Source organism: Hydractinia symbiolongicarpus, chromosome 6 (assembly GCF_029227915.1).
Source record: "Hydractinia symbiolongicarpus strain clone_291-10 chromosome 6, HSymV2.1, whole genome shotgun sequence".
In the NCBI taxonomy this organism is placed as follows: domain Eukaryota; kingdom Metazoa; phylum Cnidaria; class Hydrozoa; order Anthoathecata; family Hydractiniidae; genus Hydractinia; species Hydractinia symbiolongicarpus.
In genome coordinates this window covers 21,727,447-21,799,535 of record NC_079880.1, presented here as the reverse complement: position 1 = coordinate 21,799,535, position 72,089 = coordinate 21,727,447, and the positions used below count along the sequence as shown (strand labels likewise).

The 72,089-nt window shown below is 33.0% G+C and overlaps 5 protein-coding genes and 1 pseudogene across 6 annotated transcripts; 5 read left to right on the top strand and 1 right to left on the bottom strand.

Annotated features, from left to right (window-relative positions):
• Positions 1–5,721: 5,721 nt before the first annotated feature.
• On the bottom strand, positions 5,722–7,258 carry LOC130648180 (uncharacterized; annotated as a pseudogene).
• Positions 7,259–15,854: 8,596 nt separating this feature from the next.
• On the top strand, positions 15,855–25,080 carry LOC130647254 (uncharacterized). Of its 2 annotated transcripts, XR_008982829.1 has the most exons (3): positions 15,855–16,043; positions 19,653–19,785; positions 24,820–25,080. XR_008982829.1 is itself a non-coding variant. In XM_057453043.1 (2 exons), the coding sequence occupies exons 1-2, from the start codon at positions 19,607–19,609 to the stop codon at positions 25,022–25,024; spliced, it is 384 nt and encodes a 127-aa protein (XP_057309026.1). In that variant the 5' UTR covers positions 18,733–19,606; the 3' UTR covers positions 25,025–25,080. The 2 variants fall into 2 exon arrangements, 1 of the variants encoding a protein (XP_057309026.1); XM_057453043.1 differs by lacking the exon at positions 15,855–16,043 and having other exon boundaries at positions 18,733–19,785.
• Positions 25,081–30,831: 5,751 nt separating this feature from the next.
• LOC130648179 (MAM and LDL-receptor class A domain-containing protein 1-like) lies at positions 30,832–40,086 on the top strand. The gene is made up of 6 exons (XM_057454218.1): positions 30,832–30,866; positions 32,928–33,154; positions 37,038–37,187; positions 37,555–37,683; positions 38,103–38,383; positions 39,741–40,086. Exons 1-6 carry the CDS (start codon positions 30,832–30,834, stop codon positions 39,852–39,854), a joined length of 936 nt encoding a protein of 311 aa, XP_057310201.1. The 3' UTR covers positions 39,855–40,086.
• Positions 40,087–46,441: 6,355 nt separating this feature from the next.
• On the top strand, positions 46,442–52,893 carry LOC130647740 (high choriolytic enzyme 1-like). Its single transcript, XM_057453697.1, has 5 exons — positions 46,442–46,494; positions 47,464–47,640; positions 50,883–51,012; positions 51,262–51,455; positions 51,841–52,893. Exons 1-5 carry the CDS (start codon positions 46,488–46,490, stop codon positions 52,053–52,055), a joined length of 723 nt encoding a protein of 240 aa, XP_057309680.1. The 5' UTR covers positions 46,442–46,487; the 3' UTR covers positions 52,056–52,893.
• Positions 52,894–52,934: 41 nt separating this feature from the next.
• Positions 52,935–57,977, top strand: LOC130648178 (uncharacterized). The gene is made up of 7 exons (XM_057454217.1): positions 52,935–52,954; positions 53,012–53,298; positions 54,375–54,524; positions 54,685–54,858; positions 55,990–56,252; positions 57,567–57,651; positions 57,750–57,977. Exons 1-7 carry the CDS (start codon positions 52,935–52,937, stop codon positions 57,776–57,778), a joined length of 1,008 nt encoding a protein of 335 aa, XP_057310200.1. The 3' UTR covers positions 57,779–57,977.
• A 3,863-nt stretch (positions 57,978–61,840) lies between these two features.
• On the top strand, positions 61,841–63,857 carry LOC130647897 (uncharacterized). Its single transcript, XM_057453899.1, has 3 exons — positions 61,841–62,209; positions 62,318–62,408; positions 63,195–63,857. The coding sequence occupies exons 1-3, from the start codon at positions 61,901–61,903 to the stop codon at positions 63,620–63,622; spliced, it is 828 nt and encodes a 275-aa protein (XP_057309882.1). The 5' UTR covers positions 61,841–61,900; the 3' UTR covers positions 63,623–63,857.
• The last annotated feature ends 8,232 nt before the right edge of the window (positions 63,858–72,089 follow it).

Here is a 72,089-nt window from a genome sequence, read left to right as displayed (position 1 = left end):
CTTAACAGTTCGTCAAGTTTTCATCATCCACTTGAATTGTATCTTCTTTCACAGATGCTGAACCATGTAACACTTCTAGTTAATGTAGCATGTAGTAATTGGTGAACAAATTCTTTGTAAAATTACACGTGTGCATGTAGCGTGATGAACGAATTTACTTCTTGTAAATATTACACGTGTGTATGCATCGTTCGATGTAGAAGATTCAAGATGCAGTCTGTGTTGTTTTGACTTTATTGCCTGTTGAAAAGCAAGGGTTAATACATAAGATGCATAAAGGTACTTCTGTGATGTTGCCACTAAGATCATCAAACGTCAACCGTCTTAGAGCTCGTCGTTGACGTCGAGTTCTTGTGTTGTCATCAGCTTGATCCTCTTCAATCCCAGGAGTGTCCACACTTTGATTTTGAACTTCAAGTCCTCTAATTTTAGCATTTTTGTCGTCTATAACTGAAGCTTTCAACTGTACGTCATCTTCATCTCCACCCTCCTCTTCCGGAACAGGTACATCGTCTGCCATATCGTCATTGGCATCACTTTTCTCTCCTGTGAAACACTTGTATTCTTCTCAAAAGTTCATCTTCACTAACTATTTCGAAGACAGGTATGCCTGGTGATTTTGAAGAAAAAATCTGCACATGTTCTGTCCAATAAGAACGAAGTCTCCCAGTTCCTCCACGCTGACTTAAGTTTCTCACAAACACTCTATCTCTTTTGTCGATACTTCGACCATGCGTTCTCTGATCGCAGTGAAATTTGCCAGATTTGGCTGTCTTGGACGCTACCTTGATGGCGAATTGTAGGATTCTTTTAATTTCCATACAAGCTCCAAATACAGTTCTTCATCATCAATACTGAACATCAAATCAATCGGTAGACGTGAGTGCCGTTCAAAATAATAAGTAGAAAGGTGACAATCTAGTTGATTTGCAGAAGGTACTGTTATATAAAAATACCAATTTTAATCAAATTTCCGATTTGTTTTCGATTTTGATGGAAAAGTTTTCAAGAGGCTGATGAAGGTGCGGTTCATTCGTTTAACCTGTCCATCACCCATGGGGTGATACTGTGTTCCATGAGATGATTTACGCCAGATAATTCGGCTAAACTTCAGCAAAAATTCATTAATAATCATAATCTGCGTCTAGATTTGTTCTTTGTTCCAAATGTCTTAGTGAATTGAGTGAAATGATGACATATCATTAACACATACTTATAACCCTCTTTTACATTTTTCTAATTTTAGGTAATCAACGGATATGAGTTCTAAATAATGAATTGATTTAATTGGAACAATAGGAGCACAATCAGCGATATTTGCCGGCTTAGCCTTTATATATTTGCATATATTTTGAATATAGAACTTCCCACCAAATGTTGGCTAGGGTTTAACACATGGATAAACATTATATAATAATAGAGAAACCATGTCCCTTCATCAATAATAACTAACATCAACTCAACAATATAATACAATGCTGGCCTGTTTATATTGAGCCAAATCCATAAAGGGGGAGCGACAACCTAAAGCAAAGAAAAAAAGGCGCAGCTAGGGTCCACACTATGGTCACACTACAAAAGAGGGTAATCAATAGTGGTACCCTAGCTGCACAAATATCTAAATATACTATTGTTGCAACATCACACTGTTCTTCATTGGTGTGTCCTCAAATAGGAAATAGAAAAATAGAAAATCAGATTGTTAAAAAGGTTAAGCTGTTAAGGACACTCCGAAATGACAATATATTTGTTGTAAAACATTACCTGATCTGGTATCTTATACAATACAATTTAATAATAAAATTAAGCATATACCAAATATAGAATAAGTATGCATCGTTATATCAGGTTTATTGTTTGTTATTTTTTTTACTTATTTGGACAAAAGAAGTATTAATACAGGAAAAACACACGACATTTAAGAAGAAAAACCTAGATTACGTGAAAGTTGTGAGATATTGAAATACTTTTTTTCGCTTAATATTGAAGAGTCCAGTTGACTCCTTTCATTTTTTGCGTTGTCTGAAAAATCATATCTCAGCCGTGAAGGGAAGCATGTTTAATATCTTTGCTCAGCATAACGTCCCTGAGGTTCTTGAATATCTCCTACCTGGTCTGTCACTGGATTTCCCATTTCTTGAAAGACCTTTATTATCGGCATCAAGACATCCACCACTTGTGATACATGTAATAATATCAGATCCTCACAAGTTATAGCTTCATCCAATTCTCTCTGCACCCTACGTTACAATCTTCTTTAGATAATTTCTTTGAAAGCAAGAAGTTCTTAGACACAAATGCCTACTTTTGCCATGTTTATGAGGCTTATCAAACCGCTCTACTTAAAAAGGAGATGGTGTCGTGCCATTCTCAACTCATTTACAACTAAAACGTTCGCCAGTAGCAACGGACTTGTGTCGAAAATTTCTTCCCGTATTATTGCTTACCCTGGTACCATTTTCATACCTTTTACTGTAGATGAAAAAGTAAAATGTCGTATTTTCAATAAAGAGCTATTAATAACCATTGCGGCAAGTGAAATAATGGCCGCTACACAACCATAGCCTTCGACTAAAATGTTTACAGGTAAGATAATTTTCTGCGATAACCGGATTATTAACAGCCACGAGTCATACGTTTTTAAAAGAGATGGAGTAAACACGACTCCACTTTATACCCGAGTCAAAAGAAACAAAGACTAGTAAAGTTGGACAGAAAACTGTTAAAGTTTACTTTAGAAGATTGGGATGTCTAGTTTCTGCTGATGACCGTCCGCGGACCTCTTTGAGCTGACCCAGCTAGACATCCAGGGTACTTAGGTTCAGAAATATGCGCTTGATTAAAGTTCTGCTCATCTTTATACTTGTGTTGTGTTGGGTTTTTCTGTTTTTTTTTTTTTTTTATTCTTTTAATTATTTCCTTGAAAAACTGATGAATAATTTTAGGCAGCATTGTGTCGATGAAATTTAGCAAAAACTCAATATTTGGTTCAGTTTGGACCGGAGTCCTTTCTTGTGGACTGTTGGCACCATTTCAAAATGATTAATAGGTACTTTGACATCATCCTTTACGCTTTTAAGAAGATCTTTGACTTTATTTTATTGACACTTCGTTTTTTCTCAAGTTAGCTTGTTACTTGGTGTGTAATCCTAACTGTAAAGATGCTCAAAGAAATACACGTTATTCCGGATTTGTAGATTAATTTTTGGCTTTTTCGAACATTCCAATAAAGACTTGATCAACCAGCGGGTATGGAGGTGAAGTCGACAATAACACATCTCAATATCTTTGCTTGTAGTGTGACTGACACAGAATAGTCTCTAGGTGTGAAAAATACCCATTGGGATTTTCTATCAGGTATTGATGATAAAGTTCCCGGAATGGTTGACAACAAAACTCCACAACCCTTTATAAAATTTCACTTTTCTTTTCGTAACTACAATTACTGTTAAAGTGGATTCAAGATCGGTTTAAATTTTGCCATTGTCAGAAACACGAAGCCTGACAACTATGGTTGCTCATATGTAGCAATATTCAACGGCTATTATTTTTGCATGCTAGCTTTTTTTATATACATGCTAACCTTTACTATACGCTTCCTAGTTTGTATTATACATATGCTAGCTTACATTATGTACATCCTAGTTACATCCTACACAACATAGTTGCAATCTCTTGCCAGCAATACACAAGTTTTTCAAATGTATCTGCTTGTTTTGGTAATACTAGTTGCAACAGACAAGTTGAAGCGAACACACCATCAGCTTCATCAACTTTAATGGTGATTGTTTTTCTCGGTAACACACGACTTGCTGCTATGAAGTGCATGAAGTTAACAAGCTCGTGTCATTACTTCATGTATATACTTGTATCATTCTTAACTAATACAGATAGCTTTCTTCTATATCGTGATTTTCATACTAATGTTGGTGTCATTATTTTTTAATTAAGAAGGATTTACCTAACATTGAAAAAAATAAGGTAGGGCTTTTATCAAATCCCATAAATATTTTTGGAATTACAAATTCTGTATAAAGGAAAGCTAAAGTAATTATTAATTGACTACATGCTGACAAAACTTTGCCCTTTATAGTTTCCTTCTTGGGTGTATCCACAGTGGCATGCATTAAAAGCTAGTTCATCTGTGTAAGTTGGTTGTTCTTGTTGCTTCAATTGACGCTTTAATACCACCATGGGAGACTATAAATGAACTTCATTTTAGATGAAACTTCTTCATGCTTCAATTTAAATGAAATGCTCTTAGAAATGTTTTGTTGCAAGTTCCCAGAACATGGTTGTTAATGTCGCTTTCTGGGTAATATATTTTGACACAAACCACACAATTGTTTTTTCCCAGCAATCTGCTTTGCTAAGCGATGTTCTTTATGTCTAGACTTGCTCTGTCTCTGAGAGAATGTCTCGCCACAGTGTTTACAGTTGTAGTCTTGTTACATCAGCCATGTCATCTGCATAAAACTTTTTTCTATACAAGCTTTCTAATTTTTGCTTTTACTGAGAAAAGGTAAAAAAGAGCTCAATGTGCTACATCCTAGTTCATTCATTCTAAGAAAGAAAAGTTCATTCATCCTGCCAAGAAAACTACATTTATTCTCAGGAAAAAAATACATTCATTCTGTGAAGAAAAGCATCAATTCTTTGCAAGAAGGTCTGAAGATGTGCTATTTTAAAGAATGTCAACCATATTTTTATACTTTAAATATGGTGGCAGACGCAAAATATGCCCATTTTGTTATACCTTGTGGACTAACGAGCCATTTCCAACCATCAAAAAAACTCCATGATTTTAAAGAAAACGAAACAATTGTAAGGCTTGGGGGAGTCAATTGCATGCCTTGTCTACCCTTATTATGAAGTACAATAAAATAAATTTAAGTAAGCCGCAGAAATAGGTACTAAAATGACTTTATATCCCAACCGACAGTGTAAACTACAGTTTGGTACTAAGCAATTAACTAAAATGTCGTTGACACTAAAAATGTCACAATTTAGTGTCAAATTTACAATTTTATTTGTTACAATAGAGAGGTAATTTGTGTCACTGCAATTCATAGAAATCATTAAAATAGGAGATTCTGTAAATTAATTTAGTTAGTTTGAAATATTGTTATGATTATTGTTATTTTTAAGATGAAAATTTAAATTATGTAGTTTTTTTTTTTTTTTTTCTTAATTTTTCTCAATAGAAAAATTTTGTTTATTGGCAAAATATATGCACTTTTATTGATTTTTTGTTATTGTATCATTATATTAGTAAATCGAAAATGGTCTGCACTGTTTTTATTTTGCAACATAGCCAGCCTTTTAAAATTGCAACTGTTTGCATATTAAAATACAAGTGTTTGGTAACAGTTGGTTAGTATTAAAAGCAGTGTAAAACAGCTTATTGAAAAAAAGATTGATTGGATTTAAATCATTAATATGTTGCAGTGTTTTTTAAAGTTTAATTCACCAAATTAAACAAGCACAGTGCAGTTTGATTAGAATTATTTTCCCCTATAGGTTCCCCACCTTTGCACACTCGGTTCCGGCACCCTGGCAAGAATCCATATGAGACTTCAAAGCTAGGTTAAATACCAGTAAAGGGTATATTAAAACAACAATATACAAGACTCACTAAATGGTGATATCATAACACAAAATATATGTACACCACAAAAAATTAAACCACCACTCTATATCATACACATAAATAAAGTTTAATCAAATGTTGGATTCCATCAAAATATGCTGTCCAAAATTGGTCGTAACAGGCTTATTGTAAAACCTTGCAAAAGTGCTTCCATTGGACCAACCAGCCGCTTTTCCAATATCTAAAAGAGACAAACCAGTTTGTTTTGATTTTGATGTAGAAGCAGCACGAGTTGAGTGTGCCTTAAAAACATTTGTGTCCAGCCCTGCAGCTTGCAACATTTTACAGGTCCACCTAGCAATAGTTGCAGATGTTACAGCTTTGTGGGGTGAAACATAACTTATGAAAAGCCTTTTCTCATTGTTGCGTAGACCATTAGTTCTAGCAAGGTATTCTGTAAGGTTTTGCACAACACAGACTTTCCTGTTAGTGGGATATGCAAAAAATTCCAATGGTTTCTGGTGATTTGTCGGTCTACTTTGTTTAAGTAAACTGTGAATAAAGAAAACACATTTTTCATTTTCCTGATGCAAACTATCTAAAGATAAAACACTGAGTGTCTGTGATCGTTGACCACTAAGAACACACATCAAGACAGCTAAACGTTGCGTTAATAATTGTAAAGATAACTCTTCTGGTGGTGGCAAAGAGTCAAGGTACCTCAACACGAAATCCACATCAAAAGTGATTGTATATCGAGGAAGAGTTGGTCGTTCCTTGAAAATGTCACGCAATAAACGTTTGATTATAGGTTGGTTGCCAAACGTTATCCCATGGTCAGGTTGGAGTATAGATGATAGAGCAGATCTGGCTGTATTCAAAGCAGAGTATTCTAACTTGGTGGAGTAAAATAACTCAGCTAAAAAATCTGCACCTGCAACCGTAGGAGCTGAGGTTGGATCAAGGTTTTGGTGCTGCAATATTCAAGCCATTTCTTGATATAAGGTGCATATTGCTTCCTTGTTCCAGAAGTCCATGATTTAATAAGCAAAGACTTTACCTTGTCAGAAACATCAAATTGCACAATCAGGTTCGAATCAACACTGCAAGAAGCTTCAGGTTCTTGTGTAGCGGATGAAGTAACGACGGTTGATTTGGAAGAAATATCTGCTCCCTAGAAGGTAAAATTACATAAGGATTTGTAACAGAAACCTGGAGAAGTAATGGATACCATAATTGGTTTGGCCAATTTGGCACAACAATCAAGCCTTCAATTTTGTCCTGAATTGCTTTTTGAACAACTGCACCTACACAGGCGAAAGGCGGAAAGCAATAGACTTTTTGACCATGCCAATTAATAGTGAAAGCATTTACATGTGTAGTACAAGGGTCTGGTCTATATGAAACAAATGTAGCCAGTTGAGTATTGATTCTACTGGCAAATAAATCAATATCAGGGAAGAATTGAAAGTGTGAAACAATGTCCAGAAAGATCTTTTCACTCAATTTCCATTCTGTTTTAATTTCATGCTTCCTAGATTCTGCATCAGCTTCTACATTAGGAAACCCTGGAATGTGTGAGATAGTAAGCCAATTGTCATGTCTAATGGCCCAATCCCAAATATGCTTGACAGCAATGTCACAAGGAATAGAACGACAACTACCCATGTTGTGTATGCAATGTACAGCTGTTGTATTATCACACAATACTTTGATGTGGGTGTTGAAAACTGAGTCCAAAAAGAATAGCTTTCAGCTCTAATACATTTATATGCTGCTCAGACTCAACTTCTGAGAATAAGCCACCAGTTTGTGAGTTAGAACATACTGCACCCCACCCAAGCTTAGAAGAATCAGTGAAAATAGTCATGGTGGGGTTACCAAATGAGATAGGACTGTATGATGAGGTAATATTGTCACACCACCACTGTATATCTGCTATTGCATTTGCAGACAAAGTAGTGTATGAATCAAAATTACCATAGTTGTTTCTTAATGAGTCTATCTCCAGACGTTCTAAATCTCTATAATGAAGTTTTCCAAATAACACAGCATGAAAACTAGAGCTGAAGATACCAAGAAGCTGGACAATTTCCCTTAGACTAACTTTGTGAGTAGCAGACAGAAGTTTTTGACAATATTCCTTGGTTCTTTTCTTTTTTGAGTCAGTTAAATACACTCTCATATTAACTGAATCGATGATTGAACCAAGGTATTCTAAGGTTTAAGTGGGGAGAAAATGTGATTTATCAGGATGTACAGAAAATCCTAATTCTTCTAATAAAGATACAATACTCTTTATGTTTACAAAGCAGCCATTGTCAGATTTGTGCATGGTAATAAGGTCATCAATATAACCTGAAACCAAGCACTGGGATGATCTTAAGACAGCAAGAGGTGGTTTAAGAAGCTTCGTAAATTTTCGTGGTCCAGAACACAAACCGTTAGGGAGACAAGTGAACTGGTATAACACACCATCATAATAAAACTTTAAGAATTTTTGATATTCGTCATCTATATGAACAGAGTAGTAAGCATCTTTGATATCAATTTTTTCCATAAAGCAGTTTTTTGCAACTAATTTCAAAACTGAAGAAATTGTGTCCATTTTAAAATGTATATATGGCATATAACTATTAAGCTTTTTTAAATTCAAAATAAGTCTGAATTAACCACCAGGCTTTGGAGTGAAAAAAATAGGAGATATAAACTCTCCAGCTACATGATAACTTTGTTTGATTACTCCTTTTTTAAGTAACCTGGTCATCTCTGATTTGATAAATACGTTTTCATCAGCAGAGAAAGAACAGTTCATGCTTTCAGCATTACCGGGTTGTGGTCGTTCCTCAAATTCTATTGTTAGACCAGAAACGGTTGACAACACCTCATGGTCTGATGTCAATTCTTTCCATGCAGGCAAATATCTAGAAATAGCACCTGCCTGAGAATTTTTAACATTTTCAGCTAACTTAGTTTTAAGGTTTGATATATAGGTACTTACATTGAGGGCAGCAGTTATTTCCTGCTTCTGTTGAAGGGCTTCCGATGACTTTGTTGTGGTTTCTTGCCCTTCTCTAAAAAATTCTGGATATCTTTCCTGAATGTTGTCGTTGAGCTAGGGATTTTACTAAACCTTCCAACATGAGGATATGATTGATATTTCCTGCTATTGTTGTAGCTATATGTACTGGATGAGGACAAGGCAAGCTTTGAGGCTTCCTGGGCTTCTCTCATACCCTTTTGTAAATCATCCCCAAGCAGAAATTCATTGCATGGTCTACTCGGGTTACATAGATCCCTGTATTGAGGGTTCAAAGAGGTGCGAACATTTTGTTTTCTTTTATTATTTAGGTCTGTATTGACTGACCCAAGTAATGTTATTGCATCAAGACAATTCATGACAACATCCTTCGAATTCAAGGGCTTTTTTCCTTCATCAGACTGTAAAACTTTTTCAACCACCTCTATAATGGCTGATGTTGCACTCAACAGTGTTTGCTGTGTGTTGTACAAATTTCTCTCATTACGTTTTATAAATTCTGAAAAACTTTTGAGATTGAAAATGCATTTGTTCATCTTTGGCACAGCCATTTTAGTACCGTTTTCAGGCAGCAAGTGCCTTTTCCCTATCTTCTTTTTTACCTCTGGAATAAGACATTTTTCCAGGAAATGAGACGTAACTCTAGTGGCAACATTTTCTTTGATTTTTTCACCAAGGTCTAATGATTGTGGCATTTCATTATCCACTTGTAAGAGGATGTCTTCTGCAACATTCAAATCACGGTAGCTTTTGCCACCATGTTTATTTGGAGTAAATAAATCTGACATATTATCTCCAGGGATAGTGTTCTCAAGGGAATGCCTTGGTAAGTTATTTTCATCATTGTTGTCATTATCATGCTCAGAAGAAGTATCTCCTGGTATATTATCCTCGTCATCAACAAGACGGTATTTGTCAGCATGGACAGACAGGGAATCGTCAGATGGAGGCAGTGGTCTCCTCCTTTGTCCATGCAGTAAAGGAGAGAACTCTTTTCTTATTGCACTGAGTACATCTGCAATAATTGCTTGTCTCATATCGTTGTCTGTGCCTTCGACATTTGTTGTATTAGGAGAAGTAACTGTAGTATCATTTGCATTTGAATTTTCAGCCATGCTTTCAGCTGTATACAGGGACTAAAACTGTCAAAACTTTCAAAATACAATGAGTTGCAAATAAATGATGATATCAGAAATCTACAAAAAATAAACCACAGTGAACTGTGGGGCAGAAATCCAAGATAAAAGTCAATATAAAACTTATCTTATCTGTTTTTCTTTTTTCGCGTGCTGCTTGTTTATCGTAGGATTTTGGAAGAACAGGTCAGAGGATATTCGGGGGGCCGGGCCGATCTCATATGGATTCTTGCCAGGGTGCCGGAACCGAGTGGGGAAAATAATTACAATTTATATGTTGACAGGTTTTTTGGTTATTATTGTTTTTATAATGACGTATGCACTGAAATTCCATTTTGAACAAGTGCTTTTCAAAACCCACCTGCGTGCAATTTTAAATAAGTGTTAAGCCACAGCAGTCTTGCAATAATCATCTCATTCTCTACAGGAATCAACTCATCTGGTCTGGTACTGTGAATTAACATAATACTTTATTAGGGAAAAAAGAGAAAGTTTCAATAAGGTCAAACACTGAATTTTTTAGAATTAATTGTCACAAATTTAAACATTTTACACAAAGGAGTTTCTGTAAATTCATAATATCAATATGTAACCAAATAAAAGAGGGAAAAGTATTTATGATTCTTTTAATTTTATTTGTCATTGAAAAAAAATCATTTATAAAAAAAAATTAGCCAAATATCTTGTTGTTAATATCAAGGACACCATTATTTGTGCGTGTCAGTAACTCTACTTGCAGCTTCAGCAATGTTTTCGTCTCCACATACTGCATCAATATGTGGTTGGTCGTTTTGCTCATTTAGAATGCAATTATCTGCTGTTTCTAATGGTGATAGTGCTCTTGCAGTTTGAAAATATGTGCTGATTCTACTAGCTCTCATATAATTGTAAGTTTAAATAACTGAAGCATGTGCCAAATATGAGAACTTTTAAGACATAATTATAAAACAACTTTTAAAATTATAACACATTTTTTAGTTTTAACAAAATTAAAAAAATGAGTTTTATTTTTAAAGTAATAAGAAAAAGAATTAAATTTGTAAATAGTAACCCCGCTTTTTTTAAATTAGGTAACCACGGTTTGTGGAGACACTGCATGAACTATAAGAAAATGACCGGTGATTTTTGTGCTGTGGACTCACATAGTCACTCACACAAGCGTATTATAATATAGGACTAGTCGATAAGGCCCGTGGGAAAATGTACGTAGGCAGAAGAACGATGGAACAATTATTATTTTAGAAATCTGTTTACTTGTTACCTCTATTGTGTAGAGCTTAAAACGCTGATCAAGAAAATGTAGGATGACGAACGCCTGATGAGATATAAGGGCTTAAACATTTTACAGATATTGGAGTTTAATTGTTTTTTAATGACCTTATCAATCTGTCTGTTCTGAAACAAGCCTGAAATAAGCAACATAAAGATGAAATCTTTCAAGACCCGGAAATGTAAAAAAGGAGAAACAGCGCGGATTCAGTTTCCAGGACCCTTCTTTTAAAAAGTCATGTAAATTCATATAACTACAACTGCAATTAAAAGTTTAATTTCAATTGTCTTTCCGAGTTTCCAGCAGACGTAGCTGTACAATATATAGAAACGTAAGTATCACCGAGCCTCAAGCAGTTTACCGGTACTTGGTTTTTCCTAATTAATAAAATGTGCTACGCATGTATTTGCATCAACTCTTTATGGTTCACACCACAAAATGATGAAGCAAATATGCAGAAAAAAATAAAGCAGCACATTATAGTAAATCTACATTAAAAGAGCTGCCAAACGAGCTGTTTATTTTTGACTTTAATGACTTACACAAAAGTCAAGCGTATAGCGGGAGAAACGTTCATGAGCAACGAGGACAGAAACAACGTCTTAAATCATCAAGTATATTATATGTGACAGACAAATATGACTAAAAACGACAGAAAAGTACTCTATCAGCCTGTGAAAAAATCCACCTTGGTAGAGGAAAAATGAAAGAGATCAGTCTTTTAAATTTTAATGCGCAAGTAATTTTTTTGGAATTTGTATTTGTATACCTGTTTTCTTAATCTAGAAGACGATGATCGCTGATCAAGAAAATGTGTAAGATTTTAACAAGCAGTTAAAGAAACATTGGAGTTAAAATGTTTTTAATGACGACATTAACCCGTCTATTTTGAGAGGGATTTGGAGATGCAGGTTTGGAAAAGTTACCCAACTTGGTCCCAGGTTAAGTTAAGCTATTGACGTTACGCTAATGTTATTGACATCGTGAAGTTTAATTTTTTTTCGATCAAAATTTAATCATTTAACATTTTTTAGCGACTCCAAAGAAAAATGAAGCGTCCACCTTGCCTGTTCCAGACAAAAACACGGAAGAAGCCTACTAATATAAAAGCTTAGCTTGCTGCAAAAGTTTAGTTTTCTAGCAAAACAAACTTTGAAAATTTCTGACCTAGCTAGCTAGCTTTTTTTGCATATTAGTAAATAAACCCGTTTAATCCATTGAAGGAGACGAACAATGAAAGAAATCCAACATTTAAAATGTTATGACGTCAGCAAAATTTTTTTTACTAATATGTTTCACAGTTACTTCCATTGTACTAAGTATAAATATCTGATCAAAATAATGTATAGGATCCTGTGGTGTTAATCAGCGGTTAAGGAGATAAAAACAGTTTAAGTTGAGCAAAAATTCTGAAACATGTCGTATGGAAAAAACCAAAAATGCAGTTTTGAAAACCGCCTCTTAGTTTAAATTTAACTATGTATCAAACGTTTTCACAGAAAAAGAATTAAAGATTTTGAAACGAAACAAATCCACTGGCGTGAACGATCTTCCAACAAGATTACTCAAAGACTGTGCATCGCAAATTTCAAAACCACTTCGTCATATAGTCAGCCTTTCTATTGAAACACCTAAAGTGCGAGGAGAATAAAAACATGCACTCATAACACAAATACTTAAAAAAGGATCGACAGATGATTACAATAACTACAGACCAATTCCAATATTACCCGTCATCTCAAATATTTCAGAAAAAGCAGTATATAATCAAATAATCGATTATTTAGTCCATTAAAACTGCATTAACAAGTCACGACCAAGCAACTAGAAACAATTAATGTATGGTGAGACTGCCCAAAGTAAGATTGCAGGTGGCAAAAGGTGGCTTTTATTATATGGATGCTGGTATTTATAATAAACTGCCATTGTATTTGAGAAAAGAGCCTAGTTATTCAATATTTAAGGGTCAAATTAGAAATTATTAGATGTAACTATCATAGTACATTATATGTACACCCCCAGATGGCAACAAAGCTATTATACTAATTTTGCGCTATCATTTTCAACCTTTTTCTTTTTTTTCTTTTTTGTTTTGGTTTTTGATCTCCTTTTGTGCGCTACCTATGTGTATTTTCATTTATTTTATCTTTACCTTTTAGTCCACTTTTAACAATTCTTTCAGCTACTATTAATAATTTTTAACACCATATATATTTTAACGTTTTTAACAGGACACATTTGTAAAGTAGAATTATTCTGAAATGAATATCCTGCATAAATAAACAAAATGATAATAAATAAATAAATAAATAAATAAATAAAATAAAATGTATCAAAACTTTTTTAGAAATTTGTTTACCTGTTCCCTTTATTGTGTATAGTTTGAAATTCGGATCAAAAAAAAAAATGTATGGTATGATGTGTTTCTGAGGAACGATTAAAGAGATTTGGAGAATTTTGAATGACGTCATTAACCTGAATCGGGTTTGTTGACCTAGCTTTAGGAATTTGCTCCAGGTCCCTAGTCACTGCTTGGGCAGAAGATGACTTCAGTCATTTCTGCCCTTTGCCAAGTGTTTTAACTTAAAAGTGAGGTGAAATGGTTTTACTAAGATTAATATACTTTCCTTTAATGTCGATATTGTTTCTACGTAAAAATTGGTAAATCACGGAACAATTTTATAGGTGATGTTTTAAAGTTTTTGCCGAAAAAAATATGAAAAATAGTATCCACTTTGTAAAAGTCACAGATAGACATACGGATGTTTCCTACTATTATATAGACAGAGCCAGTTGCGGCAACAAAACGATGACTGTAAAATCTTTTTAGAGATATTACCTACCTTCTTGAGACTATTAAGTATAGCATTTTTAACAAATACAGTCCTGCGCATTGTCTTGCTTTCTATAAAAACAAAATCCCGATTTTATTGTTATGTAACATAATTTGCAAATCGTAGCTTAAAAAAAAACACTGAAAAAATATGCATAATATGTATATATTTGCTTATCATTACGAAGGAATTTTTAAACAGTTTTATTCATTACCAAGCTGTCAATATTATTGCTATAGGTATAATTTCTTGTTTTTAACCTTTTGGTCTTAATGATTTCATGTGAATCCATCCGCTGCAGAATTGTAAATCATGTTTAATGACGCTTCTTTGGCATTACCAAGATCTTCAGCATTATTTTCGGTATGAAACTGATATTTTGTACAGTTCCAAGTAAAAAAGACAAGTTGGCGTTATTACTAATCTCTTGAATTTTCGTACCTTTAATTTTTATTTTGTATTTTTCATAAAACATTAATTCATTTCAGCAATATATTGTCGTAACATGAAACTGCTAAACGTTTGTGATTTGAAACAAAAGAAATTCATCTGAAATATTTTTAATTCAAACTCAGTTTGATTTAAAAATATTGCAGAATATTACGAAAGGCATTTTAGACGATAAGTTATTCTCGTTTATTTACTAAATATGGTAACAGAGAAATATTTTAATTTACGTTTAAATACACTATGAGTTATTCAATTATTTTTCCTGGCAATCGAGTTTGTACGTCAAAGCTTCATTCATTCTCACTTATTCATTCGAAAGTGAAATTTAACAGCATGATATTATTCTGTACAAGTTTGTAAATTTGGAGCAACGTGTACTATCGGATCGGTATTCTTTGCTCTCTGCAAAACCTTTGCTGAATAAAATCAAAACGTTTTGATTTCATTCTTAGCTAAACTAAACTGAAAAACTAAACAAAAACTGCATGCAGCCTTTGGCTTCGATTGTTTATATGGATGGTGGAGAATTTGCACCAAAGCGATGCTAAAATAATATGTCGCGTGTAACGTATTTACCTGCAGGTCGGAAAGAACCAAAAATAAAATCAGCTTGGATTAAGTTGCTTAATCGAACAAGCTTACCTTTCAAAGTATACGTTTGCTCTCTTTATTTTGAAGAAAATTGTTTTGACCCTTTCTGGAAAATTCAAAACAAATTGCTCTAGACAGGAAGGAGAAAAAAAGCATTAGGTGGGAGGTATCTTTTTTTATTTTTCCGTATAAAGAAAACCAAAAGTCAGAGAAATATTTAAACACAGGAGAAAAAAAGAAAACGATGTTTAGGAGGTAAGGGCCTGGTATCTAACTGTTCGCTCGAAATCGCGTATCATAGAGTAGCGTGTAAACATGTACACTTTTTCTGAATAAAACTCAAATCAGCTGATTGAATCGAAAGTAAATTATTATACGCTTACCTTACTCCAAGCTTTGCCAAAGAGCTATCATGCAAGAAACCAACATGATAGGTTACATTTTTATGGCTTTGAAGTTATTGGTGAGTTTCTCACAACAGGCAGGTTAGTCCGTTATATGTAAATTATATTTGGCTCCACATCAAATAATTAGAGGGAATTAATCAAATTATGCCTTACCGTTTATAAAATAATCTTAAATCTTAAATTGCTAGCTGTCTAGAAAGATGTTTCATACTCGTGTACTTGCATGACATTATCTTTACTAAACACTAATTAAAATCGGCAGAGCAACAATATTTTAGTTATTTTTTGGTTTCTTTCGATTAAATGTTATTTCATTTAAAATATCAACCTTGATAGGTAGAAAATTAAAGATAACCGTTTCGCCATCTTTTTAGTGGTTTCTTATATGGCTAAATTATCAAATTATCGTTGTGAGGCAAATTTGAAGAATATTATCGCAACTTTTTTGTCATTAATTCAAAAGCATTTATTTTCGTCTTGTGTTGCTTCATTATAATACCTAGCCATTTTAAACTAAAGCTCTTTAGTAAATCGAGAGAAGGCTTTCCCCCTTTTCATTGTTACTGATTTTTTGTTATTTTTGTTGTAATTCTTGTTATTATCATTAGCGCACGACGTCAATAATGGTACAAAAAGAAATAATGTTGGTGACTTCAACGCATATCTGACAACGAATGCTTGGAGAACACGTGAAGTTCCGTTCGAATTAAATTCCATTAGCCTGCGTAAGAATATATATTAAATAATTCTTCGTGCAAATAAGTCGTTCAATTTGATTCATTTCTATATGGAAGCACAGGTTTAAACTTACTGACGGACGGACGAGCGGACGTTTCAGTTGTTGTTTTCCTATAATAAAGGCGGCGAAAATAACAAATACGATCCTCAAAACCGTTTATCGATTTCTTTGATGTCGTAACTTTTAATTCCTCGTGATTCTTTATTTCTTCATGATCCGTTTGATTTTGCTTCGATGGTCAATGTAATTCGATGTGTGTCTAATTACCAGAGTTCTATTTGCAACAATACTCTCCACTGCTACGAATGACTACGATCTAGAGCTAAAGGATAGTTTATTAATCCATAAGGGATAAACCAGCTTTGAATAGAAACATCGATCTGTTCCATTATTCCCATTTGTTGATATTGTACAATAATTGCATCGTACGATCGTAATGTATATAAAATGATCTTTTACGAAATAGCGTTTGTGAGTTGATAATGGGGAAAATCGTCAAATATACTTAATTGATGAAACTGGTGATGTTCTTCTTTACATTTATTTGTATCCACACACCAACATCTGCAACATTAATTGACTGTCATCATGTTGATAATTTTAATTTGTTTGTCATCGTTGTATATATAACCAAATACCTCGCTAATGTCGGTCCAACATATCTCATTGTTGATACCGTAGTTGATTTCTCGTGTAGTTTAATTTTACTAATACAACGGCGGTGGTAAGTCTAAACAAGGTAATACACGTATCCCGAGTTACATGTTTTTAATAATATTATAATTTTGATGTTTCTGACTTTAGAGGTTACCTCCCGTGAAAAATCAAGTTGAGCTCATATGAAAGAGCTTGAAAGGTTGTCTAGGAATTTGAACATTTTTTAAAAAATTGGTTCTTTAAAATTTGGACTAAGAAGATTCACTAATTATGCATGATGTTATGAGTATGCTCTGCAAGGGAGTCAATTTAACATTTTTGAAAAGCCATATAGAGTTAAAAATGTTTTCTGGCCATTCACTTTGACGGGTTTTGAACATTTTACATAATTTTTTTTATTTAGTTTAATTATGCTCAATGCATACTCATGATGTCACAATTTCGCATAATTAGCGCTACTTTTAAGACAAATATTTCGAGAACGGTTAAAAATTTTTCAAAAAAATAAAAAGATTTCTAGACAACTTTCAAAGATCTTTAACATAAACTCAACTTGATTTTTAGCGGGAAGGAAACTTTAAGATCGTATTCAGTATCATTGAATTGGTGTGTTTATATATTATAACTTAATCCGACATGTTAAAATGCTCTTTTACTGGTATTAATGTTACGGTCAAAATCTTCTCAATTTTCGACATGTAGTAATAAGCCTCGGTTTCAAACATAAGTCAATTATTACAAAATTTTAAAAAATCACATTTATTTTGTTTAAAAAAGTCGAGAAATAACAGTGGTACAACAAAGAAAACTAATTCGAGAAAGGTGTATTGACAGATATTTGAGAGAGAGGCTATATTCTGTTAATGAAGCTGCAATGAATGTGTCTATTTTCCTCAACCTGGCTTAAATATAATACTTATACCCATACTTGCAAGCGTCAAAAGTGATGCATACTACAATTCAGAATAATTCTAAAACAAACTCGATTTGGAAAATCGTTGCACTCCAATAAGTTTGTGGTAGTTAAGTAAATTTGATAAAATGTCTATCTTTTTCTTATTTCATGGATAAAGCATCCTCCCAATCCAATTTGCGTTGACATTTTATTTGAATGATTGGCCTTTCTTTCGAAATAAATGGTGCTGCGAAGCCTAAGAGATCATATATAGAGCATAAACAAATAACGTTTTTATGATGTCAAAGTTTCACAGTTAAATAAAATTCTAAGTTGCCCTATTCACCTGCTTAGCACACCGGGACACTCTCAACAGCAACTCTAAGGTTGATTTACCGTTTGTTTTGGCATATTTACCAAATGCATCAGAGTTGTCCATGCATATTTTTTACGCGTATTGCAGACTGCTGGCGAAGCCGTATTAAATACGACCACACTTATTTTGTGATGGGTATCTTCCTTGTTTAAGTCGCTGTCACGCCACAACAAGTACCTAGGTACCTAGGTACTTGACGAATTAGCCACACAAACTTGGCCAAACCCCTTATCTTTATATACGCTATAGCTAAAGGCTATGAATTTATCCCGAAATCAATTCTGGCCTACTAATTATGTTTTCGTTTAGGGGTTTTCATTTTGATGTGCATTTTCAGAGAACTTTTACTTTTTTAGTATCCTAACTTTTAACACTGCGTGACACATACCAGGTCGTTTTTTCACTCCAGATTTGCTTCGGATTTCGTTACATAACTTCTTCATTAAATTAATAATATAAATATTTTCCTAGTAGAAATTATTCTCGTCTCTTTTAAATTGTCTCTTCAATTACGTCAACCTCCTTTCTGCCATCTTACACTTGTTCTAAAGAACAATATTTGGCTTAATCGAAATCCTTTCTGCAATCTTACACTTGTTTTGAAGAACAATATTTGGCTTAATCGAAAGGGTGATTTGCAGCGATCTTTTTCTTTAAGACTTTTGTGACCATTATTGATAAGAGCTTTCTGTCGTTGATTCCTCTTATGTATCTGAAATTAGACTCTGTGAAAGGTCGTTCAAAATTCATCGAGAGAACTAGACTTAATTCTTACATTAGCCTAAGGTAGTTAAAATGACACTCCAAATATTTAAATTTTTCGTAGTAGCTTTTGAGACACAAAAGGAGCATTGTAGGTACCCCTATACTACGACGCAAAAACTGTTAACACTCCATATTTGTTTTCACAGGTCGTTAAATCCATGGAATAAAACAATATAGCAAATAATATATATAACAATATACATATACAGTAATGAATTAACCAGTGATACTAAGAGGAATGGGTTAGAGAGAAAGTATATTTCTATAGAATGGCGTGTAATAAACGGACCACTTAAAACGTCAATGTAGACGAAATTATACACACCTTAGAACCACACAGACGTCTAGACCACCCTTTTATGAATAATTAATGTTTTATGATGAATTTTCTCCTTTTTTTTATTTTTATTTTCAAAAAAAAAAGAAAAATTTTCCTTCGGTATTCTCTTTGTTGAAAAATGTTATTTTACCAGCTTTAAGAAGGTAATTAATACCTCTAAAAAAATTCAAAGCTAGCTTTGACCGGCTTTTTGTGCACTAAGTTTGTATTTGTTTTATTAAAAAACTTGAGTTAAAAGCAAGGTAAGTTTTTATATCGAATAAATATGGATATCCAATATATGTAGAAAAATTTTCTGTCATTTTCAGTTATATTTAGATACTTAGTATTATATTTAAGATGATTTAAGATTTGTTTTTGTCATTAGTGATCATAAACGTATTCACTGCCACTAGCTCGACTTCTGTCTAAGCCATTGAAGTCGAAAACCAACCTCTGAAGTAGCCCCTTTAAATACTTAGCTGTCAATTACTTATTTTTGAAACCCTGATATTTTACTTGGCGCAGTGATTTAAAATGGAACAGGACTTTTTACTAAATCATAATATGTTTCATTTTGTAGGTAAGCATGGTCACCACCTAAATCTAATACAAAAATTAATAGAGGCTTTGGAAGAAAACACTTGTTTGACGTTTAGACACAGAGTGGGAAGTGATGAAACATATTTGGAAATATGGGGTTATACCTATAACGGGTAATTTTATTTTCTTAATACATATATTTCATTTAATGGCTTATGACGTAGTCGTAACTACCATTTTTTAACTTTTCACCTTTTGAATAGCGTGCCAAACAGTTCTTCTTTCCTGTGATTTCAATGATATTTTGACGTCAAAAATTTATAATTTATAAAACACTTTAAAGGTAATATTATATATAGACTTTCGTAAATAAAATTGTAAAATGTATAATCTCTTTTGCAAAAAGTTATCGATGGACAGACAGATACAGCTATCGTATTAAAAATAGACTGTCCGTCGAAACCCGGGTTTAGCCACAAGTAACTGTAAAAGCCCACGTTGAACGCTCGGTGGAGCGCTTAATAAGAGCGTAAACTGTGCCGCACATCGAAGTGAAGCGGTCTATTACAGGTATGCATGTGTTGTACATCTAATGAAGTGCACACAATATTAAGGTGTTTTAGGTGAACGTATTTTTCAAAAAATGACTTTCCGACTATTTTAGCTTAAGTTTACAATCTGTGCACAGTTTACAACCTGCTGTTACCCTGTCTTAGCAAAAAAAAACAATCATACAAAATGATAAAAATTAACCGTGACACCGGGCTAAACGCTTAGTACAGGTAAATCATGTTGGGCATGTGTAAAGGCATCGGTTTAAAATCCGTAAAAGTCGAGTTCTGCGAAAATTTTTCGAAAAAAGCTATGCGCAACCGTTTGAACAAAGTATGGCTAATGTTGTTGATGCCCGTGTAAAAATTATTGAGGCGGGAGAAAAATATGAAATTATATAAAAATATAGGAAGTCTTAGGAATTCTATTGACATTAGCAGTGCATATACTAAAATCTTTTCTTAAGAAATGCATTAGCTTGTTGGAACATTCATAAAGAGCTTGGAACTCTGATCAAAGTAATTCTATAATCACGTGCTTTGAAGAACCTTTTAGAGAGACAAAAGTGTTTACCGATTTTGCGGAGATCAGCAAGTGTACAAGATATTTTTTTTTTTACCAGTTGCTTTCATTCTGTAGAGTTAAAAATACTATAAGGAAAACTTATGTTATCATTTCGTTGACAAACGGTTATAGAGATATCGATGTTTGAAAATTTCATCAACCACCCGTCGCTACCGAAACAAAACTTTGGAAAACTGACCTAATAGACCTTTCCCGAATTTCTTAATTAAGCCAAACTCAATTAAAGAGGTCGATGCTAAAAAGTTCCTTAGAAAAAGGTATAACAAATTACCTAATTTTGTAAATATTTCTGTTCGTTAAGTGCCTCAATTCCGAGCTGAAAGTTACGGTCAAACCCTTCATATAGGCAGGCTTCCTAAAAATAGCCTCGTTTTCAAAATAATTATTTTTTTAAATCTAAATAAAATCCAACCAGAATATTATATTGCCCTAACAACTTTATTTTTGTCATTATAATTTATTATTCTATCTGAATATCCTTATTTAAAGAGCACCAGAACCATTATAAAATTTTGAATGACGTCATAATTATTAAAATTTATGAAATTCGGGAAAGGTGTATTGTTAGTGTCGGATGGTCTCGGAATATACCGTTATTTGCATCCGTTTCTACATTCAGCGTACAGTGCGATGACTCTTTGTTAGAATAATAAAAGTAAACATTATTTTTAAGAAAAAAATTGAATGTCTGAATTTCCACGAACAAATAGTTACAGTCAGCGTATTATTATAAGAGACTAGCAGGATAACACAGCGTTAAACCCAAAGTTAAGCGCCTAATTTAGCTAAACTGAGCCGTAAATCCAGATGAAACGCTTAGTCAAAATACCTGATGAACTATTAGTCCAAAAATAACTTTCCTGCAACAGCGGTTACATTCGAGACAAAGAATGCAGCCTATTGTCAGTCCGTATAAACAACAGGACACCCAACATGTATAGGTAGCTAAAAACATCACCAAAGTACCAAAATTAATAACATCTTCGGTTTCGTTGAAGAGGCTACGAAACGTTTCAATAAGTATCCCCCATTCTCGTCCCCATAGCTCTTTAAAGAGCTCCTGGGTCGAGAATACCCCCCCCCCCCCTTCCTCCCCAATTTCCGAAGAATGACGTGTAATAAAAGGACCACTTAAAATGTTAAGGTGCAAAAAAATTATACACACTTTAAAAGCACATTGACTTCTTTATGAATAATTATTTTTTTATGGTGAATCTGCTATTTTTTAAATTTTTATTTTTCAAAAAAAGAAAAAAGATTTTTCAGTATTCTTTTTTGGCTATAGAATAAGCTTTGGTCCGTAAAATATGTTACATATCAGTAAATCGAAAGTTTGTTTTGCTGAGGAAACAGAGACAACACGAGAAGATGTATTTGTTAAAATATGCTATGTTACTAGCTTTAGGAAGTTTCATTTTGTGTCAAAACTTGTTTTGAAAGAGTATCAACTTTATTAAGGTAATTAATACCTCCAAAATGATTTTAAATCATTGTTGTTGCTTAGAATGGCTTTATGTGCAATAAACTTGAAGGTTTGAAGTTTATTTTACTAGAAAACTTGAGTTGTCAATATAGATAGGGTTGTGGAGCGTGGGACAGGGTCCCCTAGGTCAATTCAACAGTACCCAAAATATGATGTTTTAATGTGCCTGAGAATGTTTGTTGGGACTTGCAAAAAACAGGGCTCGTGTGGTACATCCCTTCTTTAAAATCTAAAAGGCGACAAAGATGGGCCTAACATGGTCTTTTGCCCAATCTTGTGACACCCTGCCCAGTCTTAAAACTGGCCGGCCAGTCTTAAGACTGGGCAATTTTATGTCCAAAGATTGGGCAGTGTCCTAAAATTGGGCAGAACAAATATATATATATATACCAAAACTTTACAGGCAAATATTAAATACACTTAGGAATTTACAGCATAAATAGCCTAGTTAATTAAATCTTTTTTTTAAGAAATGCTGGATAAAGCCACAAGTGACTGTGTTATCCGGGATTAAACACCTGTGGAAATAATTATTAAGAACTGTAAACTGTGCCACACATTTAGGATGAGCGTTTAAGTACAGGTATATGCAGTCTCTCGTAAATCGAGCATACGGCATAAGGTGTTTCAGATGTGATATATTTTTCAAAAATACCTTTCCTACAAATTTAGCTGAAATAAAAACGCTATTTACATATTTTGCCCCTGTCATAACAAAAAAGTCAACCAACCTTTTTTTATTTTTCGCACAAAAACTTAAAACTTAAAAATTGAAACTTAATTAGGGGTAAGCGCTTAGTACAGGTGAACAATGTTGCACATTCATACAGGCTTTAAAAACTTTAGCACAACTTCTATTAAATAGAAACACGGGTAACAACTTGTCGTTAGCACTTGGCTGAGTGCTTTTACCAGGTATACCGTGTTGCTCATAATTATAGGCATAATACCTATTTTTAAAAAACTATTCTAACTTCAGTTCAAATAAACAGGCAGTAAACAAGCTGACACAGCAATTTTATTTTGTGGGAAAGTTTTTGTAACAATTAAAAGAAAAACAATTGCAGGCAGCAAGTGATGAGATAGAAAACAAACCCTATCTAGTCTATTCGACTCATTTGTTGTTGTTGGGTGAGCTACTTTTGAAGGAAGGTTTTGTATTGCTTAAAAGTACAACAAACAAAAAAATCAGTTAAGCGTAAATGTGGGTTTCCTACTTGAGTAATGTTATCTTTTAAGTCGTAGGGAGATCGTTCTACGATTATGTACTTTTCCAAAACTATATTTGAAGGATCTGAGGCGAGCTCATTTCCTTACGTTGTTACAAAGAAGGAGCAGTAGGAACCCACAACAATGCAAAGCTACCGTATTTGATGATAGTTGGATAAAAAATGACTGGGATAAAAACAATTTATTATCAAAAACAATAAATTGAAAACAAATAACAATTTAAAGAAATGAAAAAGATACAAATGATGTAAAGAAGAAAGTAAAATATATAATAGCTGTCAAAGCAGGAGCTCTTCAAGCTTTAGTCTTCTTTCTCATTTCTTTAACTTAGTGCACCAAGACTGAAGTGTTCTAGATACCTCTGACTTTAACGACAGCTAAGCACAGGATGACGACAGCTAGTTGTTGGCATTAAGCCGTGGCGCAAACATTGGAGTTAGGGTTAACAGTGACGTGTTTATTTCCGTGCAATGTTTTCAAAAAATTAACTGTAACTTCAGTGAAAAGACATATTTACACTTAGCGTGGTGATATTGTAAAGATAGTTTAAGTATCACCTAACCACACTTTTAACATCAAGACTGTTTTTACATTATACAACGATCATCAGGCCATTGTGATGGAGTCAAAACATTTGGAACTTCATGAAGCTGGATTGTCTACTCATTTATAATCATGTATATAAAAGAAAATGTTTCGATTTTTTTATTTCACCCAATCAGGATCAAGAAATGTCCACCGTACTAAAATAACTTTTTTTACCTTTCAATGCAACACTTTTAAACATTATCAATTTGCAAGACACTTTATTGATCACTATTTTTTATACAATACACCAAGCACAAGCATTTCTTTATATAAGTTATCACAACTGTCTTTGATATATATACAGACAATAACAAAATTTTTTCACTTGATTTTTAAGATTTTTTTCTAAACTATTTCTCTTCCTAATTTTTTGCTGGCTTGGGATCTGCACATCGTTTTGCAATCAAATTTTATAAGTAAGCATATAGGGCCTATGCAAGCTTACCCATAAGATTTTATTGCAAACTAAGTTGCAAATCCTGTGTTGGTCAAACTATGTTTCAATTGTTGTTTGTAGCTTTTAGATAAAATCATTAATTCACATTACTGGGGTTCATGTTTAAATTGGTGTACTAAGGTTTTCGATCTACAGGAATAGAAGCTATCATTTTGAATAAACAGACAAAATACGGTATTTAGTATGCGTAATCTTAAAGGTTACTTTTTTAAATTCTACCTCAGTCATGTTTACATTTTCACCAACATACAGTCGTTCATCTAAAGTTTTTAATTATTTAGGTGTGTTGAAAGCTATATTTTTTCTTTTCAGATGTTCCATCAGAAAAAAAAACGATCAAGTAAAAGTAAAAGACTGGCCGCTACCAAAATCCACGGAACAGTTATTGCAAATTGCAGTAATAATGATGGCTAAGTGTCTTGGTATTGTGCTACCAACGTCAAGGGTTGACAGGGACAAATATGTGGATATCGATATGGCAAATGTTATTCTTGAATACAAAGCAGGTACAGACTAGTTTGTGCAAAACATACTGTTTCATACGTTAAAAACAACAGCAGATATTTTTAAACAAATACTTCAATAATTGCAGTTCCATTTCGTTAGCTTTTTTTAAATAATCATGGTAAAAGTTTCGCAAGAGTTTCCTCAATTAAATTATAGCTAGCTACATGCCTGGAAAACTTGTCTGGAAAGCAATTTTATAGGAAAGTGTTTGTTTTTAGCTTATTCTCTAAATGAGCAAACAGCATTACCTGACCAGTGCTAGGGAGCCTAAAGTCCTCAAAATAGCTGTGCGGTATTATAAAATTGCATTGTATATATGGAATTAGGGGTTGCAGCTAAGTAAGTCAACAAAATGGTTATCTGGAAGTGAGTGTTACAAGCTGTCTCGCAAATGAATTTGTTTTCATTTGGATCACAAGATAGCGAGTGGCATGAAGCCACTTGCCAAGCTAATTTTTGCTTTAACCATGAATAACCTGCAAACAAGTTAGAACAAATATAAAATGATATTATTTTCGTAATTAGTAAATTACTTGAGTGGTGGGTAAACTTTTCAGCGCTTGTAAAATTATACTGAAGAATATTTAATTATTAAAGGGAATCGTTAATAACAAAATATGTTAAATAAAGTCTTTAAACAATTACCAGAAAAAATTAAATAGAAAATGCTGTCCACAAAAAGTACAGATTGACACATTCTTAGACTCAGATTGGTACCCTTGAACTTGGAGAAACACATTCTAAAGTCAATCCTAACGAAGTGGTAGATTCACTTCACAACCTATAGCATACAGCAACCTTCAAAGCAGGTTCTAGGTAAATGTATTGCTTTTGCTTGATAATTTCACAGGCAAGGGCATCGATTTCGTTTTGACACAAAGGAAACTTCATTCCAATCCTATTTATCGTAACTAAAGCTAGCACTAACTTTGTTTGTTGACTAGAAACAAGTTCTTGCCTTAACCTTGTGAAACAAACAACAGGCATAAATAACTATACAGCCTATACCACATCTGATCTGACTTCCAGCAATAGATGCATTTCACAACATACCAATTCCTCTCTTGTTGGAAAGCAAGAAAGAACTTTACATGTAGGAAACAAATGAAAATCATCACTCTGGAAACAGAACCTACTGACTGGAGTATGTCACTTGTAATCTTCAAAAAACAGCACAGTACATTGGGTTATGTTAAACTCAAAAAAGACAGTTCTTAGCTACTTAAGTTTAATACTCACCTATGACGATGCGGTTTTCTCATAATGCCTTGCAAATCAAATATGCCAATTCAGAATTGCTTAAATCTCATTCGGCATTGGAGGCACTGCTAACTCACAAGATAACATAATCATTCAACCAACAACCAAAATCTCAGATGCAATTCATAAAAGTGGTCTAAAACTGCGCAAAGATAATGCCAATTTATGAGAGAAAAAATATTTAGGGTGGGTCACAGAACCTGATTCTAACGAAATTGCTGCTATACCTAACCTAATGGATAATGGACCCTCAATGTATTCACATACTTGGAAAGTTTCATCCTAAACTTACCTCACGAAATCGCTACACTCTGGTTATTTCTTGAAAAAAATTCACCTTGATTTTTGATTGACCTTAATTTCAGGCCATAGAATGTTTGATCAGGACTAGTCCTCTACTGAAACCCAAACATACCATTGCGTATGTAACTGACTTATCACTAAAGGGACTTGCTTTAGCATCAGGGGTACTCAATTTGGCGGCATTGCTAATGTCCTCTAGAAAAGCAGAAAAAATGCAGAATATCTATATGGGCAACCTTTTAACCATTCACAACGATTTCCAGTCAATTGTCAGCAAACCAATATGGAAAGACGCTACACTACAAACCAGAAAAATTAATGCTGATAGCTAACACTTTCAACAGAAGAAAATAAATCTGAAAATACTTGACAAAGAACTCCGTTTTTAATAACATCTCACTTGGTAATCAGATTATGTTAGCCAAACAATAGCTATAACTTTAATCCATGCATTCTACAGCTTCTGAGATCAATTGTCATACAACAACCATCCCATTGTTTAAAAAACCTACGTCATTTTACCATCTTTAGTGCGGAAAATGTGTTAATGGTGGCCTATAACACCAATCACACAGACATCGAAAAGTAAAATTAACAGTTTGTTTCACTCTTTACTAGGCTGGAACTCATACCTAGTTTGAAGACGTTAAAAACTTATGCAGCTCCTGCCAAGAATATCGTAACAAACAGTTAATTTACCTGAGAATATCTAATGAAATCCTACATATCTTAGTATAAAGTTAATAGTGTTCTAACAAATACTCTTCTATTATTGTCCATAAAGCCATTTACTTTTTCCACATTAGCCATTTCCTTAATTCTAAAAGTTTAATTGTTGTCTTTTCCAAATATAGCATACTGAAAGAAACTATGTTAAACAAAGGTCTAGAATTTTTATCACTACATATAACAATTTCTGCAAAGCACAGGGCATTGTTCATAACACCAACAACTTCACGTATCCACATAGCAATGAGATAATTCACAATGTAAAAAACTTTAAAGAAAGAACACCTCAACAATGAAGGCATAGGTCTGTATTTTGTTTTATAGACCAGTCAAACGGTTAATAAGCCATTATAACAATTTTATTTGATTGATCCTTACTCTTTATAGTAGGGAATTTTAAATCTAATAAATAGTGAAGTTACAATGAGTAGAATACAGTGTCATAAAAATGTTCCGATCAACTGCTGTCTTGACAAAATGGTAAATCAATATATTGTAAGTCGTTGGCCGTGGAAAAATCCACGGGTTCGCCCGTCCATTACATTTACTCGTCGGAACAAAGTGGATAAAAATATATCGCATTTGATATTCGTGTTTTCGTAACATCATTTTCTAACTCAGCTGGGGTCCATGCAGAGACAGACAGACAACGGCTATTATTATAGAGATAGTCGTTGCCCATGGAAAAATCCACGAGTTCGTCCGACCTTTATATTTACCCGTCGCAACAAAGTGGATAAAAATATATCGCATTTGATATTCGTGTTTCCGCAGCATCATTTTCCAACTCAGCGGGGGGTCTGCGCAGAGACAGACAGACAACGGCTATTATGGTAACATTCACTCACCCATGTTGAATCGCCGTCAAGAGGAATCGAACCCCGGTCTCCCGCACAGAGTACGAAAGCTATAACCACTAATCTACGGCGCCAGTATTACAGAAGGAAAATATGGTTACATAACCTCTAGCCATTATTATTGCTGCTTTTTGGCCTATGCTTTGTTTAATGTCAATGGTTTGTTTTAACTAAGGCAGTTCATAAAATATTAAATTTGAGTAAGTTATAATTTTTGCACATGAAATTTTCATATTCTTAATTTAGATCTAGTAATCGATGGTTTGCGAAAAGTACATAAGGATATTCCTTATGAGTACGACACACTTCTACACCCTCCTGGTACATTTGGACAAAAAGAGAATTCCCATAGGAGAACAATCAGGGCTGTTGGAGAAAAATATCGCAAACTTTCATATATAGGAACAGAGGGTGTACCCATTGATCCCACTGTGTACCGAACTATAAATATTCTATACCATTGTGGAGGTACATGTTTTTTAATATATTTGAAGGGTAGATAATAGGCATTTATTCGCAGAAATATAAAAAAAGTTAGTTATAAATGTTTTTATCTATTGATTTTGACCTCTTATAATGCTGTTTTATATGTTATGCACGTTATGTTTCTGCCGTGGAGTGTTTTCAAATATTAACATTTTTTTTTATATTTCTTGATCATTCTTTAATTACCTGATATACCAGCCCCATATACCATATTGGTATATGGGGCGGCATTAACCTACATCAAAAGATCAAAATAGAGAAAGCAATTCTAAAACAAAACATATTAAGTCTTAATTGCAAACAAATTCCTAAAGACTATACCTTGCTCCAACACAGCAGTAATATTGATTGTTTAAAAAAATTATCAGTCCATGGATACAAAAAATTAAAGCTCTATAAAAATAGTGAACATTTAAATAATTTTTTTTAGCAGTGATATTTCACATTAATTTTTAAAGCAAACCTCTATTAACCAAATGAAAAGTTAAATATGGCATTGGAGAACACCCAACTGCATAAGGGTGAGATGGTTTGCCTTAATAAATTATAGTTAGCCCTGCTAGTAATAAACCAATATGTGAAGCCGTTATATGGTGAAAGTAAGGGTGTTGTCCATCAGAGAGATGGGAAGGGGTAATTACGAAAGGAAGGTTTGTCCTGAATTGTAATTACCAAAGAGGTTGATTTTTCGTATTTAAATTGTCCTAGGTGGGAGTTTTCTAGGAGGTAATTATCCAAAGGAGAGTTATCCTACATGAAAACTGCTTGCAGGGCAATTATCCTGGAAGGTGATAGCAATGGGCAGTTTTCCATTGAGATTCTCCATAATCGTGTTACTAAGCTTCTAAAATATTTATGTAGTGAAAGACTTTTATCAGACACTGACATCCTAAAAGAGTGGAGAATAGTAAGAAGCAAATTGTCGTCTCTGGACAATCCAGAACAAGATTCTTAACTTACTGGAAACTAGTTTGAAATGTTAAACTTTTTTCTAAGATGTATATTTTCATTACAAACCATTGTTGATACATGAAAGATTGTTGGTACATGAAATAAAACACCAAGAATTTAAGCTATATATAAACCATTGCACCATTGCTACTGAGCATAATTGTCTATTTGTTGACGAATGTTGATTTTAAAAAAACGTCTATCCAACAGCGCATAACTTACAGTGCCACATTTCACTTTATATAAAATTTCACATTTCTCAAAGCAAACGGGCGGCGACTTTAATGGTCATGTTGGGAAGTCATCTGAAGGTTATAGAGGTGTGCATGGAGGCTATGGATTTGGGAGCAGAAATAAGGAAGGGGAGAGATTGCTTGAGTTTGGAATGGCAACAGACATGGTGGTTTGCAACACATCATTCAGTAAGAGACAGAGTAGGCTGATAACATATGTGTCAGGTGGTTGTAAGACACAGATAGATTACTTCCTGGTTAGAAAGTAAGACAAGAAGTGGTGAAGGACGTGAAACTTTATATCGGGGGAAGAGTGTGTTTCCCAGCATAGGTTGCTGGTTTGTGATATTATCTTGAAGAGTGTTAAAGAAGCTAAGGGCAAGTACAGGCCCCGTCGAAAAGTCTGGAAGCTGAAGGAAGAGATTGCAGCAAGACAATTTAGTGCAAAAGTTCAGCAGTTATCCCACAATGGTCAATGTGATAGTGACAATGTTGAAAGTACTTGGACTACTTTGAAGAATTGTCTTCTAGAAGCTTCTGGTGATACCTGTGGGTGGACGAAAGGATCATCTAGACATAGACAGACCTGGTGGTGGAAAAATGAGGTTGACCAGTGTATAAAGAAAAAGAGGAAACTTTGGAAAGAGTGGAAGTCAGGTGGTAGTAAAAATATTTACTTAGAAGTTAAGCGTATACAGCAGTGTATAAGGCAAAATCAGAAGCACAGTGAAACAGATTTGCAGATGTGTTAAGAAGGGAAGACCAGCGCAATGAGGTATTCAAGATAGCAAAGCAAATGAAAAAGATGTTAATCAAGATGTTGTAGGTGAGAAGTGTATACGTAATGATGAAGGTGTTTTGGCTAGCACAGAGGAGGAGAAAAGGGTAGCTTTGAAGAATTATTATCAGAGGTTGCTTAACACTGAGTTTGATTGGGATGAGGATAATTTGTCTGATAATGATGTTGTAGAAGGGCCAGCTATGCAGGTCAAAACAGAATGGGTAGTGAAGGCTATTATGAAATTGAAGATTGGCAAGGCTGCAGGAGTATCAGGTATTGTTGCAGAGATGGTAAAAGCATCTGGATATATTGGAGTTGAGCTTATTACAAGTCTTGCTAACTAGATTATAAAGGATGGTGCTATTCCGAGTGGGTGGCAGTCGAGTGTAATAGTGAATTGTTTCAAGGGCAAGGGTGATGCATTGGGTACATAAGAAGTGCAGTAGTATTAGTAGAAGTTTAAGAGCTGACATTTAATTTGTATGCAAGCGTTGCAAAGGTGAGATTATAGAGAATGAAGTATTTCCAGCTTTAATGATGTACAACAGTGGCTCGTTAGAGATAGTTGAGAACTTCTGTTACTTAGGTGATATGTTGGGCAGTGAAGGGGGTGTTGGAAGAAGTCTTACTTGCAGGATAGGTTCTGCTTGGAAAAAGTTCAGAGAGTTACTTCCTTTGTTTACTAGCAGAGTCCTGTCAATTAAGGTAAAAGGTAGGTTGTATGAGGACTGTGTAAGAAGTGTTATGTTGTACGGTAGTAAGAAATGAGCAGTGAAGCAGGGAGATCTTGACCGTTTAGAAAGGAATGATATGAGAATGGTAAGGTGGATGTGTAACGCCAGTCTGAGAGACAGAGTTCAGATGAGCTAAGAAGCAGGCTAAGTCTCCGTAGAATTAAAGATGTTATCCAGATAAGAAGATTGAATTGGCTGGGGCACTTGGAAAGAATGGAGGAGGATAATTGGGTAAGAAAGTGTAGAGACTTGATAGTTCCTGGGGAAAGGCCTAGAGGCAGACCGACAAAGACTTGGCAGGAGGTTGTGAGGACAGACATGATACAGAGGAAGTTGAGTTTAGATCTAACATAGACTAGATCAGATTGGAAGAGAGTCATTAATATATCCCGTCCAACCCATGCTAGCATGGAAAACGGACGTTAAGCCGAGAATGATGATGATGGATGATGATGGATGATGATGGATGATGATGGATGATGATGGATGATGATGGATGATGATGATGATGATGATGATGATGATGATGATGATGATGATGATGATGATGATGATGATGATGATGATGATGATGATGATGATGATGATGATGATGATGATGATGATGATGATGATGATGATGATGATGATGATGATGATGATGATGATGATGATGATGATGATGATGATGATGATGATGATGATGATGATGATGATGATGATGATGATGATGATGATATTTTTTTGATATTTTTTTTTTTCTTTACAAAAGTGTAGAGCACATGCTTTTGTTGTTAATTATGTACTTGTAAGAACATAATTATATATCGCGAAAATATTGCAAAAAAAGTAGTTTCAGATGTAACATAGGCGTTTGTAAAGTATTTAAGTGCTTCAAGAAAAAGTTAGCTAAACTTAAAAAAAATAATGTTTGTTTTGAATGAAACATGCTCACAGTGTGCAAGTGTTTTATCTGAGAAAGATTGAACTCGCACAACAAAAATAAAAATGTGCAGGAGAAAGTTACAAAAAGACTTTGTTCAGTTTTGTTCAAGTTCAGCTTTGGAGAAACTGTTTTTAAAGAAAAGTAAGTTGTTTGTTTAAAGAGAACCCGAGGTATAAAATGATGTTGGATTTATATTATGAAGTTTAAAAAGTTGGATTAACAAGTTTTTAAAAAGCTCTTTCTGTTCTCGAGATATTTACATTTAAACAATTTCAGATTTAATTATGCTGCATAAATTATGATGTCATATCGACATAATAGCAAATTTTGACATTTTCTGTCATCAGTAATTTTAGACCTGTGGAGTAGGGGATGTGCATCTGGGTTTGTTTCAATAGTATTTAAGGAGTTGTTTTCCTTTCTGTTTTCTTTGCCCCAAGATTTAGTTTTTTAATGTCTTAGAAAGATACACTTATATCTTCCATAAAAATCTTTAATGTTTTTTTACAATTGTATCCTATATGACTTTTGGAACTAAAAACGAACACAACTCTTTAACGACGTTTCGGCCGTACGACGGCCATTTTCAAGTATAGCTATTTACAATTGACAAATTCAACACTATATACAAAATATTCCAAAATATTCCAAAAGTCTGAACATACACACCAATTCAATCAAGTTATGTATCCTATATGACTTTAATTTTTACTTTTTAGATGAAAGCAGGCCCTGGACATTATGGAGTGAGTGGTCAGAATGTTCAAGTTTTCTTGGAACGTGTGATAGGATGAGGAGTAGGTTATGTTTGGAGAAGAACCCCGCGGCGTGCACAGGACAGACATACGAACGAGAAAATTGTGGGAATAATGACTGTCCAGGTAGGATTTTATTATATTCAAAAAACTATCAATCAAAAAAAATTAACATGGTACTTATAGAATATATTTGTGTATTTTCTTATATATTTTGACAACAAAAACTTTTATAATATGGTTACTAATATGGCAGCTGATATGTGCAATAACTACTGTTTTGGTATTGTTGCGAATATCCTATCCCAAAAAAGAAGGATCAACATAGTACTTTGCAATTAACAGTTTACTTCACTTAAGATCTTCATTTACTACAACGACAAAAAGTATTAGTCGTGCACAGGCACTTGTAATTTCGATCTTTATACTAGGATTCTTGGGATAATGACAGAGCTGGATCTATGGTCGAATATGTATTTTATTAATTTCTTAATGCTCAATGCCAAAAGGGGCAGTGCATTGCGCCCTTATGGCACATTCCACAACAATTAAAAGTTCTAAGGACCTTTGAGTCTTCAATTTTCATGCAATCCAGCGCCCTTAGAAAAAAGGATAATTTTAAAATTAAATTAGATTTAAAAAACAAAGTATTGCGGGAAAGAATAATTGGACTTTTAAAAACAAAAGTTATTATAGTAACTATCCTAAAATAATTTCTTAATATTTTAACGTACATTCAACAATTATTTCAGTGTCACCAATATGCCTACTTTTTGTTTAAGTAAAAGTCTTGTAACTTGAAAATTGATATAATGAGATAAGATTTGTTATGATATGTTATATATATTCTTAAATACAAAGATAATTGCTAAAATCTCTGTAATAAAATCAGAACAAAACAAATTTAAATGAATTTTTTTTTGGCTTTGTGGCTTATCTTTACCTCCATTTTGTTATTCTGTAGAAGAGAAAAGTTTAGTTCTTCAAATATTGGTCATGACATTGGCGATTAGGACCTTCTGTTCAGTAAAATATTAACTTGTGCTACGTAAGTCCAAGGGGATGTAAACAAGCACATTCAGGATAAACAAGAATGCTAAACTCTGGCTCCTGTGATTTTCCAAAGGTAATTTTATTTATTGCATTTTGAATTAAGTATCAGAATAAAATGATGTTTTACCGTTAGAAATATAGTTTTATAGTTTAAAGACATAAGTATAACGTGTATTTAACTTTATTATGCAATTTTTCTTGTGTTATTTTTGTGTAAAACATCTCGAAAGACACCTTCGGTGCTTCATTTAACTTGCTAGACTTGAAAATACAACTTCAAATGATTATGCGCAATAAAGTGTAGTGGAATTGGTTTTGTAATAGCAAAACAAAACAAAAACAGTCTGAAAGTTTTTCTTTGTTTACCTTCTCCAATGTTGTTAAATTGTTGTAAATTATTTTTTTTACGATGATGTTGTTCTACTGGCATTTAACTTTTCTTTTTAATCACTCGAACTTCGCGATAACTTATAATCTCTCTTGGAAGATCAATAAGTGAGTGCATCCTCACAAATCCTGCTAAGCCATGTATGATTTGTGTCATCACAAATCAACAACATATGTACGAACCAAAGTGGCTTTTGTTCAATATTGACAACGTCGGTTAATGTAATTATGGCATTTTAGAGACGAAATTTGGACATAATAAAATGCAAAAATTAAAAAAATTTGTACCACGTTGTTTTCCTGATATGCAAAAATAAATTAAACATTATGTAGTTTTTTTTCGCTAGTTCTCCTTCCAGTGGTATTTGAATGAATATTTTGGAAATTTTAATGTTTTGAACCCTCTTACACAGATAACAATGACTAAACATTTTTTGGGACGTTATGTCCTAAGGAGCTAAACAATGTTTGGGGTGAAGAACCATTTATTTTACAAAGATTGAATCAAAATAGAATGGCAAAATATTGCCTTCAAAATTCAACTTTCCTGATCTTTAAAATTGCTGATGATGTCACACGAAAAATGGTGACTTCAGCAAGAAAAGAAAATAAGTAAATAAGTGATCAGTTTTGCTCATAGAAAAGTTTATAACTTACAAATTTTCTCTTAGAGTAAGTTCGTATTAAAGCATTTCAGAAATGTACCAAATTTTAGAACCTCCTACCTTTAAACGTGAATAGGCTAATACGTATGATTTTCTTCAACTCAATAAGATGCATTCTCCAACAAAACAATTTTAAAAAGTTATGCACATATTTTGTAAGAATTTTTTTTCTCTTTGATGGGAATTAAAATATGTTTGCGATGTTTTAAATAAATTTTAAGTATAGGATAATATGAATTTTTACATACAACTTTGTTCATAGTCCTATGAATAAGATTGAAATTGCGAAACAGAACAGTTTTAGTTAAAAAGTTTAGTATAACTGAGGTTTTTGGTCTGATAATGCGATATGGGCCATAATCACACACTCAACACATTTCTTAACTTTTTGTAAATCTATAGGTAGTAGATGTGTTAGAGTGCTCACAAGGCATGTCCAGCAATATTTATTTTAATTATTAAATAGATTACATCTAGATATTGCTTGCCTGAAGAGAGTTATTCAAGTATTTTGTAGCATTTGACCACACAGTCAAAAAAGAATACACACAAGTTAGTGCCCTTTCGATTGACAATAATACATGGTTAATACGAGAAATTATCATTGTTTGTTTAACCCCATCCAGAGTATTTAAAATATATTATGACCAGGGGCGCTGTTTTCATCCTCTTCATAACTTTTGATAGGATTTTTGAAATGGAATTAAACCAGGCTATATACTACGTTATGTCAGTACTTTTTTTGGCTGTTATTTTAAGTTTAAAATTTGATGAAAATACCTCTCTCCTTTTATTATGATTACTTTAGTTCTTTAACGACTTTAAACATTCTGTTTAAAGTTTCCTAAGTAACAAGATAGAACGACTCAAGAACCAGCAGTGAAAGAACAATATAAAAACAACCAGACAACCTGCAGCGAATGAACAATACAATCAGAGAACCGGCAACGAATGAACTCGGAACTCTGCGTGGGAGAGCAAAAACACTAGCCTTTAAATACTTCCAAAGCTCATTATATGTTCTCTTCTTTCCTTTCATTTCAAACATTTTGTGATGAGACAGAAAAAAAGGCGTAGGGTTATTCTTTTAGATAAATAATGATTAATTTGACACTACTTTTTTATAATATTTTTTAGCCTAGATGTTTCTTACCTTTTAAGTAAATTAGTCTCGTATTCTTGTTTCATCATTGAATCCGCTTTGCATAAATCACAACAAAGTTTGCGGATCTACGACTCATTGTCGTCGGCAGAACTATTGTCCTCATTCTTAATCTTGAAGTCATAGTTTTAAAACTCCTCCCTCCATCTACACACACAGACGCACACGCGCAAAAACACAAAAAGTTTTTATACGCATAGTCATGGATATATAAGACGCAAAAGTTTGTTCACCACAAAAAAAATCAAAAAATTAGGAAATCTCAAAGTTAGTGATTTATTTCTTCTTTAATCATTAACTACAACAACGTTTGGTGTTATCATTTTTTTTTTGGTACTACAAACATTTCTCTGACATCTCAATTCCTTGAAACAGTAATTGATGCTGGGTTTTTTATTACTATGATAAGAGAAAGAAAGAAAAGGCCATTCGCGCAAATAAAGTGACTTTTAAGACAAAATTGTCCAAAAATTACAATTTGCAAAAGTCTTCACCGCGAAATTGAATTTCTGTGGCTTTTTATTGTAATTTTTTGCCAATGTTTTACAAAGGGGGTTCTAGTGAATTTATTTCACCTATTGTGCTATGGACTTTCCGTACTGAACGAGTAGAATTTTGCCTGAGGCTGGCTGTTTTATTTTGTGAACATTTTTTGTTATATTATTATAACCAAATAAATCGATTATGTTGTGAATTTTTGAGAAAGTATAATTTTAGCTTTAAAAAAGCGCTTTTCTTTTAGGATATTGGGAGTTATGGAGCTCTTGGGAATCGTGTGACAAGCGTGGTCCTATTGGTAATCAGAAGCGGAAAAGAATTTGCGTTGGTAAAAATTGTCAAGGCGAAACTGTGCAAAAAAGAAATTGCATGTATAGTTTTCGTGAAGCTCCAGGTAATTCATCTTTGAAACCAAGAAATTATATGAGCTATATCAATCAAATGTGTACAGGTCCATGATGTTGTTATGTGGATGACTCAGATACAAACAATATATACAATTTATATTTACAAAATATATTCTCCAACAATGATACAATAAAAAAACATCAACAAATAAAAAAACAAAAAATAAAAACTCATATGGGTAACTATCTATCTATTATTGGCATGTTACCTTGCATCTTCTAGAAAAACATCTTCCATTTTGAGAACTTTGTTAACGTAGTATAGCAAGACGACTGTCCATTGAAAAACAAAGGAAAACAAAAATCTACTTTATATGAAAAAAGGTGTGTTAAGTCAAGTTAACATTTTTTTAGATTTTTTTGATAATTTTGTCTTACCAAGTCTCAAATGGAAGGACCAGAGTCCAAATGCAAGATACATGTTTCTTGAAACTGATCCGCAGAGACACTTTGGACCTGATTTTGGTCATACAAGTATGCACAGTGAGTACTTTTTTTGTACAATTTTGCACAATTTGTATGAGGAGGGGGGGGGGGGAAAGTTATGGGGTCAAAGTAGGTTTTTTTTCTTTTGTTCATAAAATTTCTACTCATACCTTTTTGTAGCCATGGTGAAATTTCGGCACATGCTCAGCCGACGTACATTTATTACCTTCCTAAGGTTTCACGTAACATTTTTGAGGTGAGATTGAACCTGTGGCATTTTTGTCAATTGTAGTTACAATTCCAGGCTGTGTATACATTAAAAAAGCCAAAATTTATAGAATATCACTTTAAGCAAAGACACACACTTTAAGCATTTTGATGCTCATAGCAGACTAGAATTTAAGTCTACTTAATCAAGTCCATAGTCTTAAACTACTTTTTGCTCATGTCAAGTATTCCTATTGTAACATTTGCAGATTATGATCAATTTGTCGCTACATACAGTATCCAGGAAAGTCATCCAGGCGATAAAGCTATTCTTCGCAGTACACTATTGCCTGGTTCTGCAAGAGGAAGCTGTCTCACTTTTTGGTATCACATGAAAGGTGCATTAGAAGGGTTAACCTTGCATATGGAAAGACCAGGTACAAATGGAAATAAGATTTTATGGGAATCAAAGCAGAGCAATACACAATCATATGGAGATGAATGGAATCCAGGCCAAGTCTCTATTGACCCTGTTCAGGGTACATACATGGTATTGTTTATTTACTTTTATATAAAAACTAGTCGATAAAGCCCATGGAAAAATCCACTTAGGCAGAATAACAATGAAAAAGAACCGTCATTTGAATTCTGATGAAGTCAGCAATGATCTGTCCACATATAAAAAACAATTTCAGAAATTTGTTTACATGTTGCCTCTATTGTGTAGAGCTTAACGCAGGAATAAAAAAACTGTATATGGTCATGTGCTTTTTATGAATGCCTAAGAAGATATAATGGTTTAAGAAATTTGCTGACTTGCACAAAAACTTTATCCAGAAATTTGTTTAGCTATTTTATCCATTGCTTATAGCATAAAAAGCTGATATACAGGTCTAAAGATTTTTTGATAACCTCATCAACCCGTCCATTCTCAAACGGATTCGGGGACCCAGGTTTGGGAAACTTACACAATTTGGTCCCAGGTTGTCCCTAGTTACCCACATGGTGAAAAATACTGCCTTTACTAACCCATTTCTAGGTTATTTGGCCCTAAAGTTTTAAGGGCATTGCAATGGCTTTATTAATTTATTCAAAATTTTGATATAATGTTATTACCAGTTTGCCATACCTTCAGAAACATAACATTTGACACAACATATTTTCTACTTCATTAAAGGTATTTCTCATTGCAAACCATTTGCAAGATCATGTTTGGTAACTGAACAACTTTGTTTAGGCCTAGGGCAATCTTTCGTAATCTTAACAAAAGCTTACTTGGGAGGTATTATTTTTGCTTGAAGAATATCAATAAGCAATATCCTGTTCACAACCTTTTAAAATATTGGATTTTTAATTCAACATAAGTTTGCAAAAGTTGTAATTCCTTTTTTTTCTTATTTATCACAATAACCAGGCTTGATAACCAAGTTTAATGGTGCTAACCTCAGCACCTATGGCCAACACGGTTTAAACAACTGAAAATAATAACAGAATTAAATTATGAGAATTAAGTTTGGCTGTTTTTTATATGTACTATGTTTTTGTAACTGCACAAACTTTTGCAGCTAATAAAGTTTTCGACATAATCTGTATTGTAGCTAATATTCACTGCAACCAAAAAAAAATATTTAGTTCGCAACCTTTTAAAATATTAATTTTATTTCAACATAAGTTTGCAAAAGTTGTAATTCCTTTTTTTTCTTATTTATCACAATAACCAGGCTTGATAACCAAGTTTAATGGTTCTAACCTCGGTGCCTATGGTCAACATGGTTTAAACAACTGAAAATAATAACAGATTTACATTATGAGAATTAAGTTTCGCTGTTTTTTTTCACATAAATATATTTTTGTAACTACACAAACTTTGTAGCCATTAAAGTTTTTCAACATACTCTTCATTGTAGCTAACGTTTACTGCAACCAAACCTAATGATAAACTCCACATTGCAATTGATGATATTGCGTTTTACAAGGATGGAAAATGTGAGGGAAGACAAGCTTCTGATACATACGGTTAGTTATGCATTTTTTTTATTTATTTTTTTTTTGTAACAGGGTTACTACTAAAAAAACTTTGAAAACTATACAGGCAGGCACTCATGGAAACAGTGTTTACTTAGTTTTAACTTTTAAAAATTTGTATACTCAATGCCTCCATTGTGTAGAGCTTGACACGCTCATCAAGAAAAATGTATAGATCTTTTTGACGAACGGTTACAAAGACCTTGAGGTTTAAATGTTTTGTTTTTTTTCAAAATAAAGCTGCCGCGCAACTCTTTTGAACATGGAATACGGCTATTTTTAAAGAGAGTAACAAATAAATTACTTTTTCTGTGGTTTTAAAACTCGTCACGGCAAATAAGAACACAATTAGCAAAATTCTTAGCTAATGAAATTATTTCATTTTATCACATGGTTTGTTTTAGCCAATTAAAGATACAACCTTAAGTTTTACAAAATACATAAAATATGTTTTAAAGGCGCTTTTGAAAAAGATTGTACAAAATATTATCGACTTTGCTTTTTAAAACAGACGAAACCGGAGAATTAATATAATAGACTAGTTGTCTAACCTAAAAATCGATTTCTCAATTGCAATAAAAGTCAGGAATAAGATAGACGAAACATACACAGAATTAAATTTTTTTTTCTTATCGTTAAATTTTTACATTCTTTAAAAAATTGCAAAGAATACAAACGTTTTAAACGAGATAAAAAAAGATAGTAATAACAACTTTACCTGTTAACTTATCGTTAATAAAGCATGTACAAGAGAAAATAAATAAAATTAAATACTCGAGACTTTTGCGTAATTAAATTTTTAGACTAACACTGATATTATTTTGCAAAAACGCACAACAGAGCATGAACGGACGGGAAATTCCAATAATGTTTAATTTACCCGTAAATTAATTAATTAAAACAATTACATTCCGTGTGGTTTTAAACCTCTCACGGCAAATTTAAATAAGAATATAACAGCGAAATTCTAGCTAGTGGAATTTTTTCATCTCATCCAGGGTGCCCACTTTCATACAAAATCATACAATCTCATACAAAATCTCCTACAATCACATACAGACTACCTGAAAATATAATTTCTCATACAAACTTCAACTTTTTTAGATTTTCATTCAACCAAAATTTTGTTTTTAACATTTTTTCGGCCCATAAATTAGTCTCAGCACTTGGCAGAAACCCTGATATTTATTTAATGTAATTCATAATACATTTCATCCATTTTTTCCTTTTTTACATATATTATGTATATTACACAAAATTAGCAATTTTTAAAGTGAAAGTTTGAAAAGAGTTTCCTACAATCTCCCACTTTTTTGTTACTTTTTTTATCAATTTAACCGCGTAACCTCCTACAAATGAGAGATAAAATGCGTGTATTTTAAGGCTTTTACTAAAATCTAAAAGAGATAAACAAAAGAAGAAACATCTTTGAATCACATAAATATGGCACTATCCAGGAAGCAAATTTTTAGTATGTTTTTCTTCAAAATAATAATGTCTTTTGTAATGCTTTTTAATTAAGCTAAAAGTTAAAAACTTGTAAAATTTAAATATTATGCCTAGCAAACTTTATTGATGATATTGAGCTATTTTTATACCCATTTTTGTTTTGCGAAATAAAGATACCAAAATACCAAGCAACATGAACACAAGATTAGTGAGCAAACTTTATGATAAATACATAAATCACATTTTCTATTAACAAGTGTATATAAAATAGATATTGATAATAGCAATACTTAAAGTTCATCAATCACACATTTGTGGTTTTAGAATTACTATTCTAATTTGATTTTTTATTGTGGTGCAGTGGGAAAAGTAAGAGTAAATCCATTGTTCTTAGCATTGAAGTGCTAAATTGTAAGGGCTTTTCCAAGCAATTCACAGCTTCTTTCAGATGTTCTTGCTTTTTTGTCACATTTTAGGCCTCGTCCTCAGGTCGTTTTTCAAAAAAATATTATTTAGAATTTCAAATACCGTAAATGATCGATTAAGCCCCCCAGGGTTTATTTGTCAAAATGGGTTTTCAGGGAGGGTGCTTATTCGGGAGGGTGGGTGGGGGTGGGGGTTAAATGGGATTGGGGGCTTATAAAGTTATCCAAAAATCTAGTGTGGTAAAAACAACGATTTTAATAAACGCAACATATCTTTCTAAAAATATATATAGTAAATAAAATATAGTAAATAAAAACAATAAAATATAGTAAATAAAAACAAACACCAATCAATCTCAATATAATGGTTCGAAAGAAAAAAAAGGGAGGTCGGACTTGTTGTTCCAGCAAAGTATGTTGCTTTGACAGGGAGCAAGATATTCGGAAATATAGTGTGCGACAAGTTAAAAAAACACCCTAACTTTGAATTGGATATTATAACTACGAGTGTTATTAATACCTAAACCGGCGAAATAAATACCATTTAATCAATTGTTATAATAGTATTTTCTCAGTCCCTATCAACTATATTAAAATTACAGTGAGTTCAAATAAGCCCTCATGGGGACTTATTCGGGAGTGGGGGCTTATTTGTCAAAATGGGTTTTTGGGTGGGGGCTTATTCGATCATTTACGGTATGTCAAATAAAAAGTAATTTGAAAATTTTTGCACAACATGATGTCCACGACATCCGCATTCTAAAATTTTGTATTGAGAGAGTTAGGCACGCGAAATTTCTAGTGATTTTGCTTTGTGAAAAGAAATTTTCTTTTCTTTGGAGGCTCATTTCACAAAACATATTTACTTTCTCCCATTTAAAACTGTAAAAAAAATTTTAAGCTATATGCTTTATTAATTCATATTACTTTCGGACTGTACCTAAGTATTAGGTGTATTAGGTTAACCACAGCAATGTTTGATACAAATGTATGATTATTGATAGTCAATATGAAAGAGTAGTGGCAAAGGTAGTGTAGAAGTTAAATAATCGTGACAGTTACATAACCGCAATAATATTTATTTTGAATATCATTGAACGAAACAAATGTTGAAAATGGTTTGTGGATTACTCATGCAACTAAGCTATATAGCTACAACCCTAGAAAAATATTTGGGAAAATGTGGTAGGAACGTCTGGATTTTTAAAGTAAGGAGACAGCCGTTATAAACATGTTTTATCACTTTCAGCTACGTCGGAAGGATATAATTGTATTGCATAAGTACTCTTTTTTACACCTTTTATAACTAATACGACAAACAATTAGTTAGAAGTTACTATTTCACAGCTACCATGACAATTTTATTTTAATTTAATTAAGCAAGAACACAAATCTCTATAAATTTTGTAGTAAGTGCCTTCAGTTTTCACTCTCGTTATTATGCAAAAAGTAAATGTTTTCATGTTAATAAATTAATAGTATTTGATGAAATACTGAAGTTCCAGCTTTTTATAAAAACGTTGCACTAAAGAGTATATGAACTTTTAAGTCAGGAAGTTAGGTATTTTTTAGTCCTCTGCACGGAGGTTTTCCATGTGATTTGTTTAGACACCAACATATAACTTATTGACAGCGTTAAATTGATAATAACCACAACAAAGGTCCATTTAACATGCAAGCAAGTAGCTTTTCAAACGCGCCATTTTTAGGAGAAAGTCACCTCGACCATAATTTAACCAGAAAAAACTCGGAGAAGCGAGATTAGCCTGTGATTCCATTTGTGAAGAAAAAAAACAATACAGAATATGAGTAAATAGTAATTAGTATGTTCATATATTTGTATGTATATCTAGCCTTGATTTGTTAGTGTGTAGTAAACAATTTTTCAAATATATATTTTGTAGTATATAGGACACGCCATTTTACAAAAAATAAGATGACACATAATACCGAGTTTTGGACGCTAAGAAATAATACAGAAAAAAGGTTGGGAAACCAGAATTTGCATTTTTAGACAACTAAAAATATTGAAACTTATAGATTTCTAAACTGATATATTTAAACGTTTTTCGAATGGATTGCACTGAAATAAAGAATTTGTAATGACATACGGACAAATAAAAAACAGGCGACAAACAGAATTTATCACGCGGTTAGATGTTTAATACATCTAACCGCGTAAACGTAACGTGTAAACGGTACTAATATTTTATTTTTTATAACAACTGTTTCGTCAGAATTATTTATTAATCCTAATATCTTGTCACAAAATTTTTTTAGATCAGCAACCAACACCAATAAATGAGATCGAAATGGAAGACCTTTCAGGTATATTGAAATTTAGAAATTGTGTTACATTGTTTTTTGTTTGTTTGTTTACATCGTCTTTGTTGCTAAAAACTGATTTTTGGCGACGTTGGAGAACAATAGAGAGTGTTTTCGCATGTGCCGCTTAATTTCCACTGCGAAGGAAGGTTGCTGCACATGTTACTTATTCATTCACTGAGTGCTTATATGATTTAGCAGACTGACCTGCTTAATCAGGATCTCAGCTACTCTATTAAATGATATTAAAAATTTATCAATCTAGTCTATTTGCCGAGACCTCCGTTAAATTTGTGGAGATCTTAGCAAGCCCAAACGGTTTTTCTCATCTATGCAGGAATTAATTTTTTATGGTAACTGACCGTTTATAATAAGTTTTTAATTACTAATATCATGTCACAAAAACTTTTTTAGATCAAACGCCAGATGACATCGAAATGGAAGACTTAAGTATGTTTTTATATCTATTGTATTTTGTATGCTACATACTATAACATTTTTCATTGCTGACGTTAAAAAAATTTGAATAGCATATATTTGCATTGTTCTTCTGCCTAAGGGCGAATCTCCACGGGAAGATATTTACGACGATCGTCATCAATACTCGAATTTAATTGGTCGCAATTTTTGTCATGACAAAAAGTTGAATTGGTTTCTACTTTTTGTCACAAAAATCGTCGAAAAATATCGTCCAGTAGAGATTCGGCTTAGGTGGATTTTTTTTACAGGAGCTTTCAACTAACATAATTGGCGTCAAATTACTGTCCTAACGTCGACAAAGAGCTAATTTGTCGGAAAACTGTTAAAATCTAAAATCATTTTTCTTGCTAAAATAAATCGTACACACATATATATTATATACACGGAAGTATAGAATTAATTGGTATATTAGACTAGTTGTCCAACCCGTGAAAAAATTAAATGATAGACACTGAAGTATCAAAAATCCATTTGTTAATTTAAATAAAACTAAATTTTTGTAAGTTTTTGTTAACTAGCAAGTAGCTAAAGCGTTTTACACGACACAAACATTTAATAGCAATGTTAACTTCCCGTGTTTTGCCCGTGAATTTAGTGATTACAAAGCCAATAAATTTGAGAAGAACCATAGTTAATTACCTGTGTAATTAAATTTCTAAACTACCCTTTTAAGATTTTGTAAAAAGACAGAAAGTAAGGATAAGGATACAAAAAAACAATTTGGATCTTTGTAAATTGATTTTAAAACATCTTCTCTAATTAACCTCTATCGACCCTCATGGAAAGTGGACAAATGAATGACAATAAATTGACCTTCGATCACCTTGCTGGCCATCGGTTCAATTTTCTTTACAACTCTTTACACCACTAAGCCTGGGAAGTTTATTATATTAATATTTTTTTTCTCCATGGGGAACTTACATTCATAACTTTGTATGCCTAGCTAAAACAAGTTGTTTACTCTTTCATATTACCTGACAGCAGTTTCATTATAACTCAGAGTTTTGAAAGTAGCACATTTTATGTTTTTTGTTTGGAGCTAGATTTTACGCTTTTTTGTTTTAGTTTCATTCAAGTATATGAGTGATATCTGAGCCCATTTTATTACCCTAGGTTTTACAGCTCGACTAAACGATGATACCGTGAGATTTGCAGGTAACATTTTTATTACGTTATTCAAGAAAAAAACGAAGTCCATAATTAAGGAACGCAAAATTAAAGTCCAACGCAAAAAATGATTTTTTATATGTTACAGAAGATAAAATATTGGATTTTTGAATTTTTTAAGGGTCCCTTTTTAGATCTTTGGATTTGAATATTTAAAATACAGGAACTCGTGATATGATGTAATAATTTGATAATACATAATTACATTTTACCTGTAGTTACAGATAGGATCATTATTAAACTTCAAAGTTTTCTTATCTCAGGATCTCATTAGTAGTCTGCTAAAAAAAGGTTTATTTTGTTGAAATTTGGAAGGCATTTAAAGAAATTACTTCGTGCTGATGCAATAAGGTCAGAAGAGATTTTTGGAAAAATCTAAGAAATTGATAAGGAACTTCTTATCCTCTATAACGTATGAAAAAATAATTTTTGTGTTAAGGTCCCTCTAACGCGAAATCAAAAAGATGTTAATTATCGCAATTTAGCGTAAACTAATTAAAAAAGCATTAAATTAACGCAAATCAGGAAATTTGTTTATTCCTAGTTCGAGAATACGTCCGTTGTCAACCAGTTTCTTTTGTTTTCTTCAAAACGTTCACAATATCAGCTGTCCAAATTAATTTTAAATGAATTAAATGATTTAGCAAAACTCTTAAACCGTATGTTTTATCCACTGCATTTAAGAATCTATGAACTCATGCCGGTACATGTGTTTAATAATATGCATTATTATTCGTAGCACCACGAAAGAATACGGCTGAATATACCATACTTGACGCAAATATGAAAGGTATTTTCATCCTTTTGTTTTCGTTTGTTTGCTTGTTTTCATTGTCATTTGACGCTTACACACTCCTGTTAATATGGACTTTCATCTAATGCAGAAAAAGATTTAAGAAATAAATAACTTATTTAACGATCGAAACAACCGTCAAAAGTATTCGTTAATTATAGATTTAAAGAATATGAGTTTTATGCTCATACAATTTGTGTCCTTAAACCTTGTCCAATAATTAGTTTTAATAGTGACTGCAGTATTGATTAAAGAGATAAAAAATATAACTAAAATTACTAAAAATTATTAAAAAAATGCAATATATTAAGAATCCATCATGCGAGTATATAAAATTTGGGCTCTATTAGTACGGAACAACAACAAATATAACAAATCCATCGGAACTACAAAGGTATTGAGCTGCAGTAAGAAAAAAGGTGATGAATAAGAGCCTAATTCGTTGACTAATATGCAAGGACGCACTGAATGCCACTTCGAAGAAAACGATGCTAGTTAATGGCAGTTTACACAATAATTGTGGTCGAAATGTTTTGAGTTTGAAATTAATAGGTGCAATTTGTTTTTAATTTTAATTTTTATTAATGGTATTCGAATCACTTTTTTTAACTGGAGATATTGTCATTCGATTTTGAAAGATGTCTTAAACGATAAACCTCGTAAAATATGACATATGCTTTTCTTCTTCCTGATGTTCTTTTTAATCGTTTTTTTTTTTTTTTTTGTTTAATCTTGTTTACCTCACAAAAAAGCTCTCTGTGTTTCCAGCTGTCTTTCTCCTGAGCAATGAGATTTCTGCAAATATGACCTGCTGTGCTGATTGAATTGATACCATTGGCAGAGTGTACTAAGCTGCTTTACTTTTGCAGCGTTTGTGCATAGAAAGGTGTTTCTAATTCACAGCTTTTATTGATAGCAATAACTACATGTGTATAGTTCATTATTTAAGTTATAATCTTTCTTTAGCGTCAGAGAAGGACAATGTTATATTGATGGAGGGAGATATTGTGATACCAAATAATAAAAAGACGAATGGAGGAGTTAGAGCATTGGCCATAGATAGTGTATATGCACAGAACGCACCTAAACCAACAGCTTGGAGACTTAAAAAAATTCCATATATGATTAAAGTCAGTGATTATGGTAAGATCGTTAAAGTAGTAATTTTTCATGTCAGTGCCATAACACAAATCGTACAAACAAGGTATTAAACCCGTTTGGTCAATTTTTCAGCTTAGGAACCGAATTCAGGTGTTGTTCTCCTACAGAAATCTTTAACTAGAAATCTTGTTTCCTCAGGAAAATCTGCTAAAGATTTAAAAGATAGCTAAATATTTCTAAATGTGCGTTGGAGCTATGAACCTAAAAAAATCTGTCCTTAACCTGTGGAAAGGTCTACTTGAAATTGACTATATGACGTCTACGTGTGGTAGAAATGTGTTTTTGATCTCAGTTTTGCTGGAAGAAATTTCCACGATTTCACAGTTTTGTTTTTGTTGAGAATTTTACAATATTTTAATTTGAAATGTCAAAGGAGAATAATTTACGAAGAGTAAATTCAAGATCAACAAGAATCAGTTCTTTTAACATCATTTTCAAAACCAATGCCAAAAACCAGAATTTAAAACGCATTAAAATTTATATCTGAAAAAATAAGTCATTTCTAGCATATAGGCATAAAATAATGCGGGTTGACAAAGTTCAATTGTTTTTGCGGAAATAAATATTTTCGGTGATGATCAAAAATTACTTTATGTTACGACTGAAACTGTTTTTTGTTTTTTTTACTTATATGTTCAGCTTTTGAAAGGGAGGACAATGTGCAAATGTAAAAAAAAGTTTATACAATAAGATTTTTCGCATTTCAGGTTGCTTTTTTTATATTTATGTATAAAATCTAATAACCGAGGACTGTGTGCAAACTGAAATGACTGACTTTTGTGTAAGATTTTATAGGCAAAGACAATATACAACATGCCGAATGAATCGATTCTTGTTGATTTAGATTTGCTTCCCAGAAACTGTTCTGCTTTACATTTTGTGTAAACTTTTGTGAGGAAAGTAAAGATCTTTGTTAATTTGAAATTACTCTTGCTCACCGCGTTTTTGGCATTTCAGTTTAAAATGTTTGGTAAAGGGCAGTATTGATAATCATGCCGAAAAACAATTAAATGTTAAGACAATATGTTTAAAATGCGTTAAGAAAATGTTTCGCTAATTTGTGCTAACTCTTGCAGGCCTCCTTTTGACATTTCAGATTAAAATACTGAGGGTTTTCAATACAATAACTTAAAAAATATTTGAGATGCGTTATTTCTGACATGGTTATTATATGTGTTGTGACTGTTGGTGTTGTAACTGTCGGTTTTGTGAGTATTGGGGTTGTGAGTGTCGTTGTTGTAACTTTTTGTGAAGGATTTAATGCGATTTGACATTTTAAAATTTGACATTTTGTGTAAGATTTTAAGAACATTTTTGTTAAATTAGGAGTTACATCAAACGAATTTTTTTGACATTCTCAGATTCATTTTTTTGGTATCGAGTGGATTTTTCCACGGGCCTTATCGACTAGTCTCTTTAAAAATAGCCATATTTTGTCTGTCTCTGCGCGGATCCCCCGCTGATTTATAAAATCGTGCTATGGAAACACGAATATCAAATGCGATATATTTTTATCCACTTTGTTGCAAACCCGTGGATTTTTTCACGGGCTAACGACTAGTCTATATACTAATACGCTTGTGTGAGTCACTATGCGAATTCACGGTATTAAAATCACGGGTCACTTTCTCACAGCTCACGCATTTTCTCCCTAAAACATGGCGTTACGCTAAAATTTGCTAAGTTAAAAAAAATTGCCACATGCGTTAATTTGTTGTTTATTTTAAAAGCTGTGCGGGGTCGTTATGCATAAAATAATTTAATTTTACGCCCGGTTTATCATGCACGTGCCGTTTCTCACGGAAAAAAGTTGTTTATCAACTGTAAAAAGAAAACCGAAGCAAAGAAGGTTGTCTCTTTTTCACATCTTATGTACACATTTCCTCAAATTAAACGTGAAAAACTTATTTCAAACAAAGCATTCCAATGTTTACTCATCATGAGGTTAGCTTAAAGTTTATCAGTTCTTTTATATTTTACATTTTTTATTATGGGACCTATGTTTTTTTTAATACATTATAATTTCTTCTGATTTTTTTCCAAGGAACAGTTCCAGCCTTATGTAAATCTTAAACAAACCAGTTTTAATATTTTGGCTGCAGACGTCTTAAATATAAGGGAACATTAAAGTCATTCTTATCTATTTCTATTCTTTTAAAGTTGTTGTTAAATATGGTATATTATTATTTACTTGTATTTTGGGTTGTGCTTATCTAGCTATCTCTCTAACTAGAAAATGAAAGTAGCCAAATACTGGACAGGATGACGACAGACGGTTTCGTGAATTTTTTTTAACCGAAGTTGCAATAAAGTTTTTTTCGATAATGGTTTCACGCCTATATTTATGTGCGACAGGGTTTACCTGTAAAGTGCTAAGCCTGGTGTTAATAATGTCTGTTTCCTGGGTTTTTATTTAAGCTAAAGTTGCGATAAAGTTTTTTTGCAAGGGGTATTTAACCTATACATTGTGCGACTGAATGTTTAGCCCAGTGTGATAATTGATTGTTAAATTTTCACAGGAACTTTTTCTGCGAAATAAAGCAATGTTGAATGATTGCTTTCGCAATGACGGGGTAACAACAAGTTGTAAACTGTGTATTTATTTCAGCTAAAGTTGTAATAAAGTCATTCCTCAAGAAATATGTTACACCCGAAACAATACGATTTATGCGCTTTATTTGTTTTACCACAAATTGCATTCCTGTGCTAAAGCTCTCCACCTGAGTGGGAGACACTTTGGGGCTCTTGTTAGGCACTCCACTTAGTGTTTAACAATAGGTTGCACAGTCGCTTGTAAAACCCTCCTCCGGCTAATCTCTTTAATAATAGCCGTATTTTATCTGTCTGTCCGCAACAAAAGCGACGTGAACGGGCACACGAAGTGGAGTGTAATTTAAAGACGGGCGATCCCGTGGTTATTTTCACGGGTTAACGACTAGTTTATATTATATTACCCATATACGTCTGTCAGTCACGCATAATGGTAACCGCAGTAGCCAGACACACAAGATGCGGTAAATAAAGGACGGGCGAGCACTTGGATTTATTCACAGGCCCCCGACTAGTATATGTTAAAAAGCAAAAAAATGTTAACAATAAGTTTAAAAATATGCATAAAGCTGGTATGATTATCCTTTGAAGAATGAAAATCGTTTTTTGAAAAATTTGCGTGTATGTTTTAATCTATTTTGAACTACCCTGTTTAAATAATTTTTAATTTTTAGCGGAAGATCAAATTACACTCATTCGAAACGTCATCAATAATCACCTTAATAGCTTTTCCTGCCTAAAATTCGAAGAGCATCCATATAATCCAGCAAAAACAGACATCGTGGAAATATTCAGTGGAGCAGGGTAATCTCTAGATTTTGACTCATCTAAGTTTTTACAGCAACAAAGCAAGAACAATAAGTAACAACAGTAAGCAACAATAATAAATAAACAACAACAACAAAGAACGACAACATTAAAAAACAGCGACAGCAACAAATCTTAACGACAGAATAACGACAAGCAGCGGAAAGCAACAACAATAATTAGCCACAGCAAACAACAAGTTGCAACGCAAATTTTGCTTTCACCCTTGGTTATTGTTCAATTTAGATGTTATTCGTTTGTCGGATTTTCAATGAACACACCACGAAAAGTATCACTCGACAAATCAGCGTGCATGGTAACTGCCATGATTCAACATGAACTTCTACACGCAGCCGGTTTTTATCATGAAATGATGAGAGAAGACCGCGATGAATATGTGCGGATCAATTGGGAGCATGCCATATTTTCAACACCAAAATGTGAGTTGTTTCAATCTTTCTCATCATGGTTACGTATGTCAGGTTGGTAGTCTTTAATGCACAAAAAATGGAGCAATCTATCATGCTCGTGTTATATAAAAAGAGCATATCACAGCGCCTGAAAGCTTACATTCATAGACAAAATATACTGACCCAAGACAGGAAATTTTGAAGTTTGTCACCAGAGAATTTTAGGTTATTTGGTTAAATGCAAACTCTGGCGTAAATTATTCTATCGTGACGTCGCACAAGAGAATGCAACTCGCAAGATTTGAATGCTTTTCACTTGGCCTAAACGTTTATGAAGTAGACATGTATAGTTTTCTGGCTGCAGAGTATTGACCATAATTCCGAGTAATACCGTTATTTATTTCCTCTTCCGTAGTTAACTACGCTGTTTTTAAAGACACTATTCTCAATGAATATGATTATCAGTCTGTCATGCATTACTACATAACAAACGGTATGGACAATCATTATTCAATGCTTCCAGTACAAAAGAAAGAACCGTTAGGAAGTCATAGAGCAAGCGCTTTGGATAAAATTGGACTAAATATGGTGTATCATTGCAAAGGTATTCTTATTGTGCATCATGCGTAAGATTCTGTTTCTGCAAACATCAATATGAAAGTCCTTTTTCTTTCCTAAATTTCTTTAAATTCCGAAGTAAGTAAATTCGCATTTCTACTACTGAGAACGTAAAAGCTGGTTGCAGTCTTTAAAACCACTATATGCAGCTCTTTATTTGCCCAATCGAAATGAGACTTAAGTTTTTGATTTTTTTTTAAATAGTTTTATTTCTTTCAACATCTTTACAATCTTGGGGAACATACAGGGAAAAATGTATTTTTTCATTCTACGGTGTCCAACTTTTTTGAATTACAATTTTCAGCAAGAAATAGGAACGCAATTTTAAATTACCTAGTTTTATAGCCGCTCTACTCTCTTGTAAACTCCAGCCGCTGTACTCTCTTCCAATAATGCAAAAATTATTAATTAGCTCTACATATACTGGAGAAAGAAATTGTTTTTCCGAAAAATCTTCTAGCATCTAAGGGCCTTACCATTTCAATTGAGTTTTTCTTCTAATGCATCATCAAGATAATAGTAGAGCATTAATTTTAACATTTGAACCTTTTATCGTATTTAAGACGTCCTTGGGAATACTTGCAAGATACATTCAACTGACTGTCTTTTAGAGGTACCTCCTTAGAGCAGGTCTGTTTTAGAACGAGCTATTAATGCCTGCTTAATAGCGTTAACTGTAATAGATAGAAACTTCCAACTCGATATGTCGCTAACCTCAACATGTGCGTATTGATATCATAGTGATTGGTATAGTATAGAGTTTTCAATAAGTTAACAGTGAGCGCCTGGTTAAGTTTAAAATTTGCAGCATTTTTGCATTAGGCAAATTCAAATTAAGGATACAGCAACCCTTTGTGACCCACACTTACTATTAACTGGAAGGAGTTGAATATGACAGAACTTGAAAAGTGGTCTATGAATCTTTTTTTCTACGAATCTTGAGGTTCTCAATATTTTTAACTTAAAAGTTTCGATAATTATGATAATGCAGGAGGTACTGTTTTAAGGGCTTATCAAGGTGTATGTATTCTTTTCCAATTCTTTACAATTCGTTTAGGTCAGGAAGATGGTTCAGTATGGAGTTCGTGGACTCCGTGGGGCAAATGTCGGAAGTGGAGAAGCGAAGACCCACAGCCTCTGATGAAGAGACATCGGATGTGCACTGCTGAAAATATAGATGCTTGCATTACTTTAACGAATGAGCATGCTCCTTTTGAATTGCAAAGTAGACCTTGTACTGGACGGAATTACAAGGGTATAAATTTTGTTTAATTCTCTTTAATTAGCTGATATTAAGAGATTAGTGTTTGTTTTACGAGCTTACCTCTCGCCTAAGAATAACTTAATTTCACGTGACAGAGCTTGAAAAGTCGTGTAGAAACTTGTGTATTTTTGTCAAAATTCTGGATTGGCTTTTAAGAATTTGGACTTAGAAGTTTCACTAATTATGTATGACGTCATGAAATTGCTTTGGGTGTGGTGTTGTATTTAGCAGTTTTGACAAGGCATATTGACATAAAACGGTTTTTTAGTCGTTTAGTTTGTCGTTTTAATTATTTTACATAAATTTCAATATTTATCATATGAACCCAACTTGTGTTTTTCGTGGGTGGTAAGCTTTAATGATGGAATCTTTCCTAAATATTATTTTTTAAGAAAAAGTATTCTATGCTGTCAAAAGTTAACTTAAATGTTGACGTACCACCAATACTTCAATCCTTAAATATCATTGAAAATTTACAATTATATATATATATATATATATATATATATATATATATATATATATATATATATATATATATATATATATATATATATATATATATATATATATATATATATATATATATATATATATATATATATATATATATATATATATATATATATATATATATATATATATATATATATATATATATATATATATATATATACTATGACAACTAATGCTGAGTTTTACACTTTCAAACGGCAACGTAGTAGTCTATTCAATAAAGTTGGCTGTATTCTATTACATTCAGGCGTTTTACCATTTTCATTTCATTTCCACTGTGATGTTGTGGAGCGAACTTTCATAAGTCAACGTTTTGTCGCTAATTCAAAAGTTAAACCTTCATAAGTTGATTCAATCGGTTGCAATAAATCACACGCAAAAGAAAAGTTTAAAAATCCAGTTTAAGAGATATCCGTAATTTCGTTTTGACATTGCTAATACAAACACGCGGTTTAAAAGTTCACGTCAACATCGCGCAATCGCGTTAGGATTGATTCCATTTTTAAGTAAGTTCTAATGTTATAAAAGTTATTTATCATATAAATATTTAGTTGCTTATTGGAGTAGATGGAGTGAATGGACAGCCTGCGTTGCAAATGGGATTGGAAATCAACAAAGAAGTCGTACGTGCAAAGGAGACAGAGAAATGGCACATAAATGTGTCGGACCGCCTAATGAAGATCGTTTGTGTCTAAGGATGGGTACGAACCACTTGTGTTGCACTTTTTTCTTAGTATGGAGGAATATAACAAACCATAATTAGATTGTAGAAGTGAAATATACCTAGATGTTATCCTAATGACACTTGCGTATCCACCCCTTTCTCTGTAACCATAATACGCCTTCTTTGTTCTTTTTCAGCGACGGAGAACCGACAAACTTTAAATTTTAAAATTATCAATTTGAACTACCGCTACAGATTTGAGCTGCAAAATCCAAGAAAGATTTATTATTACTACGAACTCATTGGTGATAGTTATGCATATCTTCCTGTAGACGGAACAAGTCCTTGGTATGATCATACTACAAATACTGGTACGTTAAATTTTAACACCGGTGACCTTGTGGTAGAGCGTTCGCCGTCAGTGCGAGAGGTCTTGGGTTCCAACCCCGGTAAAGTCATGCTAGAGACTCTAAAAAGGATGAATCGATCCTTCCTGTTTAACATTTAGCATAAGAATAGGATATTGTGCTGTAACGTCTCACGCCTTCAGTATCTCACATGGGAGCTTTAAATGCACTATGACTCACTACGCAGAACTACGAGGCTATCCTGGGTAAATAATAATAGTAATAAAATTATAATAATAACTGTTTCCTCGCTGTTAGCCATTTCTTACTTTAGGAAAAAAAAGTACGAAAAAAGTAAATATGACAATTATGAATGCAGTTCTTCAATTAACCATAGTGTCAAAGGAAAAGATTTTTTTGTTTATTTAGCGCCCCGGTAGGTGTAGTCGGATGTCTTTCGTTTTACGAATTAGCGGTAATAAGGCTATTAATCGCAGATTCCTTATTGACACTTGTGTGATAAATAGGAGAAAGTGTATTTATAGTAACCCATATACTGGTTATAAATGAAACCTGTTTGAGGGGCTTGGTAGGCGTTATGTAAGCGCTGGCAGCATTGACATCGGACTACGTTGTAGACCAGTGTTTATAGACAAAGTTTTCTTTCAAATGTTCCTGCGTCTGTTCTGCAATAATGTTTAGAGAGGACTACGATTGGTAAGAAAAGATGTTGACACATAACCGATTTTCAATTGCGGCTATTTTTAGATTTACGCATTCTAAACCCTACTTAGTATATCTATGTAGAGAAGTTGCATTTTCGCAGCTTCCTGACTGCGGTGTATAAGTGTGTTGATGGTTTTGGCAACTGTGAAAAATGCCCCAAAACTGCTGTTATTGTCAAGTGTTTTTACCCGATTGTACAAAATCAAAATTTGTATTTTTTTGTTAAATATCAGATTTCGTACTATAATTGTTCTTTGGCAACACAAAGTATTTTACTTTTTCAGTTTTTTTTTTCTTGTAGTCTGTATCCTGCAATGTTTTTGTTTTCTTAGATTTAGTGATTTAGCATCAGGGAAAAACATATACGCTATGGTTGTTTTGAGGTTGAAACTTAACTGTGTCAGAACTCTAAGTTGTTTTTTATTTTAGTCTACGGTAATATTGGTCTTGCTATGGCAAAGCATGGAAGACCAGGTGACGTAGCTGCGCGTAAATCAGACATGATTGCGGGGACAGGCGTCGCAGGTGGTTGTTTTACATTGTGGTTTCATATGTACGGTATTCACCAAGGTTCATTTAGTATTCACATAAAGTCTCAGGAAAGAGAAAAAGAGCTGTTCATACGACATGGTGACCAAGGCAAATATTGGGTTCCTGTTGCTTTAGCTATTAACAGCCCAGCCCAATTTGAGGTAAGAAAAGCAACAAGATAAATTAACCCCCGTTGTTTTCGGTTTTATAATCAAAAAACAGTCTTAGTGTAGGAATACTACGAAGGTCATGGTTAAGAATGATAAGCTTTAACGGAAAAATGAGTTCTTTAGATGTTGATACTGAACTTTCCGGTGGTTTATCATTTACGGTTTGTTTTTGTCGTTTATTTCCAAGGCTAACAAAATTGACGTTAAATGAGTCATGTGAATATTCCAGTAATGTAATATTAACCATCTCCGGCATGCAGGTAGCAGATTAATGTAGACATTGTGACTCTGGAGAAAGAGAAAATAAAGCAGCTTCACATATAAATATTCCAGATCGCGTACTTAACTTTCATATGTCTTTCTGTCTGTCTGTCTGTCTGTCTGTCTGTCTGTCTGTCTGTCTGTCTGTCTGTCTGTCTGTCTGTCTGTCTGTCTGTCTGTCTGTCTGTCTGTCTGTCTGTCTGTGACAGGCAGGCGATGCTAATCCATTAGACTGACGTTAATAGAATTTTTAAAATTAACGAAGTCATTCCATTGCAATTTTAAGGCCAAATAACTTGGATATGGATGGTAATAAGTGACGTAAATAATTCGTGGGTAACCAGAGACCACCTTGAACCAAAATAGGATTGAAGCTGGTCAACTCGCTTGTTTTAAAAAAGACAGATTAAAGACATCCTCAAAGCACGTGTTGTGTTGCATTTTTTGATTAGAGTTTCAAGCTCTATACAACAAAGGGAATGGGTAAACAAATTTCTATAAAAAATAATTGCCTATTACGGGTCATTCCTGGCGTCATCAAAATTCCAGCGACGGACTTTTTCTTGTCTTTCTTCTGGCTCTTTCATTGGCTTATTGACTAGTTTTATGTTTATTAGTATTACTAACCGATAAGTCTGTGGAACATCCCAGCTACGCAAATAGCCATCAATGATGGCGCCAGTAATAACACGTCGACGTTTACTGGAAATTTGTTTACCTCTCGTTGTTACAGCTTAAAACGATCACAGAAATTTATAAGATTAAGTGTTTTTGACCAATCGTTGAAGAGATAAAAAGGTTTAAAGTTTTTTTTGATGATGTCATCACCACGTCAGTTCCTGAAATAGATGACTTGTTTTTGGAAAATTGGTTCAATTTTATTCTCAGATGGTCTCTGGTTACCCACGCAGTTGTTTGGCACTATAAATGCAATGTGACCGAATCTCGTGTTTGTTTGAGCTTGTTTTTTTGTTTTGTTTTTTGATTTTTGGCTTTGTGTAACAATCTCTTTCGTTGTTTAAGTTTAATTTGCTCATTTTTAAGCTGGCAATAAAGGCCACCCGTGGTAATGGACCTTTGGGAGATATTGCTGTTGATGGGATATATTATTATGCTGCAAAATGCATCGGTAAATTAACGACTTGTTGATTAATTACTTTGCTCGTTCGTTCGTTGGTTCCTTCTTTTATTTTATGCATTTATTTTTTATTTTTTAATCTTTTTTAGGAAATACATCCCCAAGACAGAGCACTTAAGCTTCAAGTTATTTTCAAGTTATCATCTATGGATCCATAGATAATTTATTGAAAAATCAATCTATTAACTATGTTTTCAACATATATAATTTTTTAACGTATTTAATAAATATATTTTTAACATGTTTAAACGTGTTGAATGTATATTTATAGGCTACATGGTTAAAAAATATGTATATTTGATAAAAAAAAGATAAAAGTTTTTTTTTTTGCTGTGCAATTTTTAAGCCCGTGCATTTAACGTATTTGTTGTTTTGGACAGAGGACCCACATTGATAACAGTGTTTCCAACACCGAAGTGGCTATATCCTGTAATAAATATTCGGAATAATAATAGATACAGCTGCGACACAGTTGATTAAAATTTTATGATGGGTGTTGATTTTAAAGATTAGACCGACCGGCCCCGTCGTTGTAAGTGCTCAATTTTTATAATTAAGTAATTTTGTCAAACGAGTGGCTAAAGTAAAAAACAATGGAATATCTTTCTCTTTATTGTGATGGTTACGAGTCGATATACATACAGTAAGAGGTAAAAAGATTTGGCGGAAAAGTTTTCGGACAAGATTAATAATGTCATAAAATGTATGGGAAAGTCTTTTGAACGAATTTTAACCAAATTTCAAAAGTATTGATTACGGAAAATGACAGAAAAAGAAGGCTAGAAGCATTTATATCGTACATATATTTAATCAAGTTCTAAAAAAGGGTCTTCAGGATCCAACTTTATAAATAGAGCCTTAGATAAATATTAAAATAGCGAAAATATTGAGTTTAAAAACTGCAGTTTTTATTGGTTTTCTGATATAATTTCTATGCACTGGTCCTTTTTTAAAAAAATTAGAAAAACGAAAATTTTCAGACAGAATTTATGTTATAATGTAGAAAAGATTGAAGATCGAAATAGAAAAACTGTTGAACAACATGTGACGTTTTTATTCTTTTATACTACTGAACTTAATGAACGAATTTGCGAGTAAAGATAAAGAAAGTCAAGATTCGTGAATAAAAATGAAGCCACCATATTGCGCGTTTGTTTTGTTGATGAATGTTTCCGGTCTGTATTTTTTTCAAATTTGGCGCTATCTCATCATAACAAACTATCGTTCGAAGCTGGCAGTATATTTTGGAAAAGTGAAAAAAAAAGTATTGTTGTTGGTTATGACAGATATTTCTTTAGTTCAAAGAAGTAGCGTTATATATCATTTTCTTGCAGATTTTACAAGGATTACAAATATCTACTTAATCTTTACTCTTAGTGAAAAAAAAATTAATCATAACCTTTGATACTTTTTTAATTATAGTGATGTGCTGTACAGGGACACGCCCCCTTTTTCCGATGACAATGACGTGATAGTAAAAGTGACATTACCTAAAAAAAAGTTAATTTTGAATTATTTGAATAAAAATTAATGTTGTAACTAATAAAACTGATTGCGCACTCTCATTAGCTCTAAGAAACCAAATTGGGGAGTTTTGATGACGTCACCTAAAAATAATGCCGTCATCATGAATTTTTTTTCTCAAATGAACTTTACTCATTAAATACCAACTCCCTATTAAATTTGAAGTAAATACCATTTACCAATCAAAAGATACATAGGGGGAACCAAATTAACCCCCCTTTTCCCAGCGATTCAGAGCTCTTACAAGCCCAGTTGCAATAGGGTAGCATCTCTGTAAAAACGTGCATTTTTTATGAAACTGAATTTTCAAAAGACCGACGCTAATTTAATTGTGATGTAATAGTCATGGTAAATTAGCTTTATTGTTTGTTATTTTTCAGTGAACAATATTAAACAAGCTTTCGCTTATTAACGAATAATTAACACTTGTTACAAGGTTCACAATTCGCCAGATTTGTAAACATAATAAGGGTGTCTTGTGGTACTAACATGAAAATTGAAAGAAGTTTCAAAGCTTACCTACTGCACGTCAGTTGCAGCTAGTAAATAGAAGACAGAAAAATAAACGCTGATATGTTATGAACACGCATTTTACTTTTCTCAATATTACATAAATATTTTTAATATTTTAAATAATCTTTATTGATTTCCGAGATATTAGTTTTGAAAGTTTATATAATTATGCGGAATTATGACATCATCGATTTGATGATTAGATACAAAAGCTGGCATGAATGATAATAAAGGGTAACTAAGTATTAATATTCATGTAAATATGTTCAAACTATCAAACTGGATAGGTAAAAACATCATCACCACATAAACCCTTAAAAGAGCACCTCATTTTTTTCTAATACATTTTTTCATGCATTAATTAGCATAATTATCAAACTTCTAAGTCAATAAACCTTGACGATCGTTCGAGATTTTTAAATAAATAAAAAGATTCATAAACAACCTTTCAAGCTGTTTCATATGAAGCCATTTTTTTTTTTCGCATTAGGCTAGCTTCAAAAAATATTTAGTCGTAAACAAAGTTAGAGAGAAGGAATGCTTTAATATTTGCAGGCACACAAGAAGATGACAAGAAGATATGATTTTTTTAATTCATTGACTTGATTTAATTTTTCTTAACTTTTTTCAACGCCATTCAGTTTTGCATGGCGTTTTACCACATCTTTATGTCATCTTACCTCACCTTATCACATCCTTATCTATCTTATGTCAAATCTTTGTTTTTTAACTACGTCATTATTGTTTTTCGGTCCTAGATCATCAGCACAAAACGCGTTCCGTAAAGAAAGGCAATTCTTCTAAGCGAAACAACAGCTGGTTTACGAAGAAAACAATATTCAAGAATTTTTATCAGAGAATTTTAAAAATTTATGACTAACAAACTAGACAAATTTTGAGCATTTTTTTATTCTTGAAAAAAAAGGGCAATTTCTATGCTGTATTACAAGAAAGTTTTTGCTACAGTACAATACAATAGAAAGCTCAGATATTTTTCTATCTCATAGTAAGTATAAGAAATATTATTATCCCTAATTTATTGCGCATGACTAATATTTGCTAACCCTCTTTTAAAGATAAATTTCAAGGTCCCTAATTGAGTGCGTAGTTTTATGTTTACAGGAGATTTTAATCAGGATAAAAATTTACAAAACAAAAACAAAAAAGTGTAACACGTATCACACTTCATTGTACTGCTCAATCGGTTGCTTCAGTTATTCTTTCATTATTATTTAATTACTGCGTGTGAATATGTTTCTAAAAATAATTCTAGCAGTTCTTAATTTAGTACGCATTTTTCTCTGATGTGATATATTTGTTTTTCTAATTATTTATATTTCTGGTCAAACTAAATTAGGATAAATGCGAAAAAAAATATTTAAAAATAAAAACATTTTCCCTTAAGCTACATTCACATGTGCGTATTTCTTTTATTTAAGCAGGTACACAGGGGAGGATGTTTATTTCCTTCTCTGATCTTACGTAAAAGATAACGTAACTTGCTCAGACAATTTTAAATGAAATTACCTAAAAAAAATGCTTTTTGAGACACTCTGTGCGGGGATAAAAGTTAAAACAAAAAACACCGAAGATTAATTCTCATCCAAGCTCCTTCATTCGTATTCAATAATCCCGTAGCTGCATTTTTACGACACTGTCGTTGTCTTTTTATTACGACAGTTAGTATTTAAAAAACAAAGGTGACGCTTATTAAAACACCGCCGTCATATTAAAAAATGATTTAAACTAGATACTGTAAGTTACTTACTGAAAACGTACGCGCATGTGCAAAAACTATACGTAAGAATATATTTTCTTACGTTCCTTATGTTAAAAGTTCTTACGTAAAAGATTACGTACATGTGAATGTAGCTTTAATGGAGCATTAATATGTTTAGTATCGCAACTATCAACAAAAACTTCCGGTGCTGGTTCACTTGCTATTGGCTCATAGCCTACCATGACGACGCGAAATATACATAGAAAACACATAAATAGAAAGGCGTTGAATGCTCGTTTTGTATATGTGTTAATTTTACGTGTCTCTTTATTGCTCTTAAGAATAGAGTGTCAATCGTTAATGAAGCATATCTATCGTCTTCATTAGTTATGAAAGATTGTTTTCATTTCAATACAATACATTTCGGAAAGAAGATTTCGAAAATGAAGAAAAACAAACTATCTTTACTCTGAAGTCGTCATCATGCAAACAGGCTTCTTAAAATATGCTGCCATTTTCGCAGTGGCTTTTGTTTACGTACAGTCTCAATTTTACCAGACAAAGGAAGTGAAAGAGATAGTTGAGAGTAAAAAGTTTATATACCAGGGAAGTAAGTTAAAGACATCGTGTATTTTAAATTGTCAAGGGGATGTAGAGTGCGAAAAGGTTATCTTCAAGGAGAAAGAAGGTGGTATGGGGCCAGGGAAATGTTGGAAACTGATAAAAAATGCCAAAGAAGGAGACGAAGGAATTCAAATTCAAGGCAAAGAAACTATTTTGAAAACATTTGAGGTTAATTATAATCATATTTTGTTCCACTGGTCCATTTTTTTGCAGCTTTTCAGCTGTACTTGTATGACGCATTTCGTATCTTCGATTTGTTATAGTTTTCTTTCCTAGATTGATCCTTTATTTTGTGGAACGAGAAGTTGTTGCCGAAGTGGTGTTTGTCAAAGTCTGTGTGGAATAGATCCTGTTTGCCATTGTGGAGGTTTTTAGCTAATTCATTTATTTTTAAAAAGGCCTTATACGGATCTCAAAATTATCACATATATTATGGTAATTATGCAAAAAAAATTTATGCGGTCCGTTGAGCCCCTAGGTGTGTTTGAGTTACTTTTTTTTAGTAATTTTTGCTTTGTGTTTGAGTTACTTTTTTATATAGCCAGTGTGCTAAAGAAAATCTACAGAGAAAGTCGAGGTTAAGAATTTTCTCTTCGTGTTGTAAAAGAGGACAGAAAGAGTTGGAAAGACTTAAGAATTTTATAGTGGTTACTGTCGGCCAATCACGATAAGAATATTGTTACGGAAAATATATCCAGTTGGCAATCCCGCCTCATTTACCGGCCGTATCAAAGTAGCAATATTTTTATCGACCGTGTGTTGTTTACCGATCGTAACAGGTCTTGTCCCAGCTTTTTGTTCTTTAAGTTGGGATTTTTTCCATAGACTACACTAAATCAAATTAAACGGAAGTTTGTTTGTACTAAGGTTCCTTTTTACATGGGATGGACTACAAACTAAAAGTGATTCTACCTCCCCCCTTTCTTCCAGAACATGAAGATCAAAAATGTAAAATAAAGTATCGCTGATCCTAGAAATCACAAACACTTGGCTATGGCTAAGTGCTTCCTATAAAGCGTGTTCCTTAAAAAGTCAATATTTTACGGCGAAGAATATTCCAATTTAATTGACTTAAGCACAGTGGATTGCCGATGCTATTTTAGCTTATCGGAAACATGCAGTTTTTGACTCAGGTGCATTTGTTTTGTTACAGATTGGGAATTACAAGCAGCTAATATTTGTTTCGGAGCAAGAAACAACAGTTATGGTGAATTTCAAATTCATCGAAATGGCACACTCACGAAATTAAAACTTCAACATAGCAAAGAAGGTACATTAAGCTGTTGGACAACAGAATCTACTAAAGGGTCCAAATGGGGTTGCATTGCGGACAATGACTCCATTAGAACCCTAATTACGAACAATAACAATAAAGTCATATTGCCTAAGAATGAAAACGCAACCACGAAGTATATACTTCCAGGTTTCCATCATAACTCACCTTGTGTCATATTTAATGATCATATCGATGTGACAATTGATGATATATTCAGAATCTGGTATACCGAGGATTTATATAACACAAGTGAAGATGATAATTCTGGTAGATCATGTGCTGACGTTTATACTGTTATTGAATGACTGTACTTATGCAGACAATGAGATCCGACACTCATTAGACATGTGTACATCACACATATTTACAGCGCATATACATAGAACATTTAGGCGCAGCGTATTTATGCGTCAAGCGTATCTTTTTCCGCACCATCAGTGACCAAGCAGTCAGTGTAGAAACAGGATAAAAGTTCAAACACAAGAACTGGCACATGTCCTGGCTTCGTGAATATTATATTTGAAGAGAACGAAGAAACCGTCACATAACTATATACAAAGCACTACGGAATATAAAAACAAAGCATCATGGATCCTAGCGACCCTAAGAAGTATCTTAAAACGTATTGTCCACTTTTTTTCCCTTTGTAATTGGCACAAATACGAAATATAATTGAGTTTAATTCTTCCTAGTAGTTCTTCCTCCTGTGCAGCATTCTGGCGCGGTCTATTAAAGTCCTTTGCTTGCTTGTGCATGTTTCTTTTAACAAATGGGTCCACCACCGGTGCCACTACTTCAACCACACGTTTAATATCACTTTCTACAAACTTAACATTGTGTTCCTTCACACCGTCAACTTCACCCTTCAGTTTAACATCATTACCAAGTTTAAATCAAACGTTGTATAGGACGATGTATTAATGCTATTCTCCCTTGTTTCGACTTTACAACTACCAGCCACTCCCCCCTAACCTGTGCATATGCGCCAACTAACCGGCCGCTTCCTCCGACTAGATCATCTTAAAAACAAATTTGTATTATTTTACCAATCTCAACAGACACAAATTTTTTACTTCTCACCCCACCAACCTTTTCTAATGCTACTAAAAAACTATTTCACATAGTCATTGTTTCAGTAGGAGTTTTACTATCCCCATTCTCTACACAGTAGTTAAAACATAACCTTCACACAAGCAGTAACAGGCGACATCAAACCTAATGGATAATTCATCAGTCGTCTTATCCTTTTCCAAACCTCTTTTTGATATACACTTTCACGCAGTAACACCTGCGTATCTATAAACGTCAACCTTCTTCTTATCTAAACTGACTTAATCTTTCTCCTCACTAAAATGCTTTTGCAATTCTTAACAACAAAAACCTCAGACATCATTCTTTTAGCTTTATCATAAAACGCATTTACTTTTCCTATTGGTGTTGCGACCTGATGTTGTATCATCAACGTATAAATTCTCAACAAATCGTTCAATAAATTGTTTATCACTGTGCATTGTTTATCGTCATACTTTTCCATACAATATCTCACTGTTCCATTAAGAAGAAAAGGGCTAGAAGTGACTCCAAGCACAACACGTTAAAACGGTATATAGTTAACTTTAATTCTTCACAGCCCTCCACATCATACCGGAGAAATCTTAAAACATCAGTATTTATATTTGAATAACAGATACAGTTACCATTCAATAAGTGGAACTTTCAAGGGACCGAAGTAAATTGTTCCACTTAGCGAATGTTGTTTTTTTAAAATAAATTAGAAGCCCCAAAAACACAGATTCCAGAAAGGGCAAAATAAGACATAGCGAGGTCAATTGAGGTGAATTAATTTTATATAGTCACTTACAATGGCTCAACTTAGTGAAAGTTCCACTTATCCGGGGTTCAACAAGCGAAAACTGTATATAAGAAGTCTTTTTTATATCAGCAAAATCACATAATTGTGCATTCTGAAATTCAAAAAAATATCCAAAAATTTTGATTAGTAGGTTTGAACCAGAATGAAGACACTGGTTTACGGGCCATTTCCACTTCAAGACGCATCAAACACTACTCTACCTTTGTAATGTTCTTATCTTCACGAACAACTGGTCTGTGAGCAAGGGAATGCACACTGCCTAGTTCCGTCACTATTCCATTATCAGGAACCTTCTCAATTATACCTTTTGCCAGGCAGTCCCTTAAAAACTTTAGTATATCTAGCTACTAATTTTTTGACTTTAATGGTTTTTGTGGTTTACTAAAAGAAAATAACTGGTTTTTCAGATACCAACATTATCTGGTTTCTGCGATGGTTTGAAACGCAGTTTTGTAACATTTCCAACGCCATCAAACAAATTGAGTCGTAATACAATTTCCTGGTAGACCTATTGACGCAACATTCCAAAACCTGTTTAACTCCTCATGTAATGAGTCTTCGCATGGTGTAACTTCATCACGCATCAGATGGGTTTCAAAACAATGCCGAAGTGAAGAGTGAATATTATTTGACTCAATTCGGCAATTAATAAGCCAACCTAAAACAGACCTAGTTGCTACTTTTCCTTTATTTGCTCTTATTATCTTACATGTAATAAAACTTTGGAAGAAATCAACGCAGATTATAACCTCAACAGACAATTTAAATGCATCAGAACCGGCGTCTGTTAGTTGTAATTGTCCTATATATTTAAACTGTTTCTTTGCAAACAAATTATTCTGACAAGCCAAATGTCCACATATGTTGGGGACACACAAATCCTCAACCAAAACAAAACTATCACTTATCTTATGTGTTACCTTAAGTTGAACAACATCTAATACCTTGGCACTGCCATTATCATCGTCAAACGTTTTAATAAGAACTCCCTCATATTAATTGTTTTCAAACCCATTTTCCTTCCAATACTATCCTTTGTCTTCCGCTATCAAATAAAATACGAGTGTTACAGACCCTGTGCTTTTTGTAATAGTATTTCCATTGCATTTTTTTCATTTTTAAATCAATTTCTTTTACTTAAGATAGCCTCTTCAGTTCCTATTGGTTCTGATTTTATTGAGGGTCCTGCGAAAGGGGGTTGTAGTGCATCTAAATCTTCTGTTTGAGCTACGAAAGTCGTGCAACCACAACAATCGCTTGTTTAGACATCTACCTCAGATATCAACCCTACTCTCGTGTTTAGTGTGAAAAAGGAAAAAAAAATTGACACAAACGGCCGGGGTGTGATCAGGACTTTTCGCATTGAAAAAATTTTTATACCCTTTTTTATATCAACCAGTAAAGATGAGCATTTTTCAGGCTGATTTGTTTAAATTTTGTTCTTGATATTAAAAATCAACTTCAGAATTTAATGACATAATGGCTTTCGAAAAGCTCGTTCTGAAATCTGAAGTTGAGAAAATTGAGTGCTTTTTTGTTAATTAAGATCTATAACTATGTCAAAAAAAAACGCGGTAACATGAATGCAATATGGTATTCATTGTAGGTGAGAAACAATCGCAAGCAAAAATAATTATGGGTAACTTGAACAAGAGTTGTATAAGAATTCATATTTAAAATGAGTATCGCTAGGACCCCAGTAGTTTGACAGGCCAACTTTCCTTTTTCTCTACACCAATTTCGCACATATCGATACTGAAAAGATAACTAACGGGATTCTGCTTGCTTCGCGTTTTTTGTATTAGTGTCGAAATAATCCTGTGCTCTTCGTCACAACGTGTTGCACAAATTAGGTTCTATACATTAAATAACACAACCTGTTTCGTAAAACCGGACCTAGCATACGCTAAGGGATGCTTCATAAGGGATTTATGCTACTTCATCTTGTAGATTTTATATATTTCTGACCAGCTCTTGGCAAAATACAGCAGGTATTGCAAAATACAGAAGGTATTACAAAATGATCTATTTATTACACAATAAAAACATTTACTTCAGAAATATGCAGTCAAATGATGATAGAAAAAAACGTTGCTTTAAAAAAGCATACGGCTAAAGTAAAATGAATAAAAAAGAAAGGATAAAAGCTTCTAAAAATACTAGGTTTTAACGGTAAATGCAACGCTTTGGAACATTTGCCTTTTCAAGAATACCATGCTGACAATTGGTATTGTGACATATAAGGGCCGTTTCACATTACAGCGATAAAATTCGAGCAATATGTTGTAAATAATTGCAAAATATTGCCACAATATTTTGATTTAATGTGAAAACAACCTGCGATATATTAATGAAAAAATATGACGCAAATGTTCGCAATATTCTGCAATATTTTTTAAATCAAACTGAGTTCAAAATAAAAATATTGCAGAGGAATTTCTTTTGTTTAAATCACACATTTTCACATCACAACAATATACTGATGGTAAAATGTTGCTGTTGAAACGGCCTAAGGCAGGAAAACAGAATTTTTTTCGCACAAGAAAACAACATTCACAATAGAAACCATTTATTATGTTATTAAAACTTGCACTTCTTTAGCTAAAACAGAAATTCAAGATTTCAAATTAAAAAAAAAAGAAATTTTCTATATAATATTCTAAAACGTCTAAAACTCTGATCATAAATATTCTTGATCAAAGCACAAATAATTGTATAGAGCCATCATCTCTAGGGGTTTTGAATAAGCGAAATTAATATGGCATTAGTCAATCCTTCAGTACTCCCACCATCCAAACTTGCAGTTACTTTTTTGCTGTAAGTCATTTGGACTACACGATGTATCATGGCTGCAGCAACTAAAAAAACACATAACACACTTAAAACTTTGTAAACAAAAAAAATACGCAATTTATCTTTTGTTTAACTTATAAAAGTAGAAAATAAATTATTATCATTAGCGAGGTCGACTCTTTTTACGTCAATGAAACTGCAGATTATCAAATTAATGAGTTTGAAGCAAAAGACAACGAACTTTAAAACTGATACACCCAGCTGCATGTCTTTTTATATTTTCGTTATCGACTCTCTATTTGCCGGATACATTAAAAAGCCGGACACCTTTTAATTAACGGTCACGAAGTAATATTGCACCGGAAAATCCTTATACAAGTTTCTGTAAATAGTGGACATCAATTAGCAGGTATTCTAATGAACTTTTCTCGTTGCCATAAAATGAACTTTGCTGCCTGAAATTTTTTATAATTTAGCGGACAGTCAAAAAACAGTGTTATTCCTAAAACATTTGAAAACTTACGGTATAAAATAAAAAGCAAAGTTATATTTAATATTTTCTTAATAAAACGAATAATTTTGCCAGCCTTTCTTTTACCGCATTTATAAGCTGAATGAATTGATCAAGGGTTACCTAATTTATGGACTAACACTATCAGAAAACGAAAGAAAAGTTTCCATTCGAATTAGGTGGGAGAATGACCTTACAGTCCCATCTACTTAGGAGTCAAAAAGTAATTCCCCCTAGAGAGTTGAATAATACGAAAATAGTTGAAGGCCTAAATTTCAGGGAATGTATTTAATCGCTTTTAAAAAAATGTAAACAAAGGAAGGCATACTTACTTTGAACATTCCGTGTCGCAAAAAACAGTTCCTACACTTGGGCATGTCTGATTACCACCAACGTGATGCGAAAAAGCTTTGCATTTTGGTAAATCTATTTAAAAAAAAATTAAACTTAAAAAATCTTTGCAGTTAATCAAAAAATTGAAGTTTAGAAACATGTAGTCAGCAGGTGGTCACTTAAATGCGGCATTATTGGCGCCGAACAATAGGAAAACCTGAGAAATATAAAAAATACATAACGGAAAATATTGAAATTGATGTGGTAGAATTCAGAAAATGAATATATAATTGGTAATGATTCCGTTCCTACCATAACATCTTGCTTTCATGCAGCCATTTGCGTATCTTGCTCGACCATAAGGACAATCTGCAATATGGTGGGCCTTTTTGCAAACTAGAACAAGATAAAATTGAGCAAACTTTTCTTGTTTCAACTTTTCCAGACAACATACGTCTGTGATTTTCTTCACCTCCTCGATTTAAAATGGTATAGAGGGTTACATTTTGCATTGTTATTACTTACTAAACCTTCCAGACTGGGAAAACTTTCAGTTGGAGTAAAAAATCAATGATTTTTATTCTCTTACATCCATTTCAGAACCTCAGTATAATGTTAATAAACTTTTATCATTCTGAAGACTCACCACAATATCCATAGTTCTGGTTTTGAACTTTTCGGCACGTTAAACCAATGTCACATCTTCCAAATACGTGAAATGTTCCGCCACAAGTTTCACCTCGAACTTTTGCACATTCGTCACAACATCCACATGTTCCTTTAACAATGGAACCTATGAGAAGGAAGTAAGACAACGTTAGTTTTACATCCCTACGACTTCTTGTAATAATATGAAAAACTATAGTCTTTTTGTAGCCATAACCTGAAGGTACTCTGTATCAATGCTATTGTCGATCAGACGATTGTAATTAAGCTTTTGCTCCAGAGGAAAATGAAAAAATGAAGTGTAACATAAAACATTTTGATGAAAAACAAACAAACAAACAATGTCAAACATACCAGAACATTTTAGGTTTTCCTTACACGCTGACTTAGTGCATGTTATTGGACATTTGCTTGACCTCACTGACAATAATGTAGTCACAGTTACAACTAGAAAGAGAAGGACTTTAAAGTACATCTTTTCTTTCTGTCTTTTTCAACGTCGTGTGCTGTTCCTTTGAAAGATGTTTAAAACAAACTACATTGTTATGTTGAAGTTACATAGCTAACTTCTACCTGTCATTGACAAGGAAACGGAAGTTGCTTTAAATACATTTTAATCTAATAGCTATTGTGTTTCTTCTTGAAACTCATTAAGGATGCAATGGAGAACTACCATACGATAATTACTGTCCTAAGGTCAATGAAATTGACGCAAATCGCAACAAAAATGACATTTCCACTTGACACCAATTAAAGATGTTTATCTTATAATTATTTAATAATAAATGAATAAATCCCAACAAAGGGTGAATGGTTATCTGAAAACATTCACTTTTATGTAATTTATACAAAATAATCACCCTTTTTGTTTACAGCAAACATTGTCTTTATTTCTCATACAGCTCATTGAGGCTGCAATTGGGAGCTACCTTTTAATAATTACTGTTGTACTACAAATGCGCTATTAACGTGGATTGCAACAACAATGACATACTACCTCAAAATCAATGATATTGATGCAAAAATGACATTCAAACTTGACACCAATTAGAAGTTAGAGAATTATGTAACAATGCATGAACTCTTAAATTTATATAATCAGTTAAATATGTTCACCTTTACATAATTTAGATAACTAATGACTTCTTGTTCGTCTAAGCCAAACAAAGGACAACGGAATATTAAATAACTTCGCCGAAAATGTTCCTGTCTTTTGTCGCAAACGGAATGTCATAAATTTTTATTCTGACCTTCGTAGTAACTAAATTTACATTTTATTAGATTTAAACAGTTAAAGATAGTTTTTAGACAATCCATGGTATTGTCTAAAAGTCTATCAAGGATATCAAGGGTGTTAAGACACTTCTAGATAGAATTACACACACCAACATGGGATTTAGAAAGTTCAACATAGAATTTATACAGCTCGCATTGGATTGAAAGTTCGAAATAGGATGATTTAGGATATTAAGGATAAAATGTAGGCTGTCAAGAACTTAACCATAGAAAGCGTCTAATGTAAAGCAGTATACGAATCCATTTCTCACTGCAAACTATCGTATTTTATAAAGCTCACACAAGCATAACTCGCATACATATGTCCACTGGGACAAAGAATAAATTTCTAACATTGAGAACAATATGGTCAACAGACATATACGAGAGTGTGTAAAATCCAGACTCACAGTCCACAAACTATATTGTTTTAACGATACGATCAGACAAGACTTCATTTAAAATATATATATTTAAAATTAAAAAATTAAAAAGATGAAGAATTTAGTTAATCAGTAGGACATAATAACTTTTTTGTTATCATTATTTGCCTTTTTTTGATTATCGCCTGAAAAAATTGTCTTGTGTGCCCGTGGCTTTTTTTTCATAGATGAACTATTTTAGTTGGATATATCTTTTTTTTATTAATTACTAATTTCATTTGTATGAGATGCATTTGTAAAAGGGTACTAAAAATTAACTTGTGTAAAAAAAGAGTGAAGAAGATACGAGTCTTGTGATTCTATTGTATTTAAGAGCGTCATTGTAGCTATATTCAAGATAATTTTTACAAAGTAATTATCATTCTACCAAATATATTTCAGAGGAACTCAGATGTGAGACATTTAGAAACTCCCAAAAGCTTAAATCACTTGTATTTTTTTGCACGTTTGACAGTGTTCAAATTTCACGAAAGTATGTTTACTTTTTTTGTGTGTACATTTTAGCCGGTCGGTACAGAAAGATAGCTCCCGCTCACGTGATCGATATAAGCCAATAAAAACGTCAGATATAAAGAAGAAATTACACTGCCAGGTACTAATTTCCCGTTGCGCCCGGCTAAACGGTTTATTAGCCATTAATGGACGTTAATCTAATCTAATGTAATAAAATCAACAAAGAATAAATTTGTAAACAAATAAGTGAAACATGAAAACATGCTCTTTGTAGAAGTAACAGACACATAATTTGCGGGATGGACGGGAAGATAGTAATGCTTAGAGGATATCAATGTTAATCAACCGTAATTGGCATGACGAGGACGGTCATGTTATTGTGACTATATTTTTAATAGTAGGTGAAGATAGTACTAAAGTTATAA

What these genes read in the sequence shown, in the direction of transcription:
- LOC130648179 (XM_057454218.1), top strand. Translation starts at nt 30,832, where the DNA reads ATGGGTAGTGAAGGCTATTATGAAATTGAAGATTG. An exon ending in TATTATGAAATTGAAGATTG is followed by an intron (nt 30,867 to 32,927) that starts GCAAGGCTGCAG and finishes ATATTCCAAAAG; the next exon opens with TCTGAACATACACACCAATT. An exon ending in TGGTCATACAAGTATGCACA is followed by an intron (nt 37,684 to 38,102) that starts GTGAGTACTTTT and finishes TAACATTTGCAG; the next exon opens with ATTATGATCAATTTGTCGCT.
- LOC130647254 (XM_057453043.1), top strand. Translation starts at nt 19,607, where the DNA reads ATGGAACAGGACTTTTTACTAAATCATAATATGTTTCATTTTGTAGGT. An exon ending in TGGGGTTATACCTATAACGG is followed by an intron (nt 19,786 to 24,819) that starts GTAATTTTATTT and finishes TTTTCTTTTCAG; the next exon opens with ATGTTCCATCAGAAAAAAAA.
- LOC130647897 (XM_057453899.1), top strand. Translation starts at nt 61,901, where the DNA reads ATGCAAACAGGCTTCTTAAAATATGCTGCCATTTTCGCAGTGGCTTTT. An exon ending in CTATTTTGAAAACATTTGAG is followed by an intron (nt 62,210 to 62,317) that starts GTTAATTATAAT and finishes TTTCTTTCCTAG; the next exon opens with ATTGATCCTTTATTTTGTGG. An exon ending in TCCTGTTTGCCATTGTGGAG is followed by an intron (nt 62,409 to 63,194) that starts GTTTTTAGCTAA and finishes GTTTTGTTACAG; the next exon opens with ATTGGGAATTACAAGCAGCT.
- LOC130647740 (XM_057453697.1), top strand. An exon ending in GAAATATTCAGTGGAGCAGG is followed by an intron (nt 51,013 to 51,261) that starts GTAATCTCTAGA and finishes TGTTCAATTTAG; the next exon opens with ATGTTATTCGTTTGTCGGAT. An exon ending in CATATTTTCAACACCAAAAT is followed by an intron (nt 51,456 to 51,840) that starts GTGAGTTGTTTC and finishes CCTCTTCCGTAG; the next exon opens with TTAACTACGCTGTTTTTAAA.
- LOC130648178 (XM_057454217.1), top strand. Translation starts at nt 52,935, where the DNA reads ATGACAGAACTTGAAAAGTG. An exon ending in TACTGGACGGAATTACAAGG is followed by an intron (nt 53,299 to 54,374) that starts GTATAAATTTTG and finishes ATAAATATTTAG; the next exon opens with TTGCTTATTGGAGTAGATGG. An exon ending in TGATCATACTACAAATACTG is followed by an intron (nt 54,859 to 55,989) that starts GTACGTTAAATT and finishes TTTTTATTTTAG; the next exon opens with TCTACGGTAATATTGGTCTT.